The sequence below is a fragment of the Pimephales promelas genome, chromosome 24 (assembly GCF_988280905.1).
Source record: "Pimephales promelas chromosome 24, fPimPro1.hap1.1, whole genome shotgun sequence".
NCBI classification, from domain to species: domain Eukaryota; kingdom Metazoa; phylum Chordata; class Actinopteri; order Cypriniformes; family Leuciscidae; genus Pimephales; species Pimephales promelas.
Window position 1 is genome coordinate 25,648,603 of NC_142792.1, and position 72,089 is coordinate 25,720,691.

At 40.8% G+C, this 72,089-nt stretch overlaps 2 protein-coding genes and 1 non-coding gene across 3 annotated transcripts; 1 reads left to right on the plus strand and 2 right to left on the minus strand.

Annotated features, from left to right (window-relative positions):
- Positions 1-15,639: 15,639 nt before the first annotated feature.
- Positions 15,640-17,049, minus strand: LOC148969288 (SCAN domain-containing protein 3-like). Its single transcript, XM_089126780.1, has one exon. It carries the CDS (start codon positions 17,047-17,049, stop codon positions 15,640-15,642), a length of 1,410 nt encoding a protein of 469 aa, XP_088982906.1.
- Positions 17,050-20,363: 3,314 nt separating this feature from the next.
- On the plus strand, positions 20,364-20,435 carry trnag-ucc (transfer RNA glycine (anticodon UCC)). Its single transcript has one exon. It is a non-coding gene; the product is annotated as a tRNA-Gly (tRNA).
- A 39,377-nt stretch (positions 20,436-59,812) lies between these two features.
- Positions 59,813-64,037, minus strand: LOC120489203 (uncharacterized). The gene is made up of 3 exons (XM_089126781.1): positions 62,848-64,037; positions 61,132-61,548; positions 59,813-59,975 (listed from the first exon to the last, which is right to left on the minus strand). Exons 1-3 carry the CDS (start codon positions 64,035-64,037, stop codon positions 59,813-59,815), a joined length of 1,770 nt encoding a protein of 589 aa, XP_088982907.1.
- Positions 64,038-72,089: the final 8,052 nt, after the last annotated feature.

Sequence of the window (72,089 nt, forward strand, 5' to 3'; positions counted from 1 at the left end):
TCAAAACTCTGGATTCTGATAGAGGGCCATGCGACTTAGACCTGAGTGCAACAATGGAGGCTCTAGACCCTTCCAGAGCTGAGATATCGAAAATCAAAATTTCGACCAGAAAAAAAAACGACAGTGTTACCCCTTACGTTTTTTTTGGGGGGGGGGCGAAAATTAAGTATCCCCAATCTTCTCAAAACTCTGGATTCTGATAGAGGGCCATGAGACTTAGACCTGAGTGCAACAATGGAGGATCTAGACCCTTCCAGAGCTGAGATATCGAAAATCTAAATTTCGACCCGTAAAAAAAACGACAGTGTTACCCCTTACGTTTTTTTTTTTTGGGCGAAAAATTAAGTATCCCCAATCTTCTCAAAACTCTGGATTCTGATAGAGGGCCATGAGACTTAGACCTGAGTGCAACAATGGAGGCTCTAGACCCTTCCAGAGCTGAGATATCGAAAATCAAAATTTCGACCAGAAAAAAAAACGACAGTGTTACCCCTTACGTTTTTTTTTTTGGGGCGAAAAATTAAGTATCCCCAATCTTCTCAAAACTCTGGATTCTGATAGAGGGCCATGAGACTTAGACCTGAGTGCAACAATGGAGGATCTAGACCCTTCCAGAGCTGAGATATCGAAAATCTAAATTTCGACCCGTAAAAAAAACGACAGTGTTACCCCTTACGTTTTTTTTTTTTGGGCGAAAAATTAAGTATCCCCAATCTTCTCAAAACTCTGGATTCTGATAGAGGGCCATGAGACTTAGACCTGAGTGCAACAATGGAGGCTCTAGACCCTTCCAGAGCTGAGATATCGAAAATCAAAATTTCGACCAGAAAAAAAAACGACAGTGTTACCCCTTACGTTTTTTTTTTTGGGGCGAAAAATTAAGTATCCCCAATCTTCTCAAAACTCTGGATTCTGATAGAGGGCCACGAGACTTAGACCTGAGTGCAACAATGGAGGCTCTAGACCCTTCCAGAGCTGAGATATCGAAAATCTAAATTTCGACCAGAAAAAAAAACGACAGTGTTACCCCTTACGTTTTTTTTGGGGGGGGCGAAAAATTAAGTATCCCCAATCTTCTCAAAACTCTGGATTCTGATAGAGGGCCATGAGACTTAGACCTGAGTGCAACAATGGAGGCTCTAGACCCTTCCAGAGCTGAGATATCGAAATTCAAAATTTCGACCAGAAAAAAAAACGACAGTGTTACCCCTTATGTTTTTTTTTTTGGGTGAAAAATTAAGTATCCCCAATCTTCTCAAAACTCTGGATTCTGATAGAGGGCCATGAGACATAGACCTGAGTGCAACAATGGAGGCTCTAGACCCTTCCAGAGCTGAGATATCGAAAATCTAAATTTCGACCCGTAAAAAAAACGACAGTGTTACCCCTTACGTTTTTTTTTTTTGGGCGAAAAATTAAGTATCCCTAATCTTATCAAAACTCTGGATTCTGATAGAGGGCCATGCGACTTAGACCTGAGTGCAACAATGGAGGCTCTAGACCCTTCCAGAGCTGAGATATCGAAAATCAAAATTTCGACCAGAAAAAAAAACGACAGTGTTACCCCTTACGTTTTTTTTGGGGGGGGGCGAAAAATTAAGTATCCCCAATCTTCTCAAAACTCTGGATTCTGATAGAGGGCCATGAGACTTAGACCTGAGTGCAACAATGGAGGATCTAGACCCTTTCAGAGCTGAGATATCGAAAATCTAAATTTCGACCCGTAAAAAAAACGACAGTGTTACCCCTTACGTTTTTTTTTTTTGGGCGAAAAATTAAGTATCCCCAATCTTCTCAAAACTCTGGATTCTGATAGAGGGCCATGAGACTTAGACCTGAGTGCAACAATGGAGGCTCTAGACCCTTCCAGAGCTGAGATATCGAAAATCAAAATTTCGACCAGAAAAAAAAACGACAGTGTTACCCCTTACGTTTTTTTTTTTGGGGCGAAAAATTAAGTATCCCCAATCTTCTCAAAACTCTGGATTCTGATAGAGGGCCATGAGACATAGACCTGAGTACAACAATGGAGGCTCTAGACCCTTCCAGAGCTGAGATATCGAAAATCTAAATTTCGACCCGTAAAAAAAACGACAGTGTTACCCCTTACGTTTTTTTTTTTGGGGCGAAAAATTAAGTATCCCCAATCTTCTCAAAACTCTGGATTCTGATAGAGGGCCGTGAGACTTAGACCTGAGTGCAACAATGGAGGCTCTAGACCCTTCCAGAGATGAGATATCGAAATACAAAATTTCGACCAGAAAAAAAAACGACAGTGTTACCCCTTACGTTTTTTTTTTGGGTGAAAAATTAAGTATCCCCAATCTTCTCAAAACTCTGGATTCTGATAGAGGGCCATGAGACATAGACCTGAGTGCAACAATGGAGGCTCTAGACCCTTCCAGAGCTGAGATATAGAAAATCAAAATTTCGACCCGTAAAAAAAACGACAGTGTTACCCCTTACATTTTTTTTTTGGGCGAAAAATTAAGTATCTCTAATCTTCTCAAAACTCTGGATTCTGATAGAGGTCCATGAGACTTAGACCTGAGTGCAACAATGGAGGCTCTAGACCCTTCCAGAGCTGAGATATCGAAATTCAAAATTTCGACCAGAAAAAAAAACGACAGTGTTACCCCTTAGGGTTTTTTTTTTTTGGGCGAAAAATTAAGTATCTCTAATCTTCTCAAAACTCTGGATTCTGATAGAGGGCCATGAGACTTAGACCTGAGTGCAACAATGGAGGCTCTAGACCCTTCCAGAGCTGAGATATCGAAATTCAAAATTTCGACCAGAAAAAAAAACGACAGTGTTACCCCTTAGGGTTTTTTTTTTGGGCGAAAAATTAAGTATCCCCAATCTTCTCAAAACTCTGGATTCTGATAGAGGGCCATGAGACATAGACCTGAGTGCAACAATGGAGGCTCTAGACCCTTCCAGAGCTGAGATATCGAAAATCAAAATTTCGACCAGAAAAAAAAACGACAGTGTTACCCCTTACGTTTTTTTTTGGGGGGGCGAAAAATTAAGTATCCCCAATCTTCTCAAAACTCTGGATTCTGATAGAGGGCCATGAGACTTAGACCTGAGTGCAACAATGGAGGCTCTAGACCCTTCCAGAGCTGAGATATAGAAAATCAAAATTTCGACCCGTAAAAAAAACGACAGTGTTACCCCTTACATTTTTTTTTTTGGGCGAAAAATTAAGTATCTCTAATCTTCTCAAAACTCTGGATTCTGATAGAGGTCCATGAGACTTAGACCTGAGTGCAACAATGGAGGCTCTAGACCCTTCCAGAGCTGAGATATCGAAATTCAAAATTTCGACCAGAAAAAAAAACGACAGTGTTACCCCTTAGGGTTTTTTTTTTTGGGCGAAAAATTAAGTATCTCTAATCTTCTCAAAACTCTGGATTCTGATAGAGGGCCATGAGACTTAGACCTGAGTGCAACAATGGAGGCTCTAGACCCTTCCAGAGCTGAGATATCGAAATTCAAAATTTCGACCAGAAAAAAAAACGACAGTGTTACCCCTTAGGGTTTTTTTTTTGGGCGAAAAATTAAGTATCCCCAATCTTCTCAAAACTCTGGATTCTGATAGAGGGCCATGAGACATAGACCTGAGTGCAACAATGGAGGCTCTAGACCCTTCCAGAGCTGAGATATCGAAAATCAAAATTTCGACCAGAAAAAAAAACGACAGTGTTACCCCTTACGTTTTTTTTTGGGGGGGCGAAAAATTAAGTATCCCCAATCTTCTCAAAACTCTGGATTCTGATAGAGGGCCATGAGACTTAGACCTGAGTGCAACAATGGAGGCTCTAGACCCTTCCAGAGCTGAGATATCGAAAATAAAAATTTCGACCCGTAAAAAAACGACAGTGTTACCCCTTACGTTTTTTTTTTTTGGGCGAAAAATTAAGTATCCCTAATCTTCTCAAAACTCTGGATTCTGATAGAGGGCCATGCGACTTAGACCTGAGTGCAACAATGGAGGCTCTAGACCCTTCCAGAGCTGAGATATCGAAAATCAAAATTTCGACCAGAAAAAAAAACGACAGTGTTACCCCTTACGTTTTTTTTGGGGGGGGGGCGAAAATTAAGTATCCCCAATCTTCTCAAAACTCTGGATTCTGATAGAGGGCCATGAGACTTAGACCTGAGTGCAACAATGGAGGATCTAGACCCTTCCAGAGCTGAGATATCGAAAATCTAAATTTCGACCCGTAAAAAAAACGACAGTGTTACCCCTTACGTTTTTTTTTTTGGGCGAAAAATTAAGTATCCCCAATCTTCTCAAAACTCTGGATTCTGATAGAGGGCCATGAGACTTAGACCTGAGTGCAACAATGGAGGCTCTAGACCCTTCCAGAGCTGAGATATCGAAAATCAAAATTTCGACCAGAAAAAAAAACGACAGTGTTACCCCTTACGTTTTTTTTTTTGGGGCGAAAAATTAAGTATCCCCAATCTTCTCAAAACTCTGGATTCTGATAGAGGGCCATGAGACTTAGACCTGAGTGCAACAATGGAGGATCTAGACCCTTCCAGAGCTGAGATATCGAAAATCTAAATTTCGACCCGTAAAAAAAACGACAGTGTTACCCCTTACGTTTTTTTTGGGGGGGGCGAAAAATTAAGTATCCCCAATCTTCTCAAAACTCTGGATTCTGATAGAGGGCCATGAGACTTAGACCTGAGTGCAACAATGGAGGCTCTAGACCCTTCCAGAGCTGAGATATCGAAATTCAAAATTTCGACCAGAAAAAAAAACGACAGTGTTACCCCTTAGGGTTTTTTTTTTGGGCGAAAAATTAAGTATCCCCAATCTTCTCAAAACTCTGGATTCTGATAGAGGGCCATGAGACATAGACCTGAGTGCAACAATGGAGGCTCTAGACCCTTCCAGAGCTGAGATATCGAAAATCAAAATTTCGACCAGAAAAAAAAACGACAGTGTTACCCCTTACGTTTTTTTTGGGGGGGGCGAAAAATTAAGTATCCCCAATCTTCTCAAAACTCTGGATTCTGATAGAGGGCCATGAGACTTAGACCTGAGTGCAACAATGGAGGCTCTATACCCTTCCAGAGCTGAGATATCGAAAATAAAAATTTCGACCAGAAAAAAAAACGACAGTGTTACCCCTTACGTTTTTTTTTTTTTTGGGGCGAAAAATTAAGTATCCCCAATCTTCTCAAAACTCTGGATTCTGATAGAGGGCCATGAGACTTAGACCTGAGTGCAACAATGGAGGCTCTAGACCCTTCCAGAGCTGAAATATCGAAATTCAAAATTTCGACCAGTTTTTTTTTGGGCGAAAAATTAAGTATCCCCAATCTTCTCAAAACTCTGGATTCTGATAGAGGGCCATGAGACATAGACCTGAGTGCAACAATGGAGGCTCTAGACCCTTCCAGAGCTGAGATATCGAAAATCAAAATTTCGACCAGAAAAAAAAAACGACAGTGTTACCCCTTACGTTTTTTTTTTTTGGGCGAAAAATTAAGTATCCCAAATCTTCTCAAAACTCTGGATTCTGATAGAGGGCCATGAGACTTAGACCTGAGTGCAACAATGGAGGCTCTAGAGTCTAGACCCTTCCAGAGCTGAGATATCGAAAATCAAAATTTCGACCCGTAAAAAAACGACAGTGTTACCCCTTACGTTTTTTTTTTTTGGGCGAAAAATTAAGTATCCCTAATCTTCTCAAAACTCTGGATTCTGATAGAGGGCCATGCGACTTAGACCTGAGTGCAACAATGGAGGCTCTAGACCCTTCCAGAGCTGAGATATCGAAAATCAAAATTTCGACCAGAAAAAAAAACGACAGTGTTACCCCTTACGTTTTTTTTGGGGGGGGGCGAAAAATTAAGTATCCCCAATCTTCTCAAAACTCTGGATTCTGATAGAGGGCCATGAGACTTAGACCTGAGTGCAAAAATGGAGGATCTAGACCCTTCCAGAGCTGAGATATCGAAAATCTAAATTTCGACCCATAAAAAAAACGACAGTGTTACCCCTTACGTTTTTTTTTTTTGGGCGAAAAATTAAGTATCCCCAATCTTCTCAAAACTCTGGATTCTGATAGAGGGCCATGAGACTTAGACCTGAGTGCAACAATGGAGGCTCTAGACCCTTCCAGAGCTGAGATATCGAAAATCAAAATTTCGACCAGAAAAAAAAAACGACAGTGTTACCCCTTACGTTTTTTTTTTTGGGGCGAAAAATTAAGTATCCCCAATCTTCTCAAAACTCTGGATTCTGATAGAGGGCCATGAGACATAGACCTGAGTACAACAATGGAGGCTCTAGACCCTTCCAGAGCTGAGATATCGAAAATCTAAATTTCGACCCGTAAAAAAAATGACAGTGTTACCCCTTACGTTTTTTTTTTTGGGGCGAAAAATTAAGTATCCCCAATCTTCTCAAAACTCTGGATTCTGATAGAGGGCCGTGAGACTTAGACCTGAGTGCAACAATGGAGGATCTAGACCCTTCCAGAGCTGAGATATCGAAAATCTAAATTTCGACCCGTAAAAAAAACGACAGTGTTACCCCTTACGTTTTTTTTTTTTGGGCGAAAAATTAAGTATCCCCAATCTTCTCAAAACTCTGGATTCTGATAGAGGGCCATGAGACTTAGACCTGAGTGCAACAATGGAGGCTCTAGACCCTTCCAGAGCTGAGATATCGAAAATCAAAATTTCGACCAGAAAAAAAAAACGACAGTGTTACCCCTTACGTTTTTTTTTTTGGGGCGAAAAATTAAGTATCCCCAATCTTCTCAAAACTCTGGATTCTGATAGAGGGCCATGAGACATAGACCTGAGTACAACAATGGAGGCTCTAGACCCTTCCAGAGCTGAGATATCGAAAATCTAAATTTCGACCCGTAAAAAAAATGACAGTGTTACCCCTTACGTTTTTTTTTTTGGGGCGAAAAATTAAGTATCCCCAATCTTCTCAAAACTCTGGATTCTGATAGAGGGCCGTGAGACTTAGACCTGAGTGCAACAATGGAGGCTCTAGACCCTTCCAGAGATGAGATATCGAAATACAAAATTTCGACCAGAAAAAAAAACGACAGTGTTACCCCTTATGTTTTTTTTTTGGGTGAAAAATTAAGTATCCCCAATCTTCTCAAAACTCTGGATTCTGATAGAGGGCCATGAGACATAGACCTGAGTGCAACAATGGAGGCTCTAGACCCTTCCAGAGCTGAGATATCGAAAATCAAAATTTCGACCCGTAAAAAAAACGACAGTGTTACCCCTTACGGTTTTTTTTTGGGCGAAAAATTAAGTATCCCTAATCTTCTCAAAACTCTGGATTCTGATAGAGGGCCATGAGACTTAGACCTGAGTGCAACAATGGAGGCTCTAGACCCTTCCAGAGCTGAGATATCGAAATTCAAAATTTCGACCAGAAAAAAAACCCACAGTGTTACCCCTTAGGTTTTTTTTTTGGGCGAAAAATTAAGTATCCCCAATCTTCTCAAAACTCTGGATTCTGATAGAGGGCCATGAGACTTAGACCTGAGTGCAACAATGGAGGATCTAGACCCTTCCAGAGCTGAGATATCGAAAATCTAAATTTCGACCCGTAAAAAAAACGACAGTGTTACCCCTTACGTTTTTTTTTTTTGGGCGAAAAATTAAGTATCCCCAATCTTCTCAAAACTCTGGATTCTGATAGAGGGCCATGAGACTTAGACCTGAGTGCAACAATGGAGGCTCTAGACCCTTCCAGAGCTGAGATATCGAAAATCAAAATTTCGACCAGAAAAAAAAACGACAGTGTTACCCCTTACGTTTTTTTTTTTGGGGCGAAAAATTAAGTATCCCCAATCTTCTCAAAACTCTGGATTCTGATAGAGGGCCATGAGACATAGACCTGAGTACAACAATGGAGGCTCTAGACCCTTCCAGAGCTGAGATATCGAAAATCTAAATTTCGACCCGTAAAAAAAACGACAGTGTTACCCCTTACGTTTTTTTTTTTGGGGCGAAAAATTAAGTATCCCCAATCTTCTCAAAACTCTGGATTCTGATAGAGGGCCGTGAGACTTAGACCTGAGTGCAACAATGGAGGCTCTAGACCCTTCCAGAGATGAGATATCGAAATACAAAATTTCGACCAGAAAAAAAAACGACAGTGTTACCCCTTATGTTTTTTTTTTGGGTGAAAAATTAAGTATCCCCAATCTTCTCAAAACTCTGGATTCTGATAGAGGGCCATGAGACATAGACCTGAGTGCAACAATGGAGGCTCTAGACCCTTCCAGAGCTGAGATATCGAAAATCAAAATTTCGACCCGTAAAAAAAACGACAGTGTTACCCCTTACATTTTTTTTTTTGGGCGAAAAATTAAGTATCTCTAATCTTCTCAAAACTCTGGATTCTGATAGAGGTCCATGAGACTTAGACCTGAGTGCAACAATGGAGGCTCTAGACCCTTCCAGAGCTGAGATATCGAAATTCAAAATTTCGACCAGAAAAAAAAACGACAGTGTTACCCCTTAGGGTTTTTTTTTTTTGGGCGAAAAATTAAGTATCTCTAATCTTCTCAAAACTCTGGATTCTGATAGAGGGCCATGAGACTTAGACCTGAGTGCAACAATGGAGGCTCTAGACCCTTCCAGAGCTGAGATATCGAAATTCAAAATTTCGACCAGAAAAAAAAACGACAGTGTTACCCCTTAGGGTTTTTTTTTTGGGCGAAAAATTAAGTATCCCCAATCTTCTCAAAACTCTGGATTCTGATAGAGGGCCATGAGACATAGACCTGAGTGCAACAATGGAGGCTCTAGACCCTTCCAGAGCTGAGATATCGAAAATCAAAATTTCGACCAGAAAAAAAAACGACAGTGTTACCCCTTACGTTTTTTTTTGGGGGGGCGAAAAATTAAGTATCCCCAATCTTCTCAAAACTCTGGATTCTGATAGAGGGCCATGAGACTTAGACCTGAGTGCAACAATGGAGGCTCTATACCCTTCCAGAGCTGAGATATCGAAAATAAAAATTTCGACCAGAAAAAAAAACGACAGTGTTACCCCTTACGTTTTTTTTTGGGCGAAAAATTAAGTATCCCCAATCTTCTCAAAACTCTGGATTCTGATAGAGGGCCGTGAGACTTAGACCTGAGTGCAACAATGGAGGCTCTAGACCCTTCCAGAGCTGAGATATCGAAATTCAAAATTTCGACCAGAAAAAAAAACGACAGTGTTACCCCTTGTTTTTTTTTTTGGGTGAAAAATTAAGTATCCCCAATTTTCTCAAAACTCTGGATTCTGATAGAGGGCCATGAGACATAGACCTGAGTGCAACAATGGAGGCTCTAGACCCTTCCAGAGCTGAGATATCGAAAATCAAAATTTCGACCCGTAAAAAAAACGACAGTGTTACCCCTTACATTTTTTTTTTTTGGGCGAAAAATTAAGTATCCCTAATCTTCTCAAAACTCTGGATTCTGATAGAGGGCCATGAGACTTAGACCTGAGTGCAACAATGGAGGCTCTAGACCCTTCCAGAGCTGAGATATCGAAAATCAAAATTTCGACCAGAAAAAAAAACGACAGTGTTACCCCTTAGGTTTTTTTTTTTGGGCGAAAAATTAAGTATCCCCAATCTTCTCAAAACTCTGGATTCTGATAGAGGGCCATGAGACATAGACCTGAGTGCAACAATGGAGGCTCTAGACCCTTCCAGAGCTGAGATATCGAAAATCAAAATTTCGACCAGAAAAAAAAACAACAGTGTTACCCCTTACGTTTTTTTTGGGGGGGGCGAAAAATTAAGTATCCCCAATCTTCTCAAAACTCTGGATTCTGATAGAGGGCCATGAGACTTAGACCTGAGTGCAACAATGGAGGCTCTTGACCCTTCCAGAGCTGAGATATCGAAAATAAAAATTTCGACCAGAAAAAAAAACGACAGTGTTACCCCTTACGTTTTTTTTTTGGGGGGCGAAAAATTAAGTATCCCCAATCTTCTCAAAACTCTGGATTCTGATAGAGGGCCATGAGACATAGACCTGAGTGCAACAATGGAGGCTCTAGACCCTTCCAGAGCTGAGATATCGAAAATCAAAATTTCGACCAGAAAAAAAACGACAGTGTTACCCCTTACGTTTTTTTTTTGGGGGGCGAAAAATTAAGTATCCCCAATCTTCTCAAAACTCTGGATTCTGATAGAGGGCCATGAGACTTAGACCTGAGTGCAACAATGGAGGCTCTAGACCCTTCCAGAGCTGAAATATCGAAATTCAAAATTTCGACCAGTTTTTTTTTGGGCGAAAAATTAAGTATCCCCAATCTTCTCAAAACTCTGGATTCTGATAGAGGGCCATGAGACATAGACCTGAGTGCAACAATGGAGGCTCTAGACCCTTCCAGAGCTGAGATATCGAAAATCAAAATTTCGACCAGAAAAAAAAAACGACAGTGTTACCCCTTACGTTTTTTTTTTTTGGGCGAAAAATTAAGTATCCCAAATCTTCTCAAAACTCTGGATTCTGATAGAGGGCCATGAGACTTAGACCTGAGTGCAACAATGGAGGCTCTAGACCCTTCCAGAGCTGAGATATCGAAAATCAAAATTTCGACCCGTAAAAAAACGACAGTGTTACCCCTTACGTTTTTTTTTTTGGGCGAAAAATTAAGTATCCCTAATCTTCTCAAAATTCTGGATTCTGATAGAGGGCCATGAGACTTAGACCTGAGTGCAACAATGGAGGCTCTAGACCCTTCCAGAGCTGAGATATCGAAATTCAAAATTTCGACCAGAAAAAAAAACGACAGTGTTACCCCTTATGTTTTTTTTTTTTGGTGAAAAATTAAGTATCCCCAATCTTCTCAAAACTCTGGATTCTGATAGAGGGCCATGAGACTTAGACCTGAGTGCAACAATGGAGGCTCTAGACCCTTCCAGAGCTGAGATATCGAAAATCAAAATTTCGACCAGAAAAAAAAACGACAGTGTTACCCCTTACGTTTTTTTTTGGGGGGGGCGAAAAATTAAGTATCCCCAATCTTCTCAAAACTCTGGATTCTGATAGAGGGCCATGAGACTTAGACCTGAGTGCAACAATGGAGGCTCTAGACCCTTCCAGAGCTGAGATATCGAAAATCAAAATTTCGACCAGAAAAAAAAACGACAGTGTTACCCCTTACGTTTTTTTTTTGGGCGAAAAATTAAGTATCCCCAATCTTCTCAAAACTCTGGATTCTGATAGAGGGCCATGAGACTTAGACCTGAGTGCAACAATGGAGGCTCTAGACCCTTCCAGAGATGAGATATATCGAAATTCAAAATTCCGACCAGAAAAGAAAACGACAGTGTTACCCCTTATGTTTTTTTTTTTTGGTGAAAAATTAAGTATCCCCAATCTTCTCAAAACTCTGGATTCTGATAGAGGACCATGAGACTTAGACCTGAGTGCAACAATGGAGGCTCTAGACCCTTCCAGAGATGAGATATCGAAAATCAAAATTTCGACCAGAAAAAAAAAAAGACAGTGTTACCCCTTACGTTTTTTTTGGGGGGGCGAAAAATTAAGTATCCCCAATCTTCTCAAAACTCTGGATTCTGATAGAGGGCCATGAGACTTAGACCTGAGTGCAACAATGGAGGCTCTAGACCCTTCCAGAGATGAGATATATCGAAATTCAAAATTCCGACCAGAAAAGAAAACGACAGTGTTACCCCTTATGTTTTTTTTTTTTGGTGAAAAATTAAGTATCCCCAATCTTCTCAAAACTCTGGATTCTGATAGAGGACCATGAGACTTAGACCTGAGTGCAACAATGGAGGCTCTAGACCCTTCCAGAGATGAGATATCGAAAATCAAAATTTCGACCAGAAAAAAAAAAAGACAGTGTTACCCCTTACGTTTTTTTTGGGGGGGCGAAAAATTAAGTATCCCCAATCTTCTCAAAACTCTGGATTCTGATAGAGAGCCATGAGACTTAGACCTGAGTGCAACAATGGAGGCTCTAGACCCTTCCAGAGCTGAGATATCGAAAATCAAAATTTCGACCAGAAAAAAAAACGACAGTGTTACCCCTTACGTTTTTTTTTGGGGGGGCGAAAAATTAAGTATCCCTAATCTTCTCAAAACTCTGGATTCTACTAGAGGGCCATGAGACTTAGACCTGAGTGCAACAATGGAGGCTCTAGACCCTTCCGGAGATGAGATATCGAAATTCAAAATTTCTACCAGAAAAAAAACGACAGTGTTATCCCTTATGGTTTTTTTTTTGGGCGAAAAATTAAGTATCCCTAATCTTCTCAAAACTCTGGATTCTGATAGAGGGCCATGAGACTTAGACCTGAGTGCAACAATGGAGGCTCTAGACCCTTCCAGAGCTGAGATATCGAAATTCAAAATTTCGACCAGAAAAAAAAACGACAGTGTTACCCCTTAGGTTTTTTTTTTTGGGCGAAAAATTAAGTATCCCCAATCTTCTCAAAACTCTGGATTCTGATAGAAGGACATGAGACTTAGACCTGAGTGCAACAATGGAGGCTCTAGACCCTTCCAGAGCTGAGATATCGAAAATCAAAATTTCGACCAGAAAAAAAAACGACAGTGTTACCCCTTACGTTTTTTTTTTTGGGGCGAAAAATTAAGTATCCCCAATCTTCTCAAAACTCTGGATTCTGATAGAGGGCCATGAGACTTAGACCTGAGTGCAACAATGGAGGCTCTAGACCCTTCCAGAGCTGAGATATCGGAAATCTAAATTTCGACCCGTAAAAAAAACGACAGTGTTACCCCTTACGTTTTTTTTTTGGGCGAAAAATTAAGTATCCCCAATCTTCTCAAAACTCTGGATTCTGATAGAGGGCCATGAGACTTAGACCTGAGTGCAACAATGGAGGCTCTAGACCCTTCCAGAGATGAGATATATCGAAATTCAAAATTTCGACCAGAAAAGAAAACGACAGTGTTACCCCTTATGTTTTTTTTTTTTGGTGAAAAATTAAGTATCCCCAATCTTCTCAAAACTCTGGATTCTGATAGAGGACCATGAGACTTAGACCTGAGTGCAACAATGGAGGCTCTAGACCCTTCCAGAGATGAGATATCGAAAATCAAAATTTCAACCAGAAAAAAAAACGACAGTGTTACCCCTTACGTTTTTTTTTTTGGGCGAAAAATTAAGTATCCCAAATCTTCTCAAAACTCTGGATTCTGATAGAGGGCCATGAGACTTAGACCCGAGTGCAACAATGGAGGCTCTAGGCCCTTCCAGAGCTGAGATATCGAAAATCAAAATTTCAACCAGAAAAAAAAAACGACAGTGTTACCCCTTACGTTTTTTTGGGGGGGGGCGAAAAATTAAGTATCCCCAATCTTCTCAAAACCCTGGATTCTGATAGAGGGCCATGAGACTTAGACCTGAGTGCAACAATGGAGGCTCTAGACCCCTCCAGAGCTGAGATATCGAAAATCTAAATTTCGACCAGAAAAAAAAACGACAGTGTTACCCCTTACGTTTTTTTTTGGGGGGGCGAAAAATTAAGTATCCCCAATCTTCTCAAAACTCTGGATTCTGATAGAGGGCCATGAGACTTAGACCTGAGTGCAACAATGGAGGCTCTAGACCCTTCCAGAGCTGAGATATCGAAATTCAAAATTTCGACCAGAAAAAAAAACGACAGTGTTACCCCTTATGTTTTTTTTTTTGGGTGAAAAATTAAGTATCCCCAATCTTCTCAAAACTCTGGATTCTGATAGAGGGCCATGAGACATAGACCTGAGTGCAACAATGGAGGCTCTAGACCCTTCCAGAGCTGAGATATCGAAAATCTAAATTTCGACCCGTAAAAAAAACGACAGTGTTACCCCTTACGTTTTTTTTTTTTGGGCGAAAAATTAAGTATCCCTAATCTTCTCAAAACTCTGGATTCTGATAGAGGGCCATGCGACTTAGACCTGAGTGCAACAATGGAGGCTCTAGACCCTTCCAGAGCTGAGATATCGAAAATCAAAATTTCGACCAGAAAAAAAAACGACAGTGTTACCCCTTACGTTTTTTTGGGGGGGGGGCGAAAAATTAAGTATCCCCAATCTTCTCAAAACTCTGGATTCTGATAGAGGGCCATGAGACTTAGACCTGAGTGCAACAATGGAGGATCTAGACCCTTCCAGAGCTGAGATATCGAAAATCTAAATTTCGACCCGTAAAAAAAACGACAGTGTTACCCCTTACGTTTTTTTTTTTTGGGCGAAAAATTAAGTATCCCCAATCTTCTCAAAACTCTGGATTCTGATAGAGGGCCATGAGACTTAGACCTGAGTGCAACAATGGAGGCTCTAGACCCTTCCAGAGCTGAGATATCGAAAATCAAAATTTCGACCAGAAAAAAAAACGACAGTGTTACCCCTTACGTTTTTTTTTTTGGGGCGAAAAATTAAGTATCCCCAATCTTCTCAAAACTCTGGATTCTGATAGAGGGCCATGAGACATAGACCTGAGTACAACAATGGAGGCTCTAGACCCTTCCAGAGCTGAGATATCGAAAATCTAAATTTCGACCCGTAAAAAAAACGACAGTGTTACCCCTTACGTTTTTTTTTTTGGGGCGAAAAATTAAGTATCCCCAATCTTCTCAAAACTCTGGATTCTGATAGAGGGCCGTGAGACTTAGACCTGAGTGCAACAATGGAGGCTCTAGACCCTTCCAGAGATGAGATATCGAAATACAAAATTTCGACCAGAAAAAAAAACGACAGTGTTACCCCTTATGTTTTTTTTTTGGGTGAAAAATTAAGTATCCCCAATCTTCTCAAAACTCTGGATTCTGATAGAGGGCCATGAGACATAGACCTGAGTGCAACAATGGAGGCTCTAGACCCTTCCAGAGCTGAGATATAGAAAATCAAAATTTCGACCCGTAAAAAAAACGACAGTGTTACCCCTTACATTTTTTTTTTGGGCGAAAAATTAAGTATCTCTAATCTTCTCAAAACTCTGGATTCTGATAGAGGTCCATGAGACTTAGACCTGAGTGCAACAATGGAGGCTCTAGACCAGAGGTATTCAATTAAAATTCTAAGAGGTCCAGTTAGAGAAAATTCCATCAAGCAAAGGTCCGCAACATCACATTGACTAACTTTATAATTTTTAAATGTCAAGCGTTATCTTTCAGTGCCACAGCCTAGTAACGTTAGTTGTATGAAAATATGTAAGAAGTCTAGTCAACAGACGACTGTCAAATAAAATAAAAGTCCAATTCAATAATATTTCAACAATATTTATTGTCAGTTTATATATTGAACTGTAGGGATCATAAATAATAAGTACTCTAATAATAAATTATCAATTTAAATGAAATAAAGGCTGCATTTAAAAATAAATTATAAATAAATAAAACACAACAGAGAGCTTTTGAAAAATGTGCGTCTCAAAATAAAGTGCTTAAATTTAGAAAATTAAAATAAAAAGTACAGCTTGAGTTTCCCTTTTAGTTTTTAGTTAACTCCCTTTCACATCTTAAGTTTAAATTAATTTTAACTTAATTTTAACATTTTATAATAAACGATCTTAACACATATTAACAATCGAACAACTTTAACACTTCCTTTTCTCTTTCTTTCCCTTTTATATCCCACTTCCTCACTTTCTCTTGCTTAGTGAGAAAAGTGAGCCCTTGCTTGTCCTGCCAGCATTTTAAATCTGGGCTGGAATGGTGTTAGGGCCATTCTCATACACATGTGTAGGTGCTCGTTGGTGAGCCTGGATCTATATTTGCTTTTAATAATGTTCATTGTGGAGAAAGCAGCCTCACAGTTGTATGTAGAGCCAAACATGGTAAAGATGTACAAGGCTACTTTCCTCAGACCCGGGAAAGCGGTCTCTGAGACCATTTGAAGCCAGAAAGTGGCAGGATCAGATTTTCCAAAATGCTCTTTCAAGGCCACATCTGCTTGGAGTTCGTCAAGTTGCATCTGGAGAGGCCCAGCATCTGCCCACTTGAAGAGTAGTGTGACTTCCTTTGAGAACTCCCTGACATCTGTGATGAGGAATGGGTTCTGAATGAACAGGGTGAGCTGCTGTCCAAGGCTGAAGCTGTCAAAACGCTTGCTGAAATTTACAATCAGCTTGTCAACAAAGTCAACAAAAGAAGACACCTCTCTCTCACCCTGAACCTGTTCCTTCACAGTTGGGAAGTGTGCACAGTCTCCCTGCAGGTCTTCCCTAAACAGCGCAAGTTTCCTCTGAAAGGAGCGCACAGCTGTCATCAGATCACAAACTGAATTGTCCTTGCCCTGTAGCTTTAAATTCAGTTCATTCAGGTGTGAAGTGATATCAACCAAAAAAGCCACAATATCCATCTTCTTGTCATCCTCCAAAAAGAGAGAAAATGGTGTTGCCTTCTGGCTCTTCAGCTGTGCCAAGAAAGCTGCGATTTCCCCTCGGATAGACCAAAAGCGCTCCAACACCCTACCTTTGCTGAGCCATCTTACATTGTTGTGTAACAGGAGATCATCAGCATTTGCATCAACTTCTCTGAGGAATTCCCTGAGCATGCGATGCTGATGGGAAGAGGAAGCTCTGAGAAAGTTTATCATTCTCATCATTGTGTTCATCACCTCAGCATACTCATCTGACAGGGTGGAGCACAGGACTGACTGATGAATTATGCAGTGGTAAGAGATGAGTTGAGGATTGTCCTCTTTCAGTCTTGCCACAGCTCCTCTCTCTCTCCCTACCATGGCAGGGGCTCCATCTGTGGTTATTGAAACCACTTGTTTCATCTCTATTGCCCTCTTCTTTAACATCTCCTTTATAGCCAGGTAGATGTCCTCTCCTCTTGTACTGGTCTGAAGGGGTGTGACACCTAACAGGTCTTCACAGAACTTTTCCTTGTCTATGTTAAAGAACCTTACAAAAACTAACAGCTGAGCATTGTCAGACACATCAGTGGACTCATCTACAGCTAAGCCTATGCATGGTGCCTTGTGAATTGCTTCATCCAGCTGAGCTAGCACATCCTGGGTTAATATTTCTGTTTTCTTTGTGGCTGATGATGCTGACATAGGTATTTGCTTGATTTTTACACACATGTCTTCTTTTTGTTTTCCCTCAAGTAAGGTTTCAGCCACCGCACTCATGCACTCCTTGACAACCCCTGCATCAGTAAATGGTTTTTTATGTTGGCCCAAAATCCAAGCAACTTTAAGGGAACATTCGTTAGCACGTTGTTGGGCAGTGAATGAATGTGTTAAGATTCTGCTGGATCGATCATATTGGGCTTTTAGATCGTTTATTTTCTGTGCCCTCAGTACGGATTTAAGTGGGTATGTTTGGTCAAACGATTTGTGCTTGGTCTCATAGTGGCGCTTCACATTGCCGCTCTTAATAATCGCGACAGTCTCTGAACATATGAGACATACCGGTTTTGAACTGCCCGTGGGAAGAATGAACATGAAAGAATCTGTCCATTCTTGATTGAAAGCTCTGTTTTCGCTGTCCACTTTCCTTTTTTTAGAGCACGCCATGTGAAACGTCGTCTCTCTTTCGTCTCGTCTCGTCTCTCCCTGTGTGTGTGTGTGTGTGTGTCTCTCGCGCTCCCGCTGACTCGAGTAGCATCACATGACGATTTACAACGCATGCTATTGGTCTGTGACATTCCTGGGTCGCACTAAACCAGTACCATAAATGCTAGAAAAGCTGCGCAGTTAAAATAGAAACGCTCCGTCAAACGTTAATAATTCGTTAATAATTCTCTAGTTATTGGTCCGGGTCCGGACAGAACGACGTCTGGGTCCGGATCCGGACCGCGGTCCGCCTATTAGTGACCTCTGCTCTAGACCCTTCCAGAGCTGAGATATCGAAATTCAAAATTTCGACCAGAAAAAAAAACGACAGTGTTACCCCTTAGGGTTTTTTTTTTTTGGGCGAAAAATTAAGTATCTCTAATCTTCTCAAAACTCTGGATTCTGATAGAGGGCCATGAGACTTAGACCTGAGTGCAACAATGGAGGCTCTAGACCCTTCCAGAGCTGAGATATCGAAATTCAAAATTTCGACCAGAAAAAAAAACGACAGTGTTACCCCTTAGGGTTTTTTTTTTGGGCGAAAAATTAAGTATCCCCAATCTTCTCAAAACTCTGGATTCTGATAGAGGGCCATGAGACATAGACCTGAGTGCAACAATGGAGGCTCTAGACCCTTCCAGAGCTGAGATATCGAAAATCAAAATTTCGACCAGAAAAAAAAACGACAGTGTTACCCCTTACGTTTTTTTGGGGGGGGGCGAAAAATTAAGTATCCCCAATCTTCTCAAAACTCTGGATTCTGATAGAGGGCCATGAGACTTAGACCTGAGTGCAACAATGGAGGCTCTAGACCCTTCCAGAGCTGAGATATCGAAAATAAAAATTTCGACCAGAAAAAAAAACGACAGTGTTACCCCTTACGTTTTTTTTTTGGGCGAAAAATTAAGTATCCCCAATCTTCTCAAAACTCTGGATTCTGATAGAGGGCCGTGAGACTTAGACCTGAGTGCAACAATGGAGGCTCTAGACCCTTCCAGAGCTGAGATATCGAAATTCAAAATTTCGACCAGAAAAAAAAACGACAGTGTTACCCCTTGTTTTTTTTTTTGGGTGAAAAATTAAGTATCCCCAATTTTCTCAAAACTCTGGATTCTGATAGAGGGCCATGAGACTTAGACCTGAGTGCAACAATGGAGGCTCTAGACCCTTCCAGAGCTGAGATATCGAAAATCAAAATTTCGACCAGAAAAAAAAACGACAGTGTTACCCCTTAGGTTTTTTTTTTTTGGGCGAAAAATTAAGTATCCCCAATCTTCTCAAAACTCTGGATTCTGATAGAGGGCCATGAGACATAGACCTGAGTGCAACAATGGAGGCTCTAGACCCTTCCAGAGCTGAGATATCGAAAATCAAAATTTCGACCAGAAAAAAAAACAACAGTGTTACCCCTTACGTTTTTTTTTGGGGGGGCGAAAAATTAAGTATCCCCAATCTTCTCAAAACTCTGGATTCTGATAGAGGGCCATGAGACTTAGACCTGAGTGCAACAATGGAGGCTCTAGACCCTTCCAGAGCTGAGATATCGAAAATAAAAATTTCGACCAGAAAAAAAAACGACAGTGTTACCCCTTACGTTTTTTTTTTGGGGGGCGAAAAATTAAGTATCCCCAATCTTCTCAAAACTCTGGATTCTGATAGAGGGCCATGAGACATAGACCTGAGTGCAACAATGGAGGCTCTAGACCCTTCCAGAGCTGAGATATCGAAAATCAAAATTTCGACCAGAAAAAAAACGACAGTGTTACCCCTTACGTTTTTTTTTTGGGGGGCGAAAAATTAAGTATCCCCAATCTTCTGAAAACTCTGGATTCTGATAGAGGGCCATGAGACTTAGACCTGAGTGCAACAATGGAGGCTCTAGACCCTTCCAGAGCTGAGATATCGAAAATCAAAATTTCGACCAGAAAAAAAAACGACAGTGTTACCCCTTACGTTTTTTTTTTTGGGGCGAAAAATTAAGTATCCCCAATCTTCTCAAAACTCTGGATTCTGATTTTCACTGCCGTGCCCAAACAAAGAGAGTTTTGGATCCACTGCCGGACCCAAACAAAGAGAGTTTTTGATCCACTGCACCTACCAGCTGCTATTGTGTTGCGAGCATTCTTGCTGACCGCACAAACTGGCATCCAGTCTGTCTCCAACTGCCTGCGTTGGTGGTATAGTGGTGAGCATAGCTGCCTTCCAAGCAGTTGACCCGGGTTTGATTCCCGGCCAATGCAAAGCCTTTTGCCCATGGCCAACTCCTCCTTTAACTCGTGGCTCGAGCAAAACTTTGTTATGGGTCTTTTTCGCAGCAATAAAGGACTAGGTCTCCCCGTCAGGGAATCGGACCCCGGTCTTCCGCGTGATAGGCGGAGATACTGTCCACTATACTAACGAGGAGTTGCAGAGACAGGTAGTCGCCGACCATCAGCCTGACTGCAGCTCGCTGCAAACAGCCTTCCTATTTCCAGGAACGGCCTCATGCGTCATTTTAGGTCTTCGCTTCACAGAAGCCAGTGAAGCCAAACAAATCATCTAATACCATTTAAATATGAAGTGTTTAATTTATAATGAAGAAATTAGAGCTTTCTTTTTTAATAAAGAGCCTGGTAGGTCAGGTCAAAAAGCTCATGCGTTTTTTTTTTTTCACTGCCGTGCCCAAACAAAGAGAGTTTTGGATCCACTGCCGGACCCAAACAAAGAGAGTTTTGGATCCACTGCACCTACCAGCTGCACCTACCAGCTGCTAATGTGTTGCGAGCATTCTTGCTGACCGCACAAACTGGCATCCAGTCTGTCTCCAACCGCCTGCGTTGGTGGTATAGTGGTGAGCATAGCTGCCTTCCAAGCAGTTGACCCGGGTTCGATTCCCGGCCAACGCAAAGCCTTTTGCCCATAGCCAACTCCTCCTTTAACTCGTGGCTGGAGCAAAACTTTTTTATGGGTCTTTGGGCAGCAATAAAGGGCTAGGTCTCCCCGTCGGGGAATCGAACCCCGGTCTTCTGCGTGACAGACGGAGATACTGTCCACTATACTAACGAGGACTTGCAGAGACAGGTAGTCGCCCACCATCAGCCCGACTGCAGCTCGCTGCAAACAGCCTTCCTATTTCCAGGAACGGCCTCATGCGTCATTTTAGGTCATCGCTTCACAGAAGCCAGTGAAGCCAAACAAATCATCTAATACCATTTAAATATGAAGTGTTTAATTTATAATGAAGAAATTAGAGCTTTCTTTTTTAATAAAGATCCTGGTAGGTCAGGTCAAAAAGCTCATGCGGTTTTTTTTTTCACTGCCGGGCCCAAACAAAGAGTTTTGGATCCACTGCACCTACCAGCTGCTAATGTGTTGCGAGCATTCTTGCTGACCACACAAACTGGCATCCAGTCTGTCTCCAACCGAGACTTACAATGGAGACCTATGGAAGACAACAATGGAGGCTCTAGACCCTTCCAGAGCTGAGATATCGAAAATCAAAATTTCGACCAGAAAAAAAAACGACAGTGTTACCCCTTACGTTTTTTTTTTTTTGGGGCGAAAAATTAAGTATCCCCAATCTTCTCAAAACTCTGGATTCTGATAGAGGGCCATGAGACTTAGACCTGAGTGCAACAATGGAGGCTCTAGACCCTTCCAGAGCTGAAATATCGAAATTCAAAATTTCGACCAGTTTTTTTTTGGGCGAAAAATTAAGTATCCCCAATCTTCTCAAAACTCTGGATTCTGATAGAGGGCCATGAGACATAGACCTGAGTGCAACAATGGAGGCTCTAGACCCTTCCAGAGCTGAGATATCGAAAATCAAAATTTCGACCAGAAAAAAAAACCGACAGTGTTACCCCTTACGTTTTTTTTTTTTGGGCGAAAAATTAAGTATCCCAAATCTTCTCAAAACTCTGGATTCTGATAGAGGGCCATGAGACTTAGACCTGAGTGCAACAATGGAGGCTCTAGAGTCTAGACCCTTCCAGAGCTGAGATATCGAAAATCAAAATTTCGACCCGTAAAAAAACGACAGTGTTACCCCTTACGTTTTTTTTTTTTGGGCGAAAAATTAAGTATCCCTAATCTTCTCAAAACTCTGGATTCTGATAGAGGGCCATGCGACTTAGACCTGAGTGCAACAATGGAGGCTCTAGACCCTTCCAGAGCTGAGATATCGAAAATCAAAATTTCGACCAGAAAAAAAAACGACAGTGTTACCCCTTACGTTTTTTTTGGGGGGGGGGCGAAAAATTAAGTATCCCCAATCTTCTCAAAACTCTGGATTCTGATAGAGGGCCATGAGACTTAGACCTGAGTGCAACAATGGAGGATCTAGACCCTTCCAGAGCTGAGATATCGAAAATCTAAATTTCGACCCGTAAAAAAAACGACAGTGTTACCCCTTACGTTTTTTTTTTTTGGGCGAAAAATTAAGTATCCCCAATCTTCTCAAAACTCTGGATTCTGATAGAGGGCCATGAGACTTAGACCTGAGTGCAACAATGGAGGCTCTAGACCCTTCCAGAGCTGAGATATCGAAAATCAAAATTTCGACCAGAAAAAAAAACGACAGTGTTACCCCTTACGTTTTTTTTTTTGGGGCGAAAAATTAAGTATCCCCAATCTTCTCAAAACTCTGGATTCTGATAGAGGGCCATGAGACATAGACCTGAGTACAACAATGGAGGCTCTAGACCCTTCCAGAGCTGAGATATCGAAAATCTAAATTTCGACCCGTAAAAAAAACGACAGTGTTACCCCTTACGTTTTTTTTTTTGGGGCGAAAAATTAAGTATCCCCAATCTTCTCAAAACTCTGGATTCTGATAGAGGGCCGTGAGACTTAGACCTGAGTGCAACAATGGAGGCTCTAGACCCTTCCAGAGATGAGATATCGAAATACAAAATTTCGACCAGAAAAAAAAACGACAGTGTTACCCCTTATGTTTTTTTTTTTGGGTGAAAAATTAAGTATCCCCAATCTTCTCAAAACTCTGGATTCTGATAGAGGGCCATGAGACATAGACCTGAGTGCAACAATGGAGGCTCTAGACCCTTCCAGAGCTGAGATATCGAAAATCAAAATTTCGACCCGTAAAAAAAACGACAGTGTTACCCCTTACGGTTTTTTTTTGGGCGAAAAATTAAGTATCCCTAATCTTCTCAAAACTCTGGATTCTGATAGAGGGCCACGAGACTTAGACCTGAGTGCAACAATGGAGGCTCTAGACCCTTCCAGAGCTGAGATATCGAAATTCAAAATTTCGACCAGGAAAAAAACCCACAGTGTTACCCCTTAGGTTTTTTTTTTGGGCGAAAAATTAAGTATCCCCAATCTTCTCAAAACTCTGGATTCTGATAGAGGGCCATGAGACTTAGACCTGAGTGCAACAATGGAGGATCTAGACCCTTCCAGAGCTGAGATATCGAAAATCTAAATTTCGACCCGTAAAAAAAACGACAGTGTTACCCCTTACGTTTTTTTTTTTTGGGCGAAAAATTAAGTATCCCCAATCTTCTCAAAACTCTGGATTCTGATAGAGGGCCATGAGACTTAGACCTGAGTGCAACAATGGAGGCTCTAGACCCTTCCAGAGCTGAGATATCGAAAATCAAAATTTCGACCAGAAAAAAAAACGACAGTGTTACCCCTTACGTTTTTTTTTTTGGGGCGAAAAATTAAGTATCCCCAATCTTCTCAAAACTCTGGATTCTGATAGAGGGCCATGAGACATAGACCTGAGTACAACAATGGAGGCTCTAGACCCTTCCAGAGCTGAGATATCGAAAATCTAAATTTCGACCCGTAAAAAAAACGACAGTGTTACCCCTTACGTTTTTTTTTTTGGGGCGAAAAATTAAGTATCCCCAATCTTCTCAAAACTCTGGATTCTGATAGAGGGCCGTGAGACTTAGACCTGAGTGCAACAATGGAGGCTCTAGACCCTTCCAGAGATGAGATATCGAAATACAAAATTTCGACCAGAAAAAAAAACGACAGTGTTACCCCTTATGTTTTTTTTTTGGGTGAAAAATTAAGTATCCCCAATCTTCTCAAAACTCTGGATTCTGATAGAGGGCCATGAGACATAGACCTGAGTGCAACAATGGAGGCTCTAGACCCTTCCAGAGCTGAGATATCGAAAATCAAAATTTCAACCCGTAAAAAAAACGACAGTGTTACCCCTTACGTTTTTTTTGGGGGGGCGAAAAATTAAGTATCCCCAATCTTCTCAAAACTCTGGATTCTGATAGAGGGCCATGAGACTTAGACCTGAGTGCAACAATGGAGGCTCTATACCCTTCCAGAGCTGAGATATCGAAAATAAAAATTTCGACCAGAAAAAAAAACGACAGTGTTACCCCTTACGTTTTTTTTTTGGGCGAAAAATTAAGTATCCCCAATCTTCTCAAAACTCTGGATTCTGATAGAGGGCCATGAGACATAGACCTGAGTGCAACAATGGAGGCTCTAGACCCTTCCAGAGCTGAGATATCGAAAATCAAAATTTCGACCCGTAAAAAAAACGACAGTGTTACCCCTTACATTTTTTTTTTTTGGGCGAAAAATTAAGTATCCCTAATCTTCTCAAAACTCTGGATTCTGATAGAGGGCCATGAGACTTAGACCTGAGTGCAACAATGGAGGCTCTAGACCCTTCCAGAGCTGAGATATCGAAAATCAAAATTTCGACCAGAAAAAAAAAACGACAGTGTTACCCCTTAGGTTTTTTTTTTTGGGCGAAAAATTAAGTATCCCCAATCTTCTCAAAACTCTGGATTCTGATAGAGGGCCATGAGACATAGACCTGAGTGCAACAATGGAGGCTCTAGACCCTTCCAGAGCTGAGATATCGAAAATCAAAATTTCAACCAGAAAAAAAAAACAACAGTGTTACCCCTTACGTTTTTTTTGGGGGGGGGCGAAAAATTAAGTATCCCCAATCTTCTCAAAACTCTGGATTCTGATAGAGGGCCATGAGACTTAGACCTGAGTGCAACAATGGAGGCTCTAGACCCTTCCAGAGCTGAGATATCGAAAATAAAAATTTCGACCAGAAAAAAAAACGACAGTGTTACCCCTTACGTTTTTTTTTGGGGGGCGAAAAATTAAGTATCCCCAATCTTCTCAAAACTCTGGATTCTGATAGAGGGCCATGAGACATAGACCTGAGTGCAACAATGGAGGCTCTAGACCCTTCCAGAGCTGAGATATCGAAAATCAAAATTTCGACCAGAAAAAAAAACGACAGTGTTACCCCTTACGTTTTTTTTTTGGGGGGGCGAAAAATTAAGTATCCCCAATCTTCTCAAAACTCTGGATTCTGATAGAGGGCCATGAGACTTAGACCTGAGTGCAACAATGGAGGCTCTAGACCCTTCCAGAGCTGAGATATCGAAAATCAAAATTTCGACCAGAAAAAAAAACGACAGTGTTACCCCTTACGTTTTTTTTTTGGGCGAAAAATTAAGTATCCCCAATCTTCTCAAAACTCTGGATTCTGATAGAGGGCCATGAGACTTAGACCTGAGTGCAACAATGGAGGCTCTAGACCCTTCCAGAGATGAGATATATCGAAATTCAAAATTCCGACCAGAAAAGAAAACGACAGTGTTACCCCTTATGTTTTTTTTTTTTGGTGAAAAATTAAGTATCCCCAATCTTCTCAAAACTCTGGATTCTGATAGAGGACCATGAGACTTAGACCTGAGTGCAACAATGGAGGCTCTAGACCCTTCCAGAGATGAGATATCGAAAATCAAAATTTCGACCAGAAAAAAAAAAAGACAGTGTTACCCCTTACGTTTTTTTTGGGGGGGCGAAAAATTAAGTATCCCCAATCTTCTCAAAACTCTGGATTCTGATAGAGGGCCATGAGACTTAGACCTGAGTGCAACAATGGAGGCTCTAGACCCTTCCAGAGATGAGATATATCGAAATTCAAAATTCCGACCAGAAAAGAAAACGACAGTGTTACCCCTTATGTTTTTTTTTTTTGGTGAAAAATTAAGTATCCCCAATCTTCTCAAAACTCTGGATTCTGATAGAGGACCATGAGACTTAGACCTGAGTGCAACAATGGAGGCTCTAGACCCTTCCAGAGATGAGATATCGAAAATCAAAATTTCGACCAGAAAAAAAAAAGACAGTGTTACCCCTTACGTTTTTTTGGGGGGGGCGAAAAATTAAGTATCCCCAATCTTCTCAAAACTCTGGATTCTGATAGAGAGCCATGAGACTTAGACCTGAGTGCAACAATGGAGGCTCTAGACCCTTCCAGAGCTGAGATATCGAAAATCAAAATTTCGACCAGAAAAAAAAACGACAGTGTTACCCCTTACGTTTTTTTTTGGGGGGGCGAAAAATTAAGTATCCCTAATCTTCTCAAAACTCTGGATTCTACTAGAGGGCCATGAGACTTAGACCTGAGTGCAACAATGGAGGCTCTAGACCCTTCCGGAGATGAGATATCGAAATTCAAAATTTCGACCAGAAAAAAAACGACAGTGTTATCCCTTATGTTTTTTTTTTTGGGCGAAAAATTAAGTATCCCTAATCTTCTCAAAACTCTGGATTCTGATAGAGGGCCATGAGACATAGACCTGAGTGCAACAATGGAGGCTCTAGACCCTTCCAGAGCTGAGATATCGAAATTCAAAATTTCGACCAGAAAAAAAACGACAGTGTTACCCCTTAGGTTTTTTTTTTTGGGCGAAAAATTAAGTATCCCCAATCTTCTCAAAACTCTGGATTCTGATAGAAGGACATGAGACTTAGACCTGAGTGCAACAATGGAGGCTCTAGACCCTTCCAGAGCTGAGATATCGAAAATCAAAATTTCGACCAGAAAAAAAAACGACAGTGTTACCCCTTACGTTTTTTTTTTTGGGGCGAAAAATTAAGTATCCCCAATCTTCTCAAAACTCTGGATTCTGATAGAGGGCCATGAGACTTAGACCTGAGTGCAACAATGGAGGCTCTAGACCCTTCCAGAGCTGAGATATCGGAAATCTAAATTTCGACCCGTAAAAAAAACGACAGTGTTACCCCTTACGTTTTTTTTTTGGGCGAAAAATTAAGTATCCCCAATCTTCTCAAAACTCTGGATTCTGATAGAGGGCCATGAGACTTAGACCTGAGTGCAACAATGGAGGCTCTAGACCCTTCCAGAGATGAGATATATCGAAATTCAAAATTTCGACCAGAAAAGAAAACGACAGTGTTACCCCTTATGTTTTTTTTTTTTGGTGAAAAATTAAGTATCCCCAATCTTCTCAAAACTCTGGATTCTGATAGAGGACCATGAGACTTAGACCTGAGTGCAACAATGGAGGCTCTAGACCCTTCCAGAGATGAGATATCGAAAATCAAAATTTCGACCAGAAAAAAAAAACGACAGTGTTACCCCTTACGTTTTTTTTTTTTGGGCGAAAAATTAAGTATCCCAAATCTTCTCAAAACTCTGGATTCTGATAGAGGGCCATGAGACTTAGACCCGAGTGCAACAATGGAGGCTCTAGGCCCTTCCAGAGCTGAGATATCGAAAATCAAAATTTCGACCAGAAAAAAAAAACGACAGTGTTACCCCTTACGTTTTTTTGGGGGGGGCGAAAAATTAAGTATCCCCAATCTTCTCAAAACTCTGGATTCTGATAGAGGGCCATGAGACTTAGACCTGAGTGCAACAATGGAGGCTCTAGACCCCTCCAGAGCTGAGATATCGAAAATCTAAATTTCGACCAGAAAAAAAAACGACAGTGTTACCCCTTACGTTTTTTTTTGGGGGGGCGAAAAATTAAGTATCCCCAATCTTCTCAAAACTCTGGATTCTGATAGAGGGCCATGAGACTTAGACCTGAGTGCAACAATGGAGGCTCTAGACCCTTCCAGAGCTGAGATATCGAAATTCAAAATTTCGACCAGAAAAAAAAACGACAGTGTTACCCCTTATGTTTTTTTTTTTGGGTGAAAAATTAAGTATCCCCAATCTTCTCAAAACTCTGGATTCTGATAGAGGGCCATGAGACATAGACCTGAGTGCAACAATGGAGGCTCTAGACCCTTCCAGAGCTGAGATATCGAAAATCTAAATTTCGACCCGTAAAAAAAACGACAGTGTTACCCCTTACGTTTTTTTTTTTTGGGTGAAAAATTAAGTATCCCTAATCTTCTCAAAACTCTGGATTCTGATAGAGGGCCATGCGACTTAGACCTGAGTGCAACAATGGAGGCTCTAGACCCTTCCAGAGCTGAGATATCGAAAATCAAAATTTCGACCAGAAAAAAAAACGACAGTGTTACCCCTTACGTTTTTTTTGGGGGGGGGCGAAAAATTAAGTATCCCCAATCTTCTCAAAACTCTGGATTCTGATAGAGGGCCATGAGACTTAGACCTGAGTGCAACAATGGAGGCTCTAGACCCTTCCAGAGCTGAGATATCGAAAATCAAAATTTCGACCAGAAAAAAAAACGACAGTGTTACCCCTTACGTTTTTTTGGGGGGGGCGAAAAATTAAGTATCCCCAATCTTCTCAAAACTCTGGATTCTGATAGAGGGCCATGAGACTTAGACCTGAGTGCAACAATGGAGGCTCTAGACCCTTCCAGAGCTGAGATATCGAAATTCAAAATTTCGACCAGAAAAAAAAACGACAGTGTTACCCCTTATGTTTTTTTTTTTGGGTGAAAAATTAAGTATTCCCAATCTTCTCAAAACTCTGGATTCTGATAGAGGGCCATGAGACAGACCTGAGTGCAACAATGGAGGCTCTAGACCCTTCCAGAGCTGAGATATCGAAAATCAAAATTTCGACCAGAAAAAAAAACGACAGTGTTACCCCTTACGTTTTTTTTTTGGGCGAAAAATTAAGTATCCCTAATCTTCTCAAAACTCTGGATTCTGATAGAGGGCCATGAGACTTAGACCTGAGTGCAACAATGGAGGCTCTAGACCCTTCCAGAGCTGAGATATCGAAATTCAAAATTTCGACCAGAAAAAAAAACGACAGTGTTACCCCTTACGTTTTTTTTTGGGGGGGCGAAAAATTAAGTATCCCCAATCTTCTCAAAACTCTGGATTCTGATAGAGGGCTGTGAGACTTAAACCTGAGTGCAAAAATGGAGGCTCTAGACCCTTCCAGAGCTGAGATATCGAAAATCTAAATTTCGAACCGTAAAAAAAACGACTGTGTTACCCCTTACGTTTTTTTTTTTTGGGCGAAAAATTAAGTATCACCAATCTTCTCAAAACTCTGGATTCTGATAGAGGGCCATGAGACTTAGACCTGAGTGCAACAATGGAGGCTCTAGACCCTGCCAGAGATGAGATATCGAAATTCAAAATTTCGACCAGAAAAAAAAACGACAGTGTTACCCCTTATGTTTTTTTTTTTTGGGTGAAAAATTAAGTATCCCCAATCTTCTCAAAACTCTGGATTCTGATAGAGGGCCATGAGACATAGACCTGAGTGCAACAATGGAGGCTCTAGACCCTTCCAGAGCTGAGATATCGAAAATCAAAATTTCGACCAGAAAAAAAACCGACAGTGTTACCCCTTACGTTTTTTTTTTTTTGGGCAAAAATTAAGTATCCCCAATCTTCTCAAAACTCTGGATTCTGATAGAGGGCACTGGGACTTAGACCTGAGTGCAACAATGGAGGCTCTAGACCCTTCCAGAGCTGAGATATCGAAAATCAAAATTTCGACCAGAAAAAAAAACGACAGTGTTACCCCTTACGTTTTTTTTTGGGGGGGGCGAAAAATTAAGTATCCCCAATCTTTTCAAAACTCTGGATTCTGATAGAGGGCCATGAGACTTAGACCTGAGTGCAACAATGGAGGCTCTAGACCCTTCCAGAGCTGAGATATCGAAAATCAAAATTTCGACCAGAAAAAAAAACGACAGTGTTACCCCTTACGTTTTTTTTTGGGCGAAAAATTAAGTATCCCCAATCTTCTCAAAACTCTGGATTCTGATAGAGGGCCATGAGACTTAGACCTGAGTGCAACAATGGAGGCTCTAGACCCTTCCAGAGATGAGATATATCGAAATTCAAAATTCCGACCAGAAAAGAAAACGACAGTGTTACCCCTTATGTTTTTTTTTTTTTGGTGAAAAATTAAGTATCCCCAATCTTCTCAAAACTCTGGATTCTGATAGAGGACTATGAGACTTAGACCTGAGTGCAACAATGGAGGCTCTAGACCCTTCCAGAGATGAGATATCGAAAATCAAAATTTCGACCAGAAAAAAAAAAAGACAGTGTTACCCCTTACGTTTTTTTTGGGGGGGCGAAAAATTAAGTATCCCCAATCTTCTCAAAACTCTGGATTCTGATAGAGGGCCATGAGACTTAGACCTGAGTGCAACAATGGAGGCTCTAGACCCTTCCAGAGATGAGATATATCGAAATTCAAAATTCCGACCAGAAAAGAAAACGACAGTGTTACCCCTTATGTTTTTTTTTTTTGGTGAAAAATTAAGTATCCCCAATCTTCTCAAAACTCTGGATTCTGATAGAGGACCATGAGACTTAGACCTGAGTGCAACAATGGAGGCTCTAGACCCTTCCAGAGCTGAGATATCGAAAATCAAAATTTCGACCAGAAAAAAAAACGACAGTGTTACCCCTTACGTTTTTTTTGGGGGGGCGAAAAATTAAGTATCCCCAATCTTCTCAAAACTCTGGATTCTGATAGAGGGCCATGAGACTTAGACCTGAGTGCAACAATGGAGGCTCTAGACCCCTCCAGAGCTGAGATATCGAAAATCTAAATTTCGACCAGAAAAAAAAACGACAGTGTTACCCATTACGTTTTTTTTTGGGGGGGCGAAAAATTAAGTATCCCCAATCTTCTCAAAACTCTGGATTCTGATAGAGGGCCATGAGACTTAGACCTGAGTGCAACAATGGAGGCTCTAGACCCTTCCAGAGCTGAGATATCGAAATTCAAAATTTCGACCAGAAAAAAAAACGACAGTGTTACCCCTTATGTTTTTTTTTTGGGTGAAAAATTAAGTATCCCCAATCTTCTCAAAACTCTGGATTCTGATAGAGGGCCATGAGACAGACCTGAGTGCAACAATGGAGGCTCTAGACCCTTCCAGAGCTGAGATATCGAAAATCAAAATTTCGACCAGAAAAAAAAACGACAGTGTTACCCCTTACGTTTTTTTTTTGGGCGAAAAATTAAGTATCCCTAATCTTCTCAAAACTCTGGATTCTGATAGAGGGCCATGAGACTTAGACCTGAGTGCAACAATGGAGGCTCTAGACCCTTCCAGAGCTGAGATATCGAAATTCAAAATTTCGACCAGAAAAAAAAACGACAGTGTTACCCCTTACGTTTTTTTTTGGGGGGGCGAAAAATTAAGTATCCCCAATCTTCTCAAAACTCTGGATTCTGATAGAGGGCCATGAGACATAGACCTGAGTGCAACAATGGAGGCTCTAGACCCTTCCAGAGCTGAGATATCGAAAATCAAAATTTCGACCAGAAAAAAAAAAGACAGTGTTACCCCTTACGTTTTTTTTGGGGGGGCGAAAAATTAAGTATCCCCAATCTTCTCAAAACTCTGGATTCTGATAGAGGGCTGTGAGACTTAGACCTGAGTGCAACAATGGAGGCTCTAGACCCTTCCAGAGCTGAGATATCGAAATTCAAAATTTCGACCAGAAAAAAAAACGACAGTGTTACCCCTTACGTTTTTTTTTGGGGGGCGAAAAATTAAGTATCCCCAATCTTCTCAAAACTCTGGATTCTGATAGAGGGCTGTGAGACTTAAACCTGAGTGCAAAAATGGAGGCTCTAGACCCTTCCAGAGCTGAGATATCGAAAATCTAAATTTCGACCCGTAAAAAAAAACGACAGTGTTACCCCTTACGTTTTTTTTTTTTGGGCGAAAAATTAAGTATCCCAAATCTTCTCAAAACTCTGGATTCTGATAGAGGGCCATGAGACATAGACCTGGGTGCAACAATGGAGGCTCTAGACCCTTCCAGAGCTGAGATATCGAAAATCAAAATTTCGACCAGAAAAAAAAACGACAGTGTTACCCCTTACGTTTTTTTTTTTTGGGCGAAAAATTAAGTATCCCTAATCTTCTCAAAACTCTGGATTCTGATAGAGGGCCATGAGACTTAGACCTGAGTGCAACAATGGAGGCTCTAGACCCTTCCAGAGCTGAGATATCGAAATTCAAAATTTCGACCAGAAAAAAAAACGACAGTGTTACCCCTTAGGTTTTTTTTTTTGGGCGAAAAATTAAGTATCCCCAATCTTCTCAAAACTCTGGATTCTGATAGAGGGCCATGAGACTTAGACCTGAGTGCAACAATGGAGGCTCTAGACCCTTCCAGAGCTGAGATATCGAAAATCTAAATTTCGACCCGTAAAAAAAATGACAGTGTTTCCCCTTACGTTTTTTTTTTTGGGCGAAAAATTAAGTATCCCCAATCTTCTCAAAACTCTGGATTCTGATAGAGGGCCGTGAGACTTAGTCCTGAGTGCAACAATGGAGGCTCTAGACCCTTCCAAAGATGAGATATCGAAATTCAAAATTTCGACCAGAAAAAAAAACGACAGTGTTACCCCTTAGGTTTTTTTTTTTGGGCGAAAAATTAAGTATCCCCAATCTTCTCAAAACTCTGGATTCTGATAGAGGGCCATGAGACATAGACCTGAGTGCAACAATGGAGGCTCTAGACCCTTCCAGAGCTGAGATATCGAAAATCAAAATTTCGACCAGAAAAAAAACGACAGTGTTACTCCTTACGTTTTTTTTTTTGGGGCGAAAAATTAAGTATCCCCAATCTTCTCAAAACTCTGGATTCTGATAGAGGGCCATGAGACTTAGACCTGAGTGCAACAATGGAGGCTCTAGACCCTTCCAGAGCTGAGATATCGGAAATCTAAATTTCGACCCGTAAAAAAAACGACAGTGTTACCCCTTACGTTTTTTTTTTTGGGCGAAAAATTAAGTATCCCCAATCTTCTCAAAACTCTGGATTCTGATAGAGGGCCATGAGACTTAGACCTGAGTGCAACAATGGAGGCTCTAGACCCTTCCAGAGATGAGATATATCGAAATTCAAAATTTCGACCAGAAAAGAAAACGACAGTGTTACCCCTTATGTTTTTTTTTTTTGGTGAAAAATTAAGTATCCCCAATCTTCTCAAAACTCTGGATTCTGATAGAGGACCATGAGACTTAGACCTGAGTGCAACAATGGAGGCTCTAGACCCTTCCAGAGATGAGATATCGAAAATCAAAATTTCGACCAGAAAAAAAAAACGACAGTGTTACCCCTTACGTTTTTTTTTTTGGGCGAAAAATTAAGTATCCCCAATCTTCTCAAAACTCTGGATTCTGATAGAGGGCCATGAGACTTAGACCTGAGTGCAACAATGGAGGCTCTAGACCCTTCCAGAGCTGAGATATCGAAAATCAAAATTTCGACCAGAAAAAAAAACGACAGTGTTACCCCTTACGTTTTTTTTGGGGGGGCGAAAAATTAAGTATCCCCAATCTTCTCAAAACTCTGGATTCTGATAGAGGGCCATGAGACTTAGACCTGAGTGCAACAATGGAGGCTCTAGACCCCTCCAGAGCTGAGATATCGAAAATCTAAATTTCGACCAGAAAAAAAAACGACAGTGTTACCCCTTACGTTTTTTTTTGGGGGGGCGAAAAATTAAGTATCCCCAATCTTCTCAAAACTCTGGATTCTGATAGAGGGCCATGAGACTTAGACCTGAGTGCAACAATGGAGGCTCTAGACCCTTCCAGAGCTGAGATATCGAAATTCAAAATTTCGACCAGAAAAAAAAACGACAGTGTTACCCCTTGTTTTTTTTTTTTGGTGAAAAATTAAGTATCCCCAATCTTCTCAAAACTCTGGATTCTGATAGAGGACCATGAGACTTAGACCTGAGTGCAACAATGGAGGCTCTAGACCCTTCCAGAGATGAGATATCGAAAATCAAAATTTCGACCAGAAAAAAAAAACGACAGTGTTACCCCTTACGTTTTTTTTTTTGGGCGAAAAATTAAGTATCCCCAATCTTCTCAAAACTCTGGATTCTGATAGAGGGCCATGAGACTTAGACCTGAGTGCAACAATGGAGGCTCTAGACCCTTCCAGAGCTGAGATATCGAAAATCAAAATTTCGACCAGAAAAAAAAACGACAGTGTTACCCCTTACGTTTTTTTTGGGGGGGCGAAAAATTAAGTATCCCCAATCTTCTCAAAACTCTGGATTCTGATAGAGGGCCATGAGACTTAGACCTGAGTGCAACAATGGAGGCTCTAGACCCCTCCAGAGCTGAGATATCGAAAATCTAAATTTCGACCAGAAAAAAAAACGACAGTGTTACCCCTTACGTTTTTTTTTGGGGGGGCAAAAAATTAAGTATCCCCAATCTTCTCAAAACTCTGGATTCTGATAGAGGGCCATGAGACTTAGACCTGAGTGCAACAATGGAGGCTCTAGACCCTTCCAGAGCTGAGATATCGAAATTCAAAATTTCGACCAGAAAAAAAAACGACAGTGTTACCCCTTATGTTTTTTTTTTTGGGTGAAAAATTAAGTATCCCCAATCTTCTCAAAACTCTGGATTCTGATAGAGGGCCATGAGACAGACCTGAGTGCAACAATGGAGGCTCTAGACCCTTCCAGAGCTGAGATATCGAAAATCAAAATTTCGACCAGAAAAAAAAACGACAGTGTTACCCCTTACGTTTTTTTTTTGGGCGAAAAATTAAGTATCCCTAATCTTCTCAAAACTCTGGATTCTGATAGAGGGCCATGAGACTTAGACCTGAGTGCAACAATGGAGGCTCTAGACCCTTCCAGAGCTGAGATATCGAAATTCAAAATTTCGACCAGAAAAAAAAACGACAGTGTTACCCCTTACGTTTTTTTTTGGGGGGGCGAAAAATTAAGTATCCCCAATCTTCTCAAAACTCTGGATTCTGATAGAGGGCCATGAGACTTAGACCTGAGTGCAACAATGGAGGCTCTAGACCCTTCCAGAGCTGAGATATCGAAATTCAAAATTTCGACCAGAAAAAAAAACGACAGTGTTACCCCTTATGTTTTTTTTTTTGGGTGAAAAATTAAGTATCCCCAATCTTCTCAAAACTCTGGATTCTGATAGAGGGCTGTGAGACTTAGACCTGAGTGCAACAATGGAGGCTCTAGACCCTTCCAGAGCTGAGATATCGAAATTCAAAATTTCGACCAGAAAAAAAAACGACAGTGTTACCCCTTACGTTTTTTTTTGGGGGGCGAAAAATTAAGTATCCCCAATCTTCTCAAAACTCTGGATTCTGATAGAGGGCTGTGAGACTTAAACCTGAGTGCAAAAATGGAGGCTCTAGACCCTTCCAGAGCTGAGATATCGAAAATCTAAATTTCGACCCGTAAAAAAAAACGACAGTGTTACCCCTTACGTTTTTTTTTTTTTGGGCGAAAAATTAAGTATCCCAAATCTTCTCAAAACTCTGGATTATGATAGAGGGCCATGAGACTTAGACCTGAGTGCAACAATGGAGGCTCTAGACCCTTCCAGAGCTGAGATATCGAAATTCAAAATTTCGACCAGAAAAAAAAACCACAGTGTTACCCCTTACGTTTTTTTTTTTTGGGCGAAAAATTAAGTATCCCTAATCTTCTCAAAACTCTGGATTCTGATAGAGGGCCATGAGACTTAGACCTGAGTGCAACAATGGAGGCTCTAGACCCTTCCAGAGCTGAGATATCGAAATTCAAAATTTCGACCAGAAAAAAAAACGACAGTGTTACCCCTTAGGTTTTTTTTTTTGGGCGAAAAATTAAGTATCCCCAATCTTCTCAAAACTCTGGATTCTGATAGAGGGCCATGAGACTTAGACCTGAGTGCAACAATGGAGGCTCTAGACCCTTCCAGAGCTGAGATATCGAAAATCTAAATTTCGACCCGTAAAAAAAATGACAGTGTTTCCCCTTACGTTTTTTTTTTTGGGCGAAAAATTAAGTATCCCCAATCTTCTCAAAACTCTGGATTCTGATAGAGGGCCGTGAGACTTAGTCCTGAGTGCAACAATGGAGGCTCTAGACCCTTCCAAAGATGAGATATCGAAATTCAAAATTTCGACCAGAAAAAAAAACGACAGTGTTACCCCTTATGTTTTTTTTTTTGGGTGAAAAATTAAGTATCCCCAATCTTCTCAAAACTCTGGATTCTGATAGAGGGCCATGAGACAGACCTGAGTGCAACAATGGAGGCTCTAGACCCTTCCAGAGCTGAGATATCGAAAATCAAAATTTCGACCAGAAAAAAAAACGACAGTGTTACCCCTTACGTTTTTTTTTTGGGCGAAAAATTAAGTATCCCTAATCTTCTCAAAACTCTGGATTCTGATAGAGGGCCATGAGACTTAGACCTGAGTGCAACAATGGAGGCTCTAGACCCTTCCAGAGCTGAGATATCGAAATTCAAAATTTCGACCAGAAAAAAAAACGACAGTGTTACCCCTTACGTTTTTTTTGGGGGGGGCGAAAAATTAAGTATCCCCAATCTTCTCAAAACTCTGGATTCTGATAGAGGGCCATGAGACATAGACCTGAGTGCAACAATGGAGGCTCTAGACCCTTCCAGAGCTGAGATATCGAAAATCAAAATTTCGACCAGAAAAAAAAACGACAGTGTTACCCCTTACGTTTTTTTTTGGGGGGCGAAAAATTAAGTATCCCCAATCTTCTCAAAACTCTGGATTCTGATAGAGGGCTGTGAGACTTAAACCTGAGTGCAAAAATGGAGGCTCTAGACCCTTCCAGAGCTGAGATATCGAAAATCTAAATTTCGAACCGTAAAAAAAACGACTGTGTTACCCCTTACTTTTTTTTTTTTTCGGCGAAAAATTAAGTATCACCAATCTTCTCAAAACTCTGGATTCTGATAGAGGGCCATGAGACTTAGACCTGAGTGCAACAATGGAGGCTCTAGACCCTGCCAGAGATGAGATATCGAAATTCAAAATTTCGACCAGAAAAAAAAACGACAGTGTTACCCCTTATGTTTTTTTTTTTGGGTGAAAAATTAAGTATCCCCAATCTTCTCAAAACTCTGGATTCTGATAGAGGGCCATGAGACATAGACCTGAGTGCAACAATGGAGGCTCTAGACCCTTCCAGAGCTGAGATATCGAAAATCAAAATTTCGACCAGAAAAAAAAAACGACAGTGTTACCCCTTACGTTTTTTTTTTTTGGGCGAAAAATTAAGTATCCCAAATCTTCTCAAAACTCTGGATTCTGATAGAGGGCACTGAGACTTAGACCTGAGTGCAACAATGGAGGCTCTAGACCCTTCCAGAGCTGAGATATCGAAAATCAAAATTTCGACCAGAAAAAAAAAAAGACAGTGTTACCCCTTACGTTTTTTTTTTTTTGGGCGAAAAATTAAGTATCCCCAATCTTCTCAAAACTCTGGATTCTGATAGAGGGCCATGAGACTTAGACCTGAGTGCAACAATGGAGGCTCTAGACCCTTCCAGAGCTGAGATATCGAAATTCAAAATTTCGACCAGAAAAAAAAACGACAGTGTTACCCCTTAGGGTTTTTTTTTTGGGCGAAAAATTAAGTATCCCCAATCTTCTCAAAACTCTGGATTCTGATAGAGGGCCATGAGACATAGACCTGAGTGCAACAATGGAGGCTCTAGACCCTTCCAGAGCTGAGATATCGAAAATCAAAATTTCGACCAGAAAAAAAAAAAACAGTGTTACCCCTTACGTTTTTTTTTGGGGGGGCGAAAAATTAAGTATCCCCAATCTTCTCAAAACTCTGGATTCTGATAGAGGGCCATGAGACTTAGACCTGAGTGCAACAATGGGGGCTCTAGACCCTTCCAGAGCTGAGATATCGAAAATAAAAATTTCGACCAGGAAAAAAAACGACAGTGTTACCCCTTACGTTTTTTTTTTGGGCGAAAAATTAAGTATCCCCAATCTTCTCAAAACTCTGGATTCTGATAGAGGGCCGTGAGACTTAGACCTGAGTGCAACAATGGAGGCTCTAGACCCTTCCAGAGCTGAGATATCGAAATTCAAAATTTCGACCAGAAAAAAAAACGACAGTGTTACCCCTTAGGTTTTTTTTTTTGGGCGAAAAATTAAGTATCCCCAATCTTCTCAAAACTCTGGATTCTGATAGAGGGCCATGAGACATAGACCTGGGTGCAACAATGGAGGCTCTAGACCCTTCCAGAGCTGAGATATCGAAAATCAAAATTTCGACCAGAAAAAAAAACGACAGTGTTACCCCTTAGGTTTTTTTTTTGGGTGAAAAATTAAGTATCCCCAATCTTCTCAAAACTCTGGATTCTGATAGAGGGCCATGAGACATAGACCTGAGTGCAACAATGGAGGCTCTAGACCCTTCCAGAGCTGAGATATCGAAAATCAAAATTTCGACCCGTAAAAAAAACGACAGTAATACCCCTTACATTTTTTTTTTTTGGGCGAAAAATTAAGTATCCCTAATCTTCTCAAAACTCTGGATTCTGATAGAGGGCCATGAGACTTAGACCTGAGTGCAACAATGGAGGCTCTAGACCCTTCCAGAGCTGAGATATCGAAATTCAAAATTTCGACCAGAAAAAAAACCCACAGTGTTACCCCTTAGGTTTTTTTTTTTTGGGCGAAAAATTAAGTATCCCCAATCTTCTCAAAACTCTGGATTCTGATAGAGGGTCATGAGACATAGACCTGGGTGCAACAATGGAGGCTCTAGACCCTTCCAGAGCTGAGATATCGAAAATCAAAATTTCGACCAGAAAAAAAAAACGACAGTGTTACCCCTCACGTTTTTTTTTTTTGGGCGAAAAATTAAGTATCCCAAATCTTCTCAAAACTCTGGATTCTGATAGAGGGCCATGAGACTTAGACCTGAGTGCAACAATTGAGGCTCTAGACCCTTCCAGAGCTGAGATATCGAAAATCAAAATTTCGACCCGTAAAAAAAACGACAGTGTTACCCCTTAGGTTTTTTTTTTGGGCGAAAAATTAAGTATCCCCAATCTTCTCAAAACTCTGGATTCTGATAGAGGGCCATGAGGCTTAGACCTGAGTGCAACAATGGAGGCTCTAGACCCTTCCAGAGCTAAGATATCGAAAATCTAAATTTCGACCCGTAAAAAAAGACAGTGTTACCCCTTACATTTTTTTTTTTTGGGCGAAAAATTAAGTATCCCTAATCTTCTCAAAACTCTGGATTCTGATAGAGGGCCATGCGACTTAGACCTGAGTGCAACAATGGAGGCTCTAGACCCTTCCAGAGCTGAGATATCGAAATTCAAAATTTCGACCCGTAAAAAAAACGACAGTGTTACCCCTTACGTTTTTTTTTTTTTGGGCGAAAAATTAAGTATCCCCAATCTTCTCAAAACTCTGGATTCTGATAGAGGGCTGTGAGACTTAAACCTGAGTGCAAAAATGGAGGCTCTAGACCCTTCCAGAGCTGAGATATCGAAAATCAAAATTTCGACCAGAAAAAAAAATGACAGTGTTACCCCTTAGGTTTTTTTTTTTGGGCGAAAAATTAAGTATCCCCAATCTTCTCAAAACTCTGGATTCTGATAGAGGGCCATGAGACATAGACCTGAGTCCAACAATGGAGGCTCTAGACCCTTCCAGAGCTGAGATATCGAAAATCTAAATTTCGACCCGTAAAAAAAACGACAGTGTTACCCCTTACGTTTTTTTTTTTTGGGCGAAAAATTAAGTATCCCTAATCTTCTCAAAACTCTGGATTCTGATAGAGGGCCATGCGACTTAGACCTGAGTGCAACAATGGAGGCTCTAGACCCTTCCAGAGCTGAGATATCGAAAATCAAAATTTCGACCAGAAAAAAAAACGACAGTGTTACCCCTTACGTTTTTTTTTTGGGGGGGCGAAAAATTAAGTATCCCCAATCTTCTCAAAACTCTGGATTCTGATAGAGGGCCATGAGACTTAGACCTGAGTGCAACAATGGAGGATCTAGACCCTTCCAGAGCTGAGATATCGAAAATCTAAATTTCGACCCGTAAAAAAAAACGACAGTGTTACCCCTTACGTTTTTTTTTTTTGGGCGAAAAATTAACTGATAGAGGGCCATGAGACTTAGACCTGAGTGCAACAATGGAGGCTCTAGACCCTTCCAAAGCTGAGATATCGAAATTCAAAATTTCGACCAGAAAAAAAAACGACAGTGTTACCCCTTACGTTTTTTATTTTTTGGGGCGAAAAATTAAGTATCCCCAATCTTCTCAAAACTCTGGATTCTGATAGAGGGCCATGAGACTTAGACCTGAGTGCAACAATGGAGGCTCTAGACCCTTCCAGAGCTGAGATATCGAAATTCAAAATTTCGACCAGAAAAAAAAAACGACAGTGTTACCCCTTATGTTTTTAATCAATTTAACGTAAGCAAGAATGGATTTGAACTCAGATCTTCTTGATTAAAACCCAACGCTTTATCAATTGAGCCACTGAGTCTGTTGAGTTCAAAGGTGAATTGAATGAATTTCTATTGACGGTTTGGTTTTATTTGTTGGAAAAATAAATATAGAAATATGATTTGACACAAGAGGGCAGTATAGCCCTATTTATGGTTTTGAGTTTAAACTAAACCGTGACATCTACACATTTTCCAAAGTGGACCAAAGTGATTATTTCACGTCTTGTCGTGATACGGGTTGGGCACTGAAGTTACAGGAGTTTCTTCCCGTTGCTAAGCAACGGAACTAGGTCGAGTATTTAAAAGGTTATGGTTAACACCGTTAACGTGGTTTAACGTCGATGTAATACGTTGTTTTAGCGTACCTTTTGCTTAAACGAGGAGCTGGGGGACGCCCAAGAAAATAGACATTTTACTCATTAGGCTGCTTCATTAAAAATGTGACATTTAGACGTTTTCTTCGGCGTGGATCCAGGCAAAAGAATCCTTTTCACTTTGAAAATAATAAATGTTTTTTTTTTTGCATTTTAAATAATAGAACATTTCTCAGTGATCGTAAATAAAACAAAATTCCATTTTTTCGGTTTAATGAAAACCTGACATCTACACATTTTCCAAAGTGGAATATTTAGGCTGCTTCATTAAAAATGTGACATTTAGACGTTTTCTTCGGCGTGGATCCAGGCAAATGAATCCTTTTCACCTTGAAAATAATAAAAAAAATTTTTTTCCTTTTTAAATAATAGAACATTTCTCAGTGATAGAAAATAAAACAAAATTCCATTTTTCTCGGTTTAATGAAAACCGATAGGTCGTTAAGGCAGAGGCGAATAAACATCTGGATATCTCTCCACTGGAGCGTGTTAACGCAAACGTGTAAGTTTCACGTTTGAGGGGGTTAAACCGTGACATCTACACATTTTCCAAAGTGGACTATTTAGGCTGCTTCATTAAAAATGTGACATTTAGACGTTTTTTCGCCGTGGATCGAGGAAAATTAATCCTTTTCACCTTGAAAATAATAAATGTTTTTTGCATTTTAAATAATAGACCATTTCTCAGTGATCGTCAATAAAACAAAATTCCATTTTTCTCAGTTTAATGAAAACCAATAGGTCATGATGGTAAGATTCAGTTTAAGTGTAAGTTTCACGTTTGAGGGGGTTTAAACCGTGACATCTTCACGTTTTCAAAAGTGGACCAATGTGATTATTTCACATCTTGCCGTGATACCGGGTTGACGAAATGTTGTTTTGGCCACTTTGTTTGATATAATCACAACAATTTAACGTAAGCAAGATTGGATTTGAACTCAGATCTTCTTGATTAAAACCCAACGCTTTATCAATTGAGCCACTGATGCACTTTTATGATGGACAGATGCACTTTTATGATGGACAGGTGCACTTTTATGATGGACAGATGCACTTTTATGATGGATAGATGCACTTTTATGATGGACAGATGCACTTTTATGATGGATAGATGCACTTTTATGATGGACAGATGCACTTTTGTGATGGACAGATGCACTTTAATGATGGATAGATAGTTATTTCAGGTGGGGATCATCAACATTTGCTTCTTAGACATCATAAAGACTGTAAAAGTACAAAAGTTAGAAAACATATATCAATAGGGTCCTGAGGACAGGAGTTCCAGTGATCCAATGTCACAAATTATTTGTACATTTTTTGGTGTTCATTTGAGTGTTTATGCACTATACATCATCTAATCATGACTTGATGATGAATTTAGGGTCTCAGGTATATCTACCATAAGGGAGCGCGTCTTTTTCCACTCGTAGAGTGGGAGCATTCGTGGAATTTCCAGAGAGTTGGGGGCATCAAATTCAGGTTTCACCTCCTGTATCATGATCCCACCGGTCCAGTTCACCACATTTGAGCCATGAATGTTTGTTGTTATTTTGTTCAGATTGTCCCACTCGAGATGAAACACATTCCCTCACCAGTAGTAATAATAATAATGAAAGTATAATTAATTAATTATTAAGCATAACTTTTTTTTTTCAACTTAACAGAAACCTGGAGAGACCATTATCTGCCAGTTAATGTGGGCTTCCATAACGCTAAATGCTCTTCACCAAGAAAGACCTTTCTAATTGTGTGTTGGTGCATGGTGTAGGCTATGTATTTGTGTAGTTAGTTTAAAAATGTATGTTAAATAAACCTCACATTACCAGTGAATCCTAATTATATGATGTGATTTTTAATTAATGCATATTTTTGAACACGTTGTATCTTAAAATGTATTATTTAATTAAAATATATGTTGTATTTTTAATGTGCAACGATTGACGTTGGGAACAAGCTCAACATGTGCTCAACGATAATTTACATAGCCAGTTATGAAAAATGGAGAAGATTTATCAAATCGAAAACTAAAGGAGAAAAACAGACTGCCTATAAATGTGCTTTTTTGCTTTTTTGGATATCCAGGGTGGCAACCAATATAGCCAGAAAATACATACATGTGACAATATTTCAGGTGGGGATCATCAACATTTGCTTCTTAGACATCCTAAAGACTGTAAAAATACAAAAGTTAGAAAACATATATCAGAAGGGTCCATAGAGGAGGAGTTCCAGTGATCCAATGTCACATTTTTTGGTGTTTATTTGAGTTTTTATGCACTATACATCATCTAATCAAGACAATCCTCATATCTATCAATTCCTCATGCAAAGACGAAGAGAAAATGGGGTAGATTGTGTCTGTAGGATGTATTGTTCAGATTCTATGTAGGTTTAAAGTTTTCATTTTCCGCAGCCAAAATCAAGCACGGACACAAAAGATGACACAAAAAATCACATATGGGACAAAAATTTGCGCGGGGAACATCAAAATTCCTTTTCTAGACACCTTAAGGATTACAAAAAGCTAGGTTAAAAAAATATATCTTTCGGGTGCAGGTGAACCCCCCCTTCCTACCAGACTATTAAGTTAGGCCCTTTTGGTTGCAACACGGCAGAAGACGAGTTCATTTCCGGCCAGTCTGTTTGCACATGTTTGCACACATGGCGGATGTCAACAATGACAGATGTAAGTGGACAAAGCAAAAAGATGCTTCAACCAAAGGGTTTCCGTGAACCACGATCTCCCAGAACTGATTGAGCGCTCGTTCCCACACCATAGTCACCTCCGTTGTCGTCGGGCATACGTGCATCGTCATCATCATAGCAATGTTTATAGCGTCGTTGTTTTCTTAGGTTAGTTTTGCTTGTTTTTACGTGGCTTGGTTGAATTGTAATGTAGAATGTGGTCTGTTATTAATTGTTAACAGACTGCGGCGCTGCTAGTATAACACACCGTTGCCATGGACGCAGTTCAGAGACATAACAGACTATTTTCTTTAGCAGAAGCAATACTCGTTTTTAAATCAATAAACTCGTTTTTAAGTCAATATTTTGAGTCAAATTATTGATTTATTTGGTTGATTTATATGTAATAAGCAGGATAATATATAGCGAGGCGGTTTTTATAGCGAATACAACCCCTTCAACAACCGCCTCGCATACAATACACCGGCTCAATTTGCAGATTATAGAATCTCGCGAAGGTGTGTGGTGTCGCCCAGCCTGCAGCTCTGTCCATTATTGGGCAAAATTGATTAATTCAGGTGTGTATGATTATTGTTGACGTGACTACTGAGGTCAAGCCCACCTGAATAATCAATGTGTCCAATAATGGCAGACAGGAAACAAAGAGCTGGCTGAAATTCAGGAAGTAGTGAAGCTGTGCATAAAGCCAATTATTCCTCAAAAAAGTCGGTAAAAAGCTTTCTCTTCCCGACCTCGAGTGGAGATAAATTTTTCTCCATTTTTTAAAAGTTAAAATTAGCTTCAACGGAGCGGCGCCAATCAAATCGGCGCTTACATTTTAAAGTGACACGGCAATTAGCCAACTTAATTTTTAATTTAATTTTTTGTTATTTACAAAATTTACCATATCCATTGCATGCATTTAATCAGATTTGTTATTATTACTTTTTAATAAACTAAAAATGTCTGAGTCCCCCCTACCCCCGCCCCAAATTCTATTTTTTACTTTTTATGGGGGGTCCCGGATCAGAAAGAATATCAGATGGATTTTAGGATAGGGCCTATATGCTTTTTTTTGCATACTTATATATACTAACTATATACTAACTACTTACTATATGCCTAAATGCATACTTTTTTTTAGAGAAAAACAACTATTTACAGACACGATATCATGTCAAATATTTACCAATCAACAATACAAGCCATCTAAAATGCATTAAAACTTATATTTCAACATTTATAGAAAGTAAATAAGTAGCAGGTCTGAGATGCATAACGTAGGCTCACTGTATTCTGGACACTTTGCACAGTAAAACGTCCTGTAAGATATCAACCCGCTGAAAGAGAAACCTGATTGGCTCGTCTGGGGACATGCCTTCCACACGTTTCAAAGTTTGATTGAAAAAATTTGGACTAATCATTTTAGAGAAACCTTGAAAAAACTGCCGGGAGACGCAGTGTCCGGATTACCATGAGGACTCACTGTGTTCCGGACGGCTGAAAATTCTACTCACTGTGTTTCGGACAGTTAAGAAGGAGTCATTTCTAATATAATTAGACATTTAACATTTCACACTCTTTTCTCTTCTCGCTCTCTATCTGTCTCTCTCTCTCTCACACACACACACACTCTCTCTCTCTCTCTCACACACGCACTAACGATTATCTTTGCCACTTATCCCGCAATTGTCATACAGTATATCGTAAAATTGTCTGTCCCAAAATCAAAATTTGATGTGATTTTACCTGTATTCTTGAGCAGAAAACTGTTGATTTCTCTGTCGCTTACCACACTGTAGGTTTCCTTTGGAGGGGTTTTGCCGCTTTGCACAACCAAATGTAACTACAGCCTCTCACAAGTTAGAAAGTTATCTTCTTTTTCCTATTTGTAGTGGAGATGAGTGGTACCCGGTGGGGTCTTCTGCTGTTGTAGCTCATCCGCCTCAGGGTTGTGTGTGTTGTGGCTTCACAAATGCTTTGCTCCACCTCGGTTGTAACGAGTGGTTATTTCAGTCAAAGCTGCTCTTCTATCAGCTTGAATCAGTCGGCCCATTCTCCTCTGACCTCTAGCATCAACAAGGCATTTTAGCCCACAGGACTGCCGCATACTGGATGTTTTTCACACCATTCTTTGTAAACCCTAGAAATGGTTGTGTGTGAAAATCCCAGTAACTGAGCAGATTGTGAAATACTCAGACCGGCCCGTCTGGCACCAACAACCATGCCACGCTCAAAATTGCTTTAATAACCTTTCTTTCCCATTCTGGCATTCAGTTTGGAGTTCAGGAGATTGTCTTGACCAGGAACACACCCCTAAATGCATCCCTAATGAGAAATTAAAAAAGTGTTCCTAATAATCCTTTAGGTGAGTGTATGTCAGACTCACATTGAAGTTGGAGAAATTACAAATTCACTGTGCATTGTATTAAAAAAATATTTATTGATATGCTAATAGACAATAGACATCTAGCAAAAGAAAAATGGCTAGTGATGTATGCCCTGAAATCTGTAGATGTGCATGGATTTGTCCTGAATCCCTTCAAGAACATGTGGGGGTATGTACACATGAGTGTCAGTGTGAATGTGTGTTTGCATGATCCAAAACTACAAGAAACATTTGTTTAGCTCTTAAAGAAGCTGATTTTCAAAGTTCTTGGAATCAACATATGCCCTTTTTGGTGTAAAAATCAGCCCACGAGTCACGAACGCGCATCACAGAACAGAGCAAGGCGACCATTTGAGCTTATAAAACTTAAACTTGTTTTGTTTTTGTTTTTTTAAATGAGCGATCGTTTCGCATTATAAAACCCCTTATTCATCGTCTGGAATCGTTTAAAGCCCTTTGAGCAGTTTGCACTGAAACTGTCTTTTGGACCTTGAACCGTTTGGTTCCCACTGAATTGCAATATATGGAGAAAATCCTGGAATGTTTTCATCAAAAACCTTAATTTCTTTTCGACTTAAGAAAGAAAGACATGGACATCTTGGATGACTTGGGGGTGATTAAATTATCAGTAAAAGTTTTTTTTTAAAATTGAACTACTACTTTAAGATATTTTTTGTTGAAATCTGAGAGATGGATCACTCCTTCATAGGCTTCTAAGAAATCAAAACTTGCCGGCCCAGAAAAGTTATTAAACACATCGTTGAAATAGTCTAAGTGACTACAGTGGCTCAATCTTAAGTGTATCAAGCGACCAGAATACTTTTTGTGCGCAAAAAAAAAAAAAAATTATGACTTTATTCAACTATTAATTTTCTTCTGCGTAGACCAGAGTGAGTTCACGTAGCGCAGCGCTTCTGTGTTGTATGTCATCAAGTAGGCTCAGGTATCTCACACATGACCAGTGTCGGCCAATATTGAGCCTACGTACTGGTGATGTACAACACAGAACAGCTGTGCAGTTATACTATGTGAACTCACGTAGATATCAATGTGTATGTAATAAACTATAAATGTTTTTAAATATGCATTTAAATGTCTGAAACTTAAACTAAAAACAATGTGGTTGAAACAAGCGGCAACATTCTAATCTGAAAGATGAAGCCTACCCGGAAGTGTGAAAAACTGCAATACATCTCAAATCCGCTAGAGGCCGGTCCCAAAAGGGAGCAAATATCCATAGACGTCATGTTATAATGTCCGATTTCACAGCATAAATTCATATGTTTACAGTTTGGTCCCATGGACTTTTATTGTAATCTTCAATATGTTCCGCGTGCCGGACAACTGTGAGGGGGTGAATTTATTTCTAACTCGTTAGTTTAGATCATATTTAGATATAAAACGTATGACAAATAAGGGCGGTTAACTTTGATTGACAGCTGATAACGGGCTGTGCCGAGTGAATTTGACGTCTCGGCCATGATCTAACACAACACATCATACCACCTCTGTATCCTTTCTGAAACTTTTGTATTTTGTATTTTCCAAGATTTTCCAGTATGGCGCCGTCCATACCCCCCATAGATGTCACAGTCTTCGTCTTCACCTGTTTGTCTCGTCATCTGCACCACGCTTCCCCGGATCCTTTTGTTTCCTCTCCTGATCTCACTCCCTCATCAGCCACCTGTTCCTCGTCTGTTCATCATCATTTTCACCTGTTTGCACTCCATTTAGTTTGATTCCTCTGTCTATTTAGTTCGATCTTATTCAGTCTGTCTTTGTCAGTCGATGTTTGATGTCACCCGATGTTTGCTCCTGTTTCCCTGCCTTCCTGCCTGTATGTTGAAAATAAACCCGCATATTGCTGTTAACCTGGATTCCTCCTGCTCCTTCTACCCGCACTCCTGCACCCCTGCAACACACCCCGTGACAGATCGACTGACCACAATAACTAAGAATTATGGACCTTCCAGCGGTAAGCCTCCTCTGTCTGGACCAGGAAGACCGCTCCCTGGAGTCCCATACCAGGGACTTTCTGGAGTTGGCGTTCCACACTCACTATTCGGACCGCTCGCTGTGTGTTTTCTACATCGCCAGCCTCAGCGAGCGGTCCCGGGCACGCCTCCCAGGGAGCGGTCCAGCAGATGATTTCCTCGCCTGTGTGGAGTGGGTGCTGGTGAGCTGTGAATCCCCATTCTACGTGGAAGAAGTCACCAGCACCACTCCAAACCCTGAACCCTCATCTTCTCTGGTCACCGTCAGCCCAGCCGAGCCCGCGCTCACCGTCAGCCCTGCCGAGCCCGCGCTCACCGTCAGCCCTGCCGAGCCTGCGCGCACCGTCAGCCCTGCCGAGCCTGCGCGCACCGTCAGCCCTGCCGAGCCCGCGCTCACCGTCAGCCCTGCCGAACCGAAACTCCCCTCACCGCTGGTTCCGTCCAGCTCTCCAGAGACAGAATGCTCTTCACCGCTGGTTCCGTCCAGCTCTCCAGAGATTGAATGCTCTTCACCGCTGGTTCCGTCCAGCTCTTCAGAGATTGAATGCTCTTCACCGCTGGTTCCGTCCAGCTCTTCAGAGATTGAATGCTCTTCCCCGCTGGTTCCGTCCAGCTCTCCAGAGACTGAATGCTCTTCCCCGCTGGTTCCGTCCAGCTCTCCAGAGATTGAATGCTCTTCACCGCTGGTTCCGTCCAGCTCTCCAGAGATTGAATGCTCTTCACCGCTGGTTCCGTCCAGTTCTTCAGAGACTGAATGCCCTTCACTGCTGGTCCCGTCCAGCTCTCCAGAGTCTGAATGCTCTTCACTGCTGGTTCCGTCCAGTTCTTCCGAGATTGAATGCTCTTCACCGCTGGTTCCGTCCAGCTCTCCAGAGACTGTATGCTCTTCACTGCTGGTTCCGTCCAGCTCTCCAGAGACTGAATGCTCTTCACTGCTGGTTCCGTCCAGCTCTCCAGAGACTGTATGCTCTTCACTGCTGGTTCCGTCCAGCTCTCCAGAGACTGTATGCTCTTCACTGCTGGTTCCGTCCAGCTCTCCAGAGACTGAATGCTCTTCACTGCTGGTTCCGTCCAGCTCTCCAGAGACTGAATGCTCTTCACTGCTGGTTCCGTCCAGCTCTCCAGAGACTGTATGCTCTTCACTGCTGGTTCCGTCCAGCTCTCCAGAGACTGTATGCTCTTCACTGCTGGTTCCGTCCAGCTCTCCAGAGACTGAATGCTCTTCACTGCTGGTTCCGTCCAGCTCTCCAGAGACTGTATGCTCTTCACTGCTGGTTCCGTCCAGCTCTCCAGGGACTGCATGCTCTTCACTGCTGGTTCCATCCAGCTCTCCAGAGACCGAATACTCTTCACGGCTGGTTCCGTCCAGCTCTCCAGAGACTGTATGCTCTTCACGGCTGGTTCCGTCCAGCTCTCCAGAGACTGTATGCTCTTCACTGCTGGTTCCGTCCAGCTCTCCAGAGACTGTATGCTCTTCACTGCTGGTTCCATCCAGCTCTCCAGAGACCGAATGCTCTTCACTGCTGGTTCCGTCCAGCCCTCCAGAGACTGCATGCTCTTCACTGCTGGTTCCGTCCAGCCCTCCAGAGTCTGTGTGCTCTTCACTGCTGGTTCCGTCCAGCCCTCCAGAGACCGTCCAGACCGTCCAGCCAGAGACCGTCCAGACCGTCCAGCCAGAGACCGTCCAGACCGTCCAGCCAGAGACCGTCCAGCCCGTCCAGCCAGAGACCGTCCAGACCGTCCAGCCAGAGACCGTCCAGACCGTCCGGCCAGAGACCGGCCAGACCGTCCGGCCAGAGACCGTCCAGACCGTCTGGCCCGAGACCGTCCAGACCCTCCGGCCCGAGATCGTCCAGACTGTCCAGCCCGAGACCATCCACTCCCCATCAGCCCTTCACCCGGGGACTCATCCCAAATATTTTTTTGGGGGGGGCCCAGTGTCCCAGCCACGGCCGCCTGAAGGGCTCTCACTGCCGTGGCCGCCCGAAGGGCTCTCACCGCCGTGGCCTCCCGAAGGGCTCTCACCGCCACGGCCGCCTGAAGGGCTCTCACCGCCACGGCCGCCTGAAAGGCTCTCACCGCCGTGGCCGCCCGAAGGGCTCTCACCGCCGTGGCCTCCCGAAGGGCTCTCACCGCCGTGGCCTCCCGAAGGGCTCTCACCGCCACGGCCGCCTGAAAGGCTCTCACCGCCGTGGCCTCCCGAAGGGCTCTCACCGCCACGGCCTCCTGAAGGGCTCTCTCCGCCGTGGCCACCCGAAGGGTCCCCTCATCCTGCTCCATCCTGGCCACGCCCTCATCCTGCTCCACCCTGGCCACGCCCGCTTCCTGCTCCGCCCTGGCCACGCCCTCATCCTGCTCCGCCCTGGGGGGCTTCCTGCGCCTGACCACGTCCTCCACGGCCTCCAGGGCGCCCACCCCCCCTCCCCGCTGATGTTACGGCGTGAGGTCACGCCTACCGGGAGGGGGGAGTGATGTCACAGTCTTCGTCTTCACCTGTTTGTCTCGTCATCTGCACCACGCTTCCCCGGATCCTTTTGTTTCCTCTCCTGATCTCACTCCCTCATCAGCCACCTGTTCCTCGTCTGTTCATCATCATTTTCACCTGTTTGCACTCCATTTAGTTTGATTCCTCTGTCTATTTAGTTCGATCTTATTCAGTCTGTCTTTGTCAGTCGATGTTTGATGTCACCCGATGTTTGCTCCTGTTTCCCTGCCTTCCTGCCTGTATGTTGAAAATAAACCCGCATATTGCTGTTAACCTGGATTCCTCCTGCTCCTTCTACCCGCACTCCTGCACCCCTGCAACACACCCCGTGACAATAAACAGCTTCAAACCCGTTCTTCAGAGAGTCTATGGGTGACGTCACAGACGTTTTGTCCATATTTTTTACAGTCTATGAGTTGAAAGCACTGAATAATTCTGATGTGACAAGCGCTGAGCGCATTCGTCTCTGGCTCAGAGTCAGCCAAAGCGCGAAAGCACATTTGAATTTATCAGTTGAACACCACGGTGTGATTGTACGCGTAAGAGGGTTCAATTTGATTGTGTTTCGGGGGAAATGGGGTGAAATGCCCCCTTTTGCTCCCTCGTTGTGGCAGGCCTACCTGAATCAACATACTGATCAACACATCAGAATTACAACGTTTTTTTCTTCATTTCTAAGCAGGTTTATTCAATATTAGTCAGGTATACCGAGATCCCCCCTTGAACAAAGAGAACGATAGACAGCATATTATTTAATTTAATTACATTTATAGTAAGTTTAACCCAATATTCACTCAACGACCTAAAATAATTTCGCTTTAAAAAATGTATTTGTAGTGTCTTGATTAAATTGAGTAGTCCTTTTTCGCCAATCAGTTAGTGATTGCTTCTTTAAAACGTAGATTTAAAAGTGCTTGCAAAACTTTTTTAACAGAGTACGTTCAAACTTTTCTTTGAACGTATTGATGATAAATACAGGATCTTTCATTCATCAGGGTTACTAAGCTTTCAGACTCATGGAGATCGCTGTAGAGTGGAGGAAGTCCAAAGATCTGTGTCTTCTTCTTCTATATCCACGGTCGCATAACTGAAGATAGCAGACAAGAATATAAATTTAACATCAAATACATGCTTTCTACAATGCAAAGGCTGTTGAATGTGTTTTCTTTTAGAAAGACCAGTTGTAAAAGGTTTACAATTTGCTTGAAGGCTACTATCAGTAATGCTGTTGAGATTTACTGTTACCAGACCAAACTTACCAGAGCACATCTGCCATTTTGTACAAGGCAAAGATGAACCTGACAGTGCAGGAAGACGTGGTCAGAAATTCCTGAGAAGGTGAACATCCTGAAGGAGAAACGGCTTGTTGTATCAATACCGTTCTGAAGGACTTCCACTGTGGTATCTTCAGGGTTGGCGCATCTAGGAAGGGAGGAGGGTTTTTCAGGGGAAGGTAATAAAGGGAAAATTAGAGCATGGCAAAATTTGAATGCCTGGTTTGTGATGTATTTGGTATGAACTAGGCGCCAAGTAGGTTTTGGTCAGACTTTAGAATAATGGTCCATCATTAATAGGTAACTGTGCAAGAAGGACACGTTTTCTTAACTTATATGCAAATAGTGTTGTTTTTGTTTTAAATAATTGCTCATTTCAGACGCATTAATTTTGTGAATAGTAATTAATTGGTATTTCTTTCAAATTGGTCATAGTTTGTTAATAGTTCTTTATTAAGTAATCAACAGTCACAGATTGAGATTAGCCTTCTTTGACTATTTCAGCCCTAAATTCACTATGATTAGTTCATCTGGTTTACATTTTAGTTAATAGAACTATCTAAAGTGTTAATGTAGTCCTCATTTTTGCTGCATTACTTCTCTACAATTTTGTTGAGATGGAAACAAATTTGATCATATAACCATTTAAACATTAAGTCACTCACTCGTTGATAATCAGATTCCAGCTAACATGATATTCTGAATCATTAACAGGTGTGGCCCAGCACTTGTCCAGAACTGTTGCGATTTGGTTTCTATCCACTCCTTCCACCTCGACAGCCACATATATCCGCTGGTTCACCTGGATTTGCACCTCTCCGTCATATGGGCTAGTAAACTCTGCATCATGGTAGGGAATCATGCGGATCTGGTATGTGCCCTGGCCAGCAGGAAGTTCCTCACTTATCACACTTTAGGCAAACACATAAACATAGCAGCCATAGCCTAAGTCAATTGTAATGGTGACAGCTCATGCCTTATGACACTCTGCAAACCTGCTTTATAACCAATGTAACCTTTATCAACTCTTTTAACCCATTGTGGATCAGGTGGAAATTCTCTGAAAAGTCCTATATTACATTCATTTTATTCATTTGAGTATATAATAAGCAGTCCCTGTCATGTCATGTAAAAGACAGACATGTTAAATATTAGAAAGTGAATCCGACTTGGCATAACATGGTGATTTATCAAAATCACCTCTTTTGACGTGATCACTGCAATTAAAAAACAGTCACACTTGGAGGTCCGATTAATGTGCATAAACTAAAATCAACTAACAAATGAGCAATACATTTGTTATTACTGTTAATTTTTGGTTCATGTTAATTCAGGTCCATTTAATAACATTAATAGATACAACTTTTGATAATTATGTAATTATTTAATAAATGTTAAAATTAATATTAAAGGTCCAATATGTAAGAATTCTGTAATAAAATATCCAAAAATCACTTGCACAGTGTGATATATTTCCTGCAGTTGTGTACTTACAATATCCCAACAGTCTCCAAAGTTCTTTTATCTCAGAGAAATCCCATTTTAAATAAGTGGCCGTCTCGGGGAAAAAAATGTCGCCTGTCAATGACGCAATATCTGGTTTCCGCTCGTACTGCCATAGCCATGACGTAACAATGGCGACAGACATGGACAACTGCGTAGTAGTCAGCTGCAAATATGGCTTGACCCCAAAAAAATTCTAACAAAAGGTTTCTCAGTGGTTTATAGTAGTATCAGATGTACTTAAAAACATACTAAAAGTTTACCAAAGTTTGACTCCAAGAAAGGCCCCATTTTCAAAATGGCGGCCGTCAGGTCTTTAAAATGACCATTACTCCTTTGTATTCCTCCTAGACCATGTTTTGGCCATGTAATATTATAATTAGCATATTTGCATGGTAGATAAGTGACTTCAAGTACAATTATATATTAAAGCAATTGGTTACAAGCATATTTATGCGAAAAATAAGTAAAATTTCCCTTAAGTACACAGCAAAATCCCCAGTGTACATATATACACTCTCGGTGTACATATAGGTCCAACTCCAGGGTGTTAAAAATGAACACTGAAGCAGTGTTGAAGTTCATGAGATAATTAAGTGATTAATTAAGTGATGTTTGGCCATTAGTGGTGACACCTGATGTTAATAAGAAGAATCAATGAAGGAAAGAGAAAAAACAGGAACAGAAAAAAAGAGAAACACAAGAACTACTGACTTCGAGCCTTTACACGTTATTGTAATTAGTATTACCACTGTGACTTTATTTCTGTTATACATCTACACACATTCTTATTTGTATTGAACAGAAGTTTAGATGATGATGTTTTATGGAATGTTTCGTTTCATGTCACCATTATGGTGATCTGTGTTTGCTTTAGTTGGGCTCTTGACCCTTTGCTTCTTAACATTACTTTTTCTCTGGCTGCTCTAACTCTGCGTTTACACAGCACATGTGTTACTGCAAGAGAAACCATGACATGGGCTGTGTATCCTGAAAGCCAAATTTGAGCGTACAGACTTTTGGTTGCAATTGTTCTACGATCAGGTTGGGCTTAAAATGCTTTTGGGAAACACAGCCCAGGTCATGATGGTTATGTTTAAATGATTATTATAAATTAAATATTATAGTTGCTTGATTCACTCAGCCAGCATTATAAACTGAATATACAAAGGTTCTATTCATTTTCATTACAGTAGCTAATTCCAGCAGTGCTTTACTAATCTGAAGGTTTTAAAATCCCACACAGATATCAAGAATCTACATATGAATCTCCAGAATGGTGGCAATCACACAATAGATTCATGTTGCAGTGCATGATGGGAGACACCAATCAAAATGCATCCATGGCTCCCACAATGCATTGCAGTATGAATAAATTATGCAGCTGAATTGTCCTGTAATTTTCATTGTTTTTCCTGTTTGCTTTTATTTTGCTGTTTTGTTATGACTGTAATAGCTTGTTTTGTGATGTTCAGGTTTGATCTGTGTGTCACTCACTAGTTTGTTTATTTTCACCATTGATGTGATTCATATGCTGATTCTTGATGTTTGTGTGTCTAAACATAAAAGCTCCAGTGAATTTTCAAAATTGTTCATATTGCTCTTGGATCTCAAACTGTTGAAACTCAGGGCTACAATCATCAATGCAAAAACACAATATCACTCATATTGTCAAAGATTTAGACTCAGTCTATCAGGTCACAACATTTTGATTACATCATCATCTCAACATATTGTTAACAGCTTTTCTCAGGCAATAACAAATGTACTTTACAAACACAATGTCGGAATAGTCAGAGAAAAACTAACAAAACTAAGTGAAAAGGGTCAAGAGCCCAACTACAGCAAACACTGACCATTGCCGTCGAAACTTCTGTTGAATCTCAATAACTTTTGTAGATGTATAACAGAAATAAAGTCACAGTGGTGGTAATGAGCCATCTCTTAAGTTTTTACAGCAAATGGGGCAAGTTTCTTGGATTATAACAACATGACTCATGGTCAAAATTGCATTTGGAGTGTAATTTTTCCTCAAGCTAATTCAACAATGTCAATTGCTGAAAATTGTGCATTTAATTTTGTTGGGTTTAGTATAATGCCCCCTGTATACTCAAAAAACATTTATAGAGGATGCATTGCATATGTATTACCTTATTCAAATTGAAATAAGTGACCTTTTTAGGGGGTTCACACACAGGCCTCTGTTCGGGCTAATTCAGATTTTTTTATGATCAGAGTTATACAAATCCAATTTAAGTTACTTTTGGGTGCAATAATTTTTACCTTGAATGCAAAGTCTGTGTTTCAGCAAAAAAAGGGTATGTGTCCAAAAACACGTACTGAGTAGGAATAAGATGACAGGTTAAATGGTTTACATCTCTGGTTCACCCCAAACAAAGATAAATCCTTACAGTAATCTCACAAAATCATATATTCCATAAGTTTGTAATCATGTCAGTGCAATTTAGACAAGTTCAATGGATTCATAGACCCAGAAAAAATGGGGTTAGACACCAATATTACTTTGCTAAGTCAAATAATGAAGGATATTTTAAGGGCTTCTTGCCCATCTTAGACGCCATCTTGAAAATTACACCTTTCTAGTGGTCAAACTTTGGTAAACTTTTAGTATGTTATTTAGGACACCTAATACAACAAAAAACAGCTGAGAAACCTTTTGTTAGAATTTTTTTATGGTTAGGTGTTTCTTTTTCATAAATGCAGCCGTCTATAGTGAGTAACGTTTAGCGGCACCTACCCAGTTCTTGTTTCGTTCAAACATAGACCATGGCAAGCAGACTTTGGGACAAACAAGGAGAACTAAAATGAGGATCAATATCAGCGTGATGTTTTTGAGATGCAGAGAGCAGCGACCGAGGCTGACTTCCACTCGACAGAGAGCTAGCGACCGTGACTAATTTGGACTTGACAGAACTTCACGAGTCACGACTTTACAGCTTTATTAGACAGGTGAGCAAATGTTCATGAAACAAATCAATGTTATAACGTTAGCTTGACATGATGAAATGTTAGAATATGGTCAGTATGTTATTCTTATGTTGACCTAGCTGCTAGTTTCGTATAGCAAACAAACTAACAAATAGAATTACATTATAACTTTCAACACAGTTCAATGCCGTTTAGTGTGATAGTGTAACGTTATACCAGCGCTGCGTTTCCCTCACAAGTTTAATTCGTCTAATAAACTCACCTGTGTGAGTAATCCAGCACTTGGAGTAATCCGTGTAGTTCAATAGGATGAAATGTCCTTTTTCCTTTATATCCGCGGGACTTGCGTGCGATATGTGTCTCTTATTAGCAATCGCGATCTGCTTCATACCACTGTATGTTAAAAAAACATGATTTTCACTAATTCATAAACATTATTAGATCCATCAGCTTGACAGCAAGTCCCATCATTCAGCTCGTCCCAGCGTCATAAAAATACGCCTTTGTTATTGTTGGAAACGGCGCCCTCTTGTCGCCAAGAAAGTTACATATTGGACCTTTAAGATAAATGCATTAGAAGTATTTATCATTGTTAGTTTGTGTTAAGCAATGTAGTTAACTAATGTTAACCAATGGAACCTTGATATAAAGTGTTAATATTATTGATTGTCTGAATACTACCAAAGTCACTCTAAGACCAGTCATTTAATTTGGCGGCCATCTTTGAAACACCTTTCGGGCACGCAAGTGCAGCTCCTATCTTTTCGAATGTGGAAACATCAAATTCTCCAAAAGAGTTTGCCAAGCTTACAAATAAATTTCATATTTGAGATCACCAATGAAATCTGACTAGTGTAACATACATTTTGTTCCTAAACATGACAGAAATCAACATTTTTCAGCCTGAATCAAGCTAATGATCTATAGTCTGATCCTACACACTGTTCTTCAGAAGATATTGAGAACCCTTACCCGCCTTCGGCTCGGAAAGCCACGGGCATAGATATGGTCTGGATCAGAGGGTACGCACAAGAAAATGTCATGTTCATCCATATCTGTCTTGAAATGATGCGGTGGTCAGTGTCCGTCGGGTTAGACTGAATGGAGTTTTGGTAGATGAAGTGAGTCCTGTTGCTCTGAGGAGGAGAATAAATGTACATTTCAAGCAATGGCACAATTTACTAATCATTACACACATTGGACTGTATGTTCAGTATGGATATGTATCTCATTAGCAGCTCTAGTGACGAAACAGCAATGGAAAGATCATTACCATCAGAGTGGTACCACATACGTGGCCTTTATTGTCGAAATAAAACACAAGTCTGCCATCCTCGAGGGTTCCTGTGCAGTTTGGGTCATTTAGGTGCAGGTGCTCAAGATAAAAACCAGATTCGAAGAGCTGGCAGCGGGATAGAGATATGGAGCCGGTGCTGCTGACACAAGACTCCACAGCATCTGAGCAGATAAAGGATTGCAAAGATTATATACATGCAGTCTTTAGCTTCCTTGTTAGAGCGCCTGACTCGCATGCTCGGAGCGGGTCGAGGGGTTAAATGTGCTCTACGGGCGGCGGGTCCGTGGCGAATGCCTCTTCTCTATCTCTTCTCTAGATTGGTGACCCATGTTTTGTGATTAAATATCTATTAACTCTTGAAAAGGAAATTTTCTGCAATCCATGTTTTATAAAATTACATAATTACATTACAAATATTCTGAAAGAGTACAGGTTCAAACCACACGCGAAGAAGGAGAAACAAATAAACAAAATCACTCCCTAACGTTACTGAATGAAATGTCAACCCAGGAAAAGATACAGGACTTAGCAAGCTTTGGGGGTGTTGATGGTCTTGATTACGCCATCCACTATGATGTTAGTTATAAGAATACTGATACCAATACAGATCTTTCTCCAAAACAGAGATTTTTCTTAATTCACATTTAATATGACAACTGCAAAACTATCAAACTACTGTTTGTGTTTATTATTTGTTTATATCACACCTCTGTGGATTAATATTTGAATAAAAGTTCAAGCTACTGGTAGCATAAACAACGTAGTCCGACAGAAGGACATGTGTTGGTTTCCTAAAAGTGGGTCTTGTAAGTGCAGTTGAGCACATGCAGAAATGAACACATGAGGACCCAAATTAACCAATTCCACAGAATGAAAAAGAGCAGATTGTTGTGTAGACTGTGAAAATGTGACTTGAGTGAATGAAATATGTGTTTTTTCTCATATTAATGTATAAATACACAACAAGTGTGGGAACACTTACCAAAGTTTTCAGGATTTGGTCTTTGTCCTTGCAAGCAACAACAGCCATAGACACCACCTCTCTTCTGGCAAGTCTCATTTTCAGTGCAAGTATTACAAACTAAAACAGACAAGAAGAAGATTATTGCACAAAAAAAGACATGGAAGCATACAGTGATTTGGATCTGGACCTATCCATATGTATTAAAGTATATCAGTCCATCAGAATGGCTAAAGGCTAGAGCCATTGTAATTTCATCGAAATTGACAACAGACCTGCGAAAATAAATACAAGAAAATAAACATTACCGTAATAACTGTAGAATCTGTAGGGTCTGGACCCATCAGACACACACTATTTTTCATTATTCATTTATTATTATTCATTATATACAAAGGTTAATGAAACTCATTGATGAAGGTATAACCACACTTGGGACAAAGACTCGTAAATCAACTAAAGCAACCTTCCCACTCGGACATTTCACCATGCTTATTGGTCCAGTCAACCCTTAGGGTTTGGATCTTTCTCAGGCTTTATAAGAGACAGTCCACATGTGACATCCCACTCTTGGTTTTTTTTTTTTTATCCAGCCGCAAACACTGTTTCTGGTGATACTGGGGAAACCCCTCCCCCTCCACGGGGGTCCTGAGGGCCCATCATGCCTTGATCCAACCAGATATGGGCTCATGCAGGAGATAGAAGACTCTCTCACAAAGAACCAAGGACAATCTCAGGAGTTTGGAACCAGGACTCCGACCAACAACGACTCCAATCACCCACTCTTCTGACTTCCTCACTTCTCCTGGGTGCTCGGCATGGCCTCAACAGGCCCCAGGGCACCAGGCCTTGACCGATCTAGCCATGTGGTCAGGGAGAAAGATAACTTTCAAACAACTTCCACGTGCCACTGCCGGAACCCACAACGACTTCAAAGTTGCAAGTGTGTTCGGCTCACAGGCAACGGGGGGGGGAGGTCGAGACACCCAACATTCAACCCGAAAATAGTCATATTAGTCATATTCAGTTGAGGTAAACAAACTGCATAGAGCTGCTTTAATTCAATTAACTGACCCAAATATTCATAATCAATCATATCAAGTTATTATTGATTATTTATAATTCCTATAACCAAGTTCCTTACACACCATCGACATGAAAAACCTGGTGGGAAACATCAGGCATGCCTAGACATTTTAGGATCTTATATAATTCACTTTCGCCAACGCAATTGGTCAGAACAGAAACTGCACCTGTCTGTCTTAGTCTTCACTACACTACCCAGTATCTTTCTTGTCTCCTCACCTGAACTCACTCCCTCATTACCCACCTGTTCATCGTCATTATAATTTGTGTCACCTGTCCTCACCTCATTAGTTCTGGAGAGGACTGGATGATCCCTTAGCCCAGATACTGCTGCTTGAAGACGATTTCCGTTTTCTGAGTTTTTGGACAGAGCTCTTTGGGTTTGCGGTTCATTCCTCAAAGTAACACCAGCTGAGCCCATTGTCTGTCCTCCAGGGTCTGACACCATCGCCGTCCAGCCAGAGTCTCGTCCCGCCGAGACCGCCCAACCAGTCTCGTCCCGCCGAGACCACCCAGCCAGAGTCTCGTCCCACCGAGACCACTTAGCCAGAGTCTCGTCCCGCCAAGACCACCTAGCCAAAGTCTCGTCCCGCCAAGACCGCCCAGCCATAGTCTCGTCCCGCCGAGGCAGCCCACCCCAAGTCTCATCCCGCCGAGACCATCCAACCAGAGTCTCGTCCCGCCGAGACCGCCCAGTCTGAGAGTATTCACGCCCCGCCTGTTCAACCTGAGACTGTGCACGTCACAACTGTCCCTAATCTGGGGATTCACCCCAAGGGCCAGGGCCTATGTCTTCGTCCCGGCCGCCTGAAGGGCCTTTACCGCCACGGCCGCCTGAGAGGTCTTTAGCACCGCCAGTATCCTTCTTGTCTCCTCACCTGAACTCACTCCCTCATTAACCACCTGTTCATCGTCATTATCATCTGTGTCACCTGACCTGATGAGTGGTCTGAATTGAAGAGAAGAAGCATGGATCAACATGGATCTGGGAATCTGCAGGATCTTGAGAGATTCTGTATGGAGGAATGGTCTCTGATCTCTTGTCAGATGTTCTCTATACTCATCAGGCATTATAGGAAAAGACTCAGAGCTGGTATCTTGGCAAAAGGAGATTGTAAAAAGTATTTAATAAAAGGGTGCCAATAGTTTTGGCCAATGTGTTTTGGAGAAAAACATTTATTTCATAATGTGATTTCCACCCCACTTTCAATTATTTTACTTCAATGAAAGGTTAGATTTTTTTCCAATTTTTTTTAATGAAAGATCAAAAGGATAAACAATGGAGATTTATTTTTTACAGCCAGTTTTGATCATATTTACCAGGGGTGCCATCAATTTTGACCATGACTGTATAAAGTATCATCTTATTAAACGGTCTGTACACTTACAAAGTTCTCAATGCTTCGTTTTGCATTTAGGGACCCTCATTATGTTACTGTGTTAGTGTGAGCTATTTTGAGCCCTGTTAGTGGTATTAACTAGCGATAACTTTTTACTTATTATATGCCCCCATTTACTGGTGTTATATACATTTGATTATCATGAAAACAAATGGTTGAGTAGGTACTAATGTTTTATTAGACCAAAGGTTGATTTTGCGCCAGAGTACTTCTTAAAAGGAGAAACTTTTTGGGTATAAAATAAAGAAATTAACAACATATTCAAGAGATGACGATTTGGGGGTTTATTAATAAAAATGTTATTGTTATAGTCCAAGGATAAAACTGTGGGTCACATAAAATATAACTTAAATCAACCCCAACTGTATTCACAAAATAAATAGGCAGCTGTTTCCTCAACAATACTTCCACAAAAGGAGCAAGATGTAGGTCAGATAATAGCGTCAACCTGGCAGTTGTCCGGATCGCATTCATACTCAACAAGATTTGGCTATAAAGTACCTACTCTTTTCGCGCTCGTTAAGTAAGTACGTATTTAAATTAATTACCTACTTATTGAGTATGCTCTCTAGTGGTTAAATAACTACTTGGTTTCCTAACCTAGAATATGCCATCACACATAAAAATCATGCGGTAACAAGCATACATACACAATGTGGTATACAGCCAATTTATATTATTTATTAAAATAGTTAAAATAGTCACCTGATAATGAGGCTATTGATGAAGATGTTGGAGAGGTTGTTGACTCTAAGGAAGATGATGGTGCTGAGGTTTGTAAAGATAGAGTAACTGGCAATGAAGAAGATGAGGATGTAGTATCTGGCAATGAAGATGATGAGGATGAAGTATCTGGCAATGAAGATGGTGAGAATGAAGTATCTGGCAATGAAGATGATGAGGTATTTGGCAATGAAGATGATGAGGATGAAGTATCTGGCAATGAAGATGATGAGGATGAAGTATCTGGCAATGAAGATGATGAGGATGAAGTATCTGGCAATGAAGATGATGAGGTATTTGGCAATGAAGATGATGAGGATGACAAAGTTGGCGAGTGTGGTGCCGTCCATATTGATGATGGTAATGTTGCTAAAGATGGTGATGAAGGCTGTGAATGTGCTGATGATGGTAAGAAAGAGGAAGATGATTTTTAACACTTTTAAAAAATCATAAAGACAGTTTCTTTGACATTAAAGGGTTAGTTCACCCAAAATTTAAAATTAAGTCATTAATTACTCACCCCCATGCTGTACCAACCCAGTAAGACCTTCGTTCATCTTCGGAACACAAATGAAGATATTTTTGATTGAATTTGAGAGGTGGATCACTGCTACATATGCTCCTAAGGGAATGAAACTTGACGGCCCAGAAAGTCATTGAAGAAAATGCTTAAATATTCCATGTGACTACAGTGGCTCAACTATAAGTTTATCAAGCGACGAGAATACTTTTGTGTGAGAAAAACAAACAAAAATAACGACTTTATTCGACTATTCCTTTTCTCCTTGTAGGCCTGAGACGAGAGTTCAAGAGATTTCCACGACGCATGTTGTCGCGCATGCGTCGTGGAAATCTATTGAACTCTCGTCTCGTTCTCGAATGTTCTCATCGCTTGATAAACTTATAGTTGCGCCACTGTAGTCACATGGAATACTTAAACATTTTCTTCATTGACTTTCTGGGCCGTCAAGTTTCGATCCCTTAGGAGCCTATGTAGCAGTGATCCACCTACCAAATTTAATCAAAAATATCTTCATTTGTTTTCCGAAGACGAAAAAAGTCTTACGGGGTTTTCATTTTTGGGTGAACTAACCCTTTAAAGTGTTGTGATTTTTAAATTTATTAAGATTTCTCGGATAAATGTTTGTTTTGAGAGTATTGAATATTACATTGTATGCATGTCAGGACAACAGTCACCAATTTATGATGCAAACTTCATTAAAAAATAAATATCAAATATCAGAATCAGCGACTCTGCTTTTCGACGAGTTTGGAAGTTTTTAATGTAAGACACATAATATGCATCTTATGGTTGTATATAGCCTACTTTACATTGTAGCTACTAGGGGTTGAACGACTTCAGATTTTTTGAAGTCGACTGTTATGACATCAAAGTCGAGTCGACGTCGACTAGTCGCTGACGTCATTCAGAAAAACTTTATAATTATGTCTTCCATAATTATGGCAAGAGTTTGGCCATCATTGCATCTTATTTTGACTTCAAAATGCACACACCAATGCCATTGTACATTTTGTCATGTCTTAATATGTTCTGCCCTCTAGTGGTTAAATAACTACTGTTGGTTTCCTAACCTAGAATATGCCATCTCACATAAAAATCATGCAGTAACAAGCATACATACACAATGTGGTATACAGCCAATTTATATTATTTATTAAAATAGTTAAAATAGTCACCTGATAATAATGAGGCTATTGATGATGAAGATGTTGGACAGGTTGTTGACTGTGAAGATGATGATGGTGCTGAGGTTTGTGAAGATAGAGTAACTAGCAATGAAGATGATGATGATGAAGTATCTGGCAATGAAGATGATGAGGGTGAAGTAACTGGCAATGAGGATGAAGTATCTGGCAATGAAGATGATGAGGATGAAGTATCTGGCAATGATGAGTGTGAAGTATTTGGCAATGAAGATGATGAGGATGAAGTATCTGGCAATGAAAATGATGAGGGTGAAGTATCTGGCAATGATGAGTGTGAAGTATTTGGCAATGAAGATGATGAGGATGAAGTATCTGGCAATGAAGATGATGAGGGTGAAGTATCTGGCAATGAAGATGATGAGGATGAAGTATCTGGCAATGATGAGTGTGAAGTATCTGGCAATGAAGATGATGTGGGTGAAGTATCTGGCAATGAGGATGATGAGGATGAAGTATCTGGCAATGAAGATGATGAGGGTGAAGTATTTGGCAATGAAGATGATGAGGATGAAGTATCTGGCAATGAAGATGATGAGGATGAAGTATCTGGCAATGATGAGTGTGAAGTATCTGGCAATGAAGATGATGAGGATGAAGTATCTGGCAATGAAGATGATGAGGGTGAAGTATTTGGCAATGATGAGGATGAAGTATCTGGCAATGACGATGATGAGGGTGAAGTATCTGGCAATGATGAGGATGAAGTATCTGGCAATGACGATGATGAGGGTGAAGTATCTGGCAATGACAATGATGAGGGTGAAGTATCTGACAATGAAGATGATGAGGGTGAAGTATCTGGCAATGAAGATGATGAGGGTGAAGTATCTGGCAATGACAATGATGAGGGTGAAGTATCTGGCAATGACAATGATGAGGGTGAAGTATCTGACAATGAAGATGATGAGGGTGAAGTATCTGGCAATGACAATGATGAGGGTGAAGTATCTGGCAATGAAGATGATGAGGGTGAAGTATCTGACAATGAAGATGATGAGGTTGAAGTATCTGGCAATGACGATGATGAGGGTGAAGTATCTAGCAATGAAGATGATGAGGGTGAAGTATCTGGCAATGAAGATGATGAGGTTGACAAAGTTGGTGAGTCCTGTGTCGTTGTTGCTGCATTTGCTGCTGACGAGAAGAATTAGGAATATCATATACAATTAGATTCTGTGGCATTAGAGTGGTGTGATTTTTAACACTTTAAAAAATGTATTAAGACTTCTTGGATGGATGTTTTGTGTTGTGATTATTAAAGGGTTCGTTCACCCAAAAATGAAAATTAAGTCATTAATTACTCACCCCCATGCTGTACCAACCTCGTAAGACCTTCGTTCATCTTCGGAACACAAATTAAATGATATTTTTGATTAAATTTGAGAGGTGAATCACTCCTCCATAGGCTGCCTAAGGGATTGAAACTTGTCGGCCCAGAAAGTCATCGAAGAAGATATTTAAAGAGCACCTATCATGGGTTTTTGAAAATGACTGTTCATGTAGTGTGGACTATAGCTCTAAGGGAATGAAAACATCCTGCAAAGATTTATATCTGAAAGTGCACCTTATATAAAGTTATTGTCTTTCAAAAGTGAGAGTCGACTCTGAGTCTATAAAATGAATTGTTTTTTAAACGAGTCATTAGCTGTTTCGTTGTGAAGAATAAAACTTCACTACAAAACGATACCACAACAGTATAGCCCGAACCTTGTGTTCTCATCATTTTAATGACGAATCAGTCAAAAACATAAATGAATTCAAATGTGGATTCGCAAGCCGGTTGTTCCCGAAGGAGGGCTCAGTATCCAGTGTATGGATCAGGTTCGTCCTCCTCCGAATCACAATCTGTAAGTATTATTAATAATGTTTGCTGTTATGTTTTCTGTAGCATGCACAATATAGTTATATTCTGTTGTGTGTGTTGTGTACACTCCGCGCATCTTCTAAGCGGGGTAAAGTTAGTTTTGTTTTTGATATTCCTCAGACATTCACTGAAAAATGGCAATTACCTCCTAAACGACTTAGCCAAATATGACTTCTATATAATAAGCACTGCCCCTCAAAAGCCCCCGCAATGCGAGTTTCGTCGGGAAAGCTTGCTCTTGACGGACACGCAAGTAAGGGACCGTGTGGAAACTGGACTTTTTCTGACACGTTTGTTCATACACTGTATACAACCCTTGACAAGCTATAATCCATTAATGGTGATGGGTGTTACGTTTCCGACAATCTCTGCCTACGGTTTACCAATAACAACCGACTGGATCATTTGACCAATTGCCTCAGATTCGCGTCACTCAAAGGAGGTGTTTGGGAAAATGATTTGTCGAACGAATCATTTGGGAGTCGTTGAGCAAATCAGGTAAAAATAAACATGTATTATAAGACAAATAAAGTGTTCTTTATCCTTGCATGCACGTCAAACTGTTTTTTGGAACTCCCAAAACAAAAATAGGAACATTTCAAATGCTATGATAGGGCCTCTATAAATATTCCCAGCGACAATAATACTTTTTGTGCAGGAACCCCCCCCCCCCCCCCCCAAAAAAAAGAGAAGACTTTATTCGACTATTCCCTTTCTTCCTAGTTGGCCTGAGACAAAAGTTCAAGAGATTTCCACGACGCATACGGGAGAACTGCGATCTCTTTCTAGTTCAGTTCTCGGCATGCGTCGTGGAAATCTCTTGAACTCTTGTCTCAGGCCTACAAGGAAGAAAAGGTATAGTTGAATAAAGTCGTTTTTTCCGCAAAAAAAAGTATTCTCGTCGCTTGATAAACTTGATAAAGCCACTGTAGGCACATGGAATAATTAAACATTTTCTTTATTGACTTTCTGTGCCATCAATTTTCAATCCCTTATGGCCAGTGTTTCCCAACCCTGTTCCTGGCGGTACACCAACACTGCGTGTATTCTTTGTCTCCCTTATCAAACACACCTGACTCAACTCATCGGCTCATAATCAGATGGGTTAATGAGCTGATGAGTTGAATCAGGTGTGTTTGATTAGGGAGACAAAGAATACACGCAGTGTTGGTGTGCCGCCAGGAACAGGGTTGGGAAAAACTGCCTTAGGCAGCCTATGTAGCAGTGATCCACCTCTCAAATTTAATCAAAAATATCTTCATTAGTGTACCGAAGATGAACAGGGATGAACAAGGTCTTACAGGGTTGGTACAGCATGGGGGTGAGTAATTATTGACTTAATTTTCATTTTGGGGTGAACTATCCCTTTAAGCCTTACATTGAATGCACGTCTGCTGGTGGTCAGGACAGCAGTCATTGAATGAGAGGCAAGCCTCATCACAGTAACACCCACGGCTACATCTGTTATGCACTCCAGCACAGCAGAGCACTGGGGGTCCTGAACACTGGGCTGAAAGACATAAGACCCAAAGAGTGTGCAGATCTTAAAATTATCAGGACATGACAACATCAATAACAGCAATAATTGGTGATCCAAATAAACACCATGTATAAAAAACAAACATATTTTGACAGAATTTAAGTCAACTTCATAGCTGTGGCAAAATGTATTCCCTTACATTGATAATTGTTTTGTCCCATTTAGTATTTTCCCCTAATCATTCTCTTTGTTGTATCTAAGATGACATCTTAGATACAACTTAGATACATTTGTTTTGTTTTACTGTGAGGACTTTGCACAGACTCCCATTGATTTTATATCAGCCTAACCAAACCCCAACCATGAAAGCTACCCATCACAAAACACTACATTTAAATAAAAGCATGGTTTGGCAAATTTATAAGTGTGAAGTCCAGTAAAATGTCCCCAGTAGTCAGTTGGTTGTCATAATGTTTTAATATATAAAATGAGGACTTGAACCTTTCAAGCAGTGTTGGCGAAAGTTACTTTATACTTTTAAAGTAATGCATTACAATATTTATCCAGTTACATTACTTTTGTGTTACTTTTTCTCAACTGGGCTGGGCTTGCTTGTTTGTTTTTGATTAATAACCACTAAAGTTATATTTTGGCAAACGATAACACCCTTTGTGCAAGTGTTGTGAAGCAAGTGTATAATCAATCCAATGGAAAAACAGCCTTTGATAGCCTGAGATAGCCTCAACTACCTGCTTGCTCATCATCTGTTTAGATGAATATTTTCAGTGGAGCTCACGCGTCACTGTCAGAAAGAGTTAGAGGATGATTTCACGGTAACCACATACACGGATAATAAAATTATGCATGGAAAATAAACTGTTGACAGTGTCAGTGAGTCTAATTCACACATTATACGTTATTATTCAAGTTATAGTCATATTATACGTTATAGTTCAAGTGTTGTAATTTTATGATCCACGTTTAGTACTGCTGTGGTTCATTTTACAATTTCACCTGCATTACGTTGACTATTAGGGACAAGAAAATTGACTGTCAAATTCGAATGATGTTTTAATAATTTATGACAGTATGAGTGAGTTTAATTTGTTGATTGATCAATCGTTAATCTAGTAAATGATTTAATCCACCGAACACTGCTGTGGTAATATAAAAACACTCTCCCAACAGCATACGTTTTCTTTTTAGCCTTAAAAATAATTTATTCCAAGTCAAATTAAAATTATATTGCTGTATCACTTGTGATGGTATTTTGTATAGATATGGCCAGTTGTGCAGTCAACCAATAACATTAGAGCAACAGCACCACGAACGCCCACAAGCGACTTCACAGTACAGACTTCCGGGTCACTCGCTCCCGTGTTGTTTTGCTGCTCCGCTTCAGGTAAAGTAGCTTCTCTGTTGTCTCTGCACTTATTCCACTATTATCAGCTGCCGTTGTGTTTATTATGTATTATGTATTGGCAGGCTAGTCCTACACCCTGTCATTCAACGCATCTAAGTTATGATGTTACAGAGAGCTAACTGTACTGTTTGAACCCTTTGAACTGCTTCTTCCAGGGTTGACACAAAACGCTGCTTGATCGGTATGTAGGCTACATGGTGAAGGATTTATTTGTTTTATTTTTGGATTCATCTGTTTTATATATATAGGAACAGGAACTGGGCTGGTTCAACTGGAGATTTCCTTCAGTTCAATTTCCTGTTCTTTTCATTGAAATATTATATTGATTCTTTTTTTTTTTTAATGAATCCCCTTTTGATCGTGTGTGTTTGTGTTCCAGTTGCTGAGAGCCGAAGGAGGTGGTGTTGGTGTCCCTTTTATAAGTTGAATTGTATACAGCCCGTGTTTCCTTAAGGGTATTAGTAGTATTGCAATTAGGAAGTAAAGAAAATCATTCTCTGGGTGAAAGTCCAAGGGTGGCAAAGTCAGTGTATTTGGGAGCAGGTTCCACTTAGACTATAACCTCTGTATTGTCTGCTCTCTGCATTGCCACAAAACACTAACGATACCAATTGATTGGAACTGGACATCGCAGAACACTGGATCTGGCAAGTGAAAGCTGTTAGATCTGTTTGTGAATTGCGAAATGCGAGGCGCCGGCGTGTCTCTGCAACAGCGGGACCCGCGGGGGGATGCAAACCGAACCGTTCTCCTCGAAGAACGCCCGGCGGGAACAGAGCGCCCTCATGGATAGCTTCTTGCAATGCCCACAGTCAGCCCCCTCGAGAACCTACTGTTGACATGCTCCACTCCCAAACAGCAACAGAAAGCTGATGTGTGTGTCCCCACCCACCCGTGATATAACGTAGGCAGGGAACAACACAAAGCTTGCTTAGTCTCTTTTGCCATAATATAATGTATATATTGCAACTTGTCAGACAACAATAAATATGAAAAGGACAGAAAACACAGATCGCTTGCTGAAGGCACATAAGCTGTGTTCTGTTTTCAAGGGGTGCTTTATAGCTTCCTGGTCGATGACGTCACCTGCTTATGACATTTTTTTTCCATTGGACTGATTATACACTTGCGTCACGACGCAATCACACAGGGCGTTCCCACCGCGTCTCGATGCAGCTCGAGTTCCCTTGAAAGGGCACATACCTTTCGACTATGCTGCCATTCCGGATTAAAAAACAATAGGATACAGTTTAACATACTTATTTCTAAATCTAAAGTAATTTTTGCTTATTAGTATGGTTTAATTAGTTAATAGAAGATCAGCAGCAAGGATATTGGTTAATAAAGTGAAGTGAAGTGTAATTTGCTTTTGCATTTAACTTTTTTTATTAATTTTGAGGAATACTGAATGCCCCCCACCCTCCACGTGTAGTTTGTCACAGAACATGTTTACTAGAGTTGAGCCGAATACTCGGCTGAAACGAGTATCCGGTACGGATAAAGCACTTTTGTCAAGTACGAATATTATACGAGTAATACGAGTCAATATCTGTGCTCGGATAAAAAAAAAAAAAAAAAAAAAAGTTATGTTGAGATTAAGGCTGAGCGATATATCAATATAAAGAATATATATATTTTTAAATGTGATATGTAATTAGACCATATTTCATATCGATATAGGCTTAGTTCAGGTTTGCGCTGTGATCCTTGCTCCAAGCAAGCTGCTGAGTGCTGACCCAGAGCTCTCTGCACTGCTCCCCGCGCCCCAGCCACTCCTTTTCCACTTTGCGTGCTTGATTAAAGCATGTTATGTTATGAAATAAAGTCTTTCACCTCAGCAAAACGGACTTTCTGTCCTGTCAGCCGTTATACTGTAACGTTAGTCGTAGCGCACACTCAATTGCACGCGCAAATGCGGCGGCGCGCGCTGGACCGCCTCACTGTATATAAAGTGCAAAAGAAACTATACGAGCATGCAACACCGTTATGTTGTAAATTACACAAAATAAAAGCAATGCAGTTATGATTTTCATTCTATTCACCAGGAGCAGTTTCCATGTTTCATAAACAGTTCTTGTTAGTATTGTGTATTCACTATTCACCATGGTAACTGTCGTTTCTATATTAACCCCTTAATGCCCCTATTTTTCTTTGTGTTATTTTTTATATTTTTTTAAATGACTGTAATGGCTCATACTAGGGATGCACCGATACCGATACCGGTATCTGGTATCGGCCTCGATACCACATTTTCTAAAGTACTCGTACTCGTTAAAAGTCCCCCGATACCGGGGACCGATACCATGTTCTGAGAAATGGGTTAATCACAGGCCCGTGCCCACCCCCCAGGCTCTGGCTGCAGCTCAGAGCGGGGAGATGGGGAGACATGTCAGCCGTGTGGAACAGTGATGCGCGGGTCAATGTATAAACAACCCGCACACTACCAACGTTTTCAACTACCCGCCCGCTACTCGGACGCAAAAAAAGTAAGAAAATATTGTACCCGACCCTCTTCCTGAATCCTGACCGTATTTTTTAAAAGTAGTACATGCTCATCGTAGCGTCATTGGGCCATAAACGTGTAACAACACAGCATCGCAAGAAGACGTAGCCTACATATAACAAAGGCAGCACTTTGGTCATCATCTTTCATTATTTCGGTAAATGTCTCCCACACTTACTCTTTCTATCACCTTTTCTCTTGCCGCCTCCATCTCTCTGCAGACTAGTGATCATAGACATGGCCGGTTCGTGAACGAATCGGTTCTTTTTAATGAACTGGTCGAACCAGTACGCTAAATCGAACTGAATCATTCGCATCAGTTCACGTCTTGCGTCAGTGCTGATCCACAAGTTACTACAGTTACTCACTTTCAGACATGCCTGACAGTCCCTCCGAGTTGAAATAAACCAATATCCCGAATTATATTTTACTCCAGTAACTCTAACAGTTCACTGAACTGAGACATGTTGATACTGCTGATACTGCGCATCCGCGTATAGTAACGAACGCAGAGGTACAGCGGTTCTCGGATCACACCAGTACAGAACTGAGAACTGTTTAGAATGAGCTTGTGTGTCATCTTCGTGCCAGTTATTCAGCCAATAAATAAATTCGGCCTATATATTTCATAGAAAATTCTATCTAGTACTATATAAATACAAAGGTTTAATTGGCATTTTTTTCCAAACGACCTGACCGACCGCGACCCGAATATCATTAAAAATATTTTTGCATGACCCGTAACTGCGGGTAACCGCGGGTGACCGCGGCGCAGGCACCCGCTCATTTTGGATCAACCCGTGCATCACTGGTGTGGAACAATTTCAAAGTGAATGGCTTTGGATTAGGAGAATAAGTTTACTTGTAGTCGCCAATTACTTATAGTCAGTTGAATGTCTGTTGGGGGACCAAATAAATAAAGTGTTATCAGATATTAAGCTGATCGTACTAATACTCTAGTCTACTAATACTCTAATGACAGTTAGTTGACATGTAATTGAAAAGTTACTTATAGTTAGTAAAGTGGACTATCGAAATAAAGTGTTACCCAAGTAATTTAATCAAGGACCTAAAAACCCGTATATAAAAATATTTAAATCATGTTTTTTTTGTTTTTTTATTAAGTACTCGGTATCGGTATCGGCGAGTACTGAAATGTAAGTACTCGTACTCGTTTTCCAAAAAAGTGGTATCGGTGCATCCCTAGCTCATACCAACGTTGTATTAACAAAATAAATAAACCAATTAATAAATCACAATTACAATTCCAAGGGAATAATCTGCAATTAAGATTTTGGTCATAGCTAATCATGCAGCCCTAAGGTGAAGAAACCTGTTTATTATTTATTCATTTAATTTAGCAAATGTTCATGTTTCAATAAAACTACTTGTGACATGTCATATTTGGCTTTGACTGAACATTTGCTCTCACTTTGCAGAAAAAATATTGGGATATATTTTGTATATCGAAATTCAGCCTAAATATATATCGGGATATGACTTTTGGTCCATATCAGCCGTAGTTGAGATGAAAACTCTTGTTCATTACATTTTACTTCATAATTGCAGCCACATGTGTTGTATTCATTGTTGCAAAACTTGTTCTGTAGTTCGTTTGTTATCGTGATCAAAACCATTGATCTGAAGCTCAATGCTGATGCTGTCATGTAAATAGTTTTATTTCTTATCAGCAATAAATATAGCAATTTCTGATCAACCCATATCAACTGCATGCTTAAAATAACATACCGGTTAAAGCCCCGCCCATTTCAAGACTACCCGGCCCACTTCCGGGTTTAGGCCCCGCCCAGTCCGAGTACAGATACAGATAATTCATATGGTTAACAGATACAGATACAGATAATGCTGTACTCGCTCATCCCTAATGTTTACACACAAGTTACTTAAAGAGTGTTGTCTGTCTTACCTGAAGCCATGTTCC

What these genes read in the sequence shown, in the direction of transcription:
- LOC148969288 (XM_089126780.1), bottom strand. Translation starts at nt 17,049, where the DNA reads ATGTCAGCATCATCAGCCACAAAGAAAACAGAAATATTAACCCAGGAT.
- LOC120489203 (XM_089126781.1), bottom strand. Translation starts at nt 64,037, where the DNA reads ATGATATTCCTAATTCTTCTCGTCAGCAGCAAATGCAGCAACAACGAC. An exon ending in AATAGCCTCATTATTATCAG is followed by an intron (nt 61,549 to 62,847) that starts GTGACTATTTTA and finishes TACCATCATCAG; the next exon opens with CACATTCACAGCCTTCATCA. An exon ending in ATCAATAGCCTCATTATCAG is followed by an intron (nt 59,976 to 61,131) that starts GTGACTATTTTA and finishes TCTTCAATTCAG; the next exon opens with ACCACTCATCAGGTCAGGTG.